General features: G+C 51.0%; 1 protein-coding gene across 8 annotated transcripts; it reads left to right on the top strand.

The window, feature by feature from the left end:
• Positions 1-16,340: 16,340 nt before the first annotated feature.
• Positions 16,341-64,701, top strand: CHL1 (cell adhesion molecule L1 like). 8 transcript variants are annotated; one of them, XM_070391450.1, is made up of 27 exons: positions 16,341-16,516; positions 21,663-21,768; positions 22,188-22,375; positions 30,419-30,541; positions 31,743-31,913; positions 32,953-33,000; positions 33,937-34,057; positions 37,048-37,232; positions 38,487-38,576; positions 42,785-42,916; positions 43,662-43,802; positions 44,517-44,628; positions 46,166-46,332; positions 46,744-46,909; positions 48,432-48,556; positions 49,211-49,312; positions 49,464-49,661; positions 50,924-50,994; positions 51,709-51,931; positions 53,097-53,212; positions 53,332-53,536; positions 53,705-53,827; positions 54,631-54,801; positions 56,949-57,110; positions 58,010-58,141; positions 59,247-59,319; positions 61,055-64,701. In XM_070391450.1, the coding sequence occupies exons 1-27, from the start codon at positions 16,426-16,428 to the stop codon at positions 61,269-61,271; spliced, it is 3,759 nt and encodes a 1,252-aa protein (XP_070247551.1). In that variant the 5' UTR covers positions 16,341-16,425; the 3' UTR covers positions 61,272-64,701. The 8 variants fall into 8 exon arrangements, with proteins under 8 accessions (XP_070247551.1, XP_070247550.1, XP_070247552.1 ...); XM_070391449.1 differs by having other exon boundaries at positions 54,631-54,810; XM_070391451.1 differs by lacking the exon at positions 32,953-33,000 and having other exon boundaries at positions 54,631-54,810.
• The last annotated feature ends 5,973 nt before the right edge of the window (positions 64,702-70,674 follow it).

Raw genomic sequence — 70,674 nt, 5'->3', positions numbered from 1 at the left:
GGACTCCACGGTGACATTTCATGGGGGATCTGCGTGGGAAGGGGGGCCCCCCCGAGCAAAGCTGGGAGTGAGGAAGTCGTTCATGCTGACTCCTCTCTGCGGCCCCCAGGCCTGTGTTCGGAGTGTAAGGGGCCATCGCTGCTGGACTTACCTGTCTGCACCTGGGAACCACACCAGGTGTTTGTGTGCAAGTCACCAGGGACCGTTCCAAACTCATTGAAAAGTCTCGCTCAGTGGCTAGAGCATTGACCTGTTCACCACAAGGTCACAGGTTCGATTCCTGGTCAAGGGCACGTACCTGGGTTGCAGCTTTTAAAATATTCTTAAAAATAGATTTGTATTGATTTTTAGAGAGGAATGGAGAGGGATATATATATATATATATATATATATATATATAAATAAAATAAATAAAAGCAGGTGTGTGTGCTACAAGGGAAAGACTGGTTGCAAGGGTGACTGAAATATTAATCAGGATCCGGGCTTCATGAGCACATCATCAGCTTATGCCAGATGTGGATCAGCTCACAATCGGTCCAGCACGGGAAGCAGAATCCTACAAAGGGAAGAAATGAATGTGATACTTCTCATTGGAAGATAGTGCAGCTGGAGATGCGGGCATTTTAGTGAAAGCTGATGAAGCCCCTCCCACCATTTTCTCTACAAAAATCATGGGCTTTTAGTGCCACTCGAGAAGGCAAAGTATATTTTTATGCTGCAATTAAGTGATTGAGGACAAAATGCAGTAGTCGTGAGAACGTGATCAGATGGATAAAGGAGCCGGAAAAGAGAACCATCTCAGTTCTCCCCTTCAATTCCCTCTCCAGCAGGGGAGTTAGACATGACGCGGCCGGGACCAGCTGTGCCTGGAGCTCCACCCTGGCTCCTCCCAGCGCTGCTCTCGGGTTATTTAGACTCTGCCTCAGTTTACTCGGCTGTAGAATGGGGGTATTGACGATTCCTGTCTTCTGGGGGTAACATGCGTCCTCCATAGCCCGTGCCTGATCAGGGTCAGCTCCGTCATCAGCAACGTTATTCCTCCAGAAATAACCAGGACCGGAGCCAGGGTTTCCCTTGCCCCAGGGTCACTGCTGAAGGGGACCTGCCTGGTGCTTGGTGGGAAAGGCCAGGGCTGCCGGGGAGGGGCCGGTGCGCCTGCCTCCTGATGACTCTGCTCAGGTTCCCCCGTTACGTGTCCGCCAGCAGCGTTATCTCCTCCCACTTTTATAATGGATCAAGATTACAATGATGAACAATAAATGAACAAATTCATAATGGACCTAATTCATGAAGTCCATTACCCCCATTTTCACAATCCTGCTTCACTGGCTCTCACAGCTGGGCCCTTGCGCTCACAACAGGAAAACTGGCTCCCACAGCTCACCTTATGAATGTCGCCTTTGCGTATTGCAAATACTCCTTCCGCGGCAGGACTTTTACTCCAGGAGCTCAAGTGCTTGCTCTGTATCAGTGTGAGACAAAAGAAAGAAGCTGACGGGATTCATCCCGCACTTGTCATAATATTAAAACTCTCTTACTTCTTATCTCGCTCCTCACTGCATCTTCTGCTCTGAACAAGCTCTTGGAATGATAAAGCTGTTTCTAGCAATTTCTCTCCCCAGAAACGCTGACTGGAGTTTAAATCCTGTGAGCATCTGAGTGGCAGACTCATCACTCTCCTTAAAGAAGCTCAGGTCGGGAACCTGCAGGGCACCGTGGGCTGCAGGCAGGGCCGCCGCTGCCTGGATGGGACCCAGTCGTTCAGGCCCGGAGCGGCGACACAGCTACATTGGACCCCACGGCTTTGTTCCCTCCAACATTTACTTACTTATTGCCAGTTTACTTATGGGAATCAAGGGTCCGCTTTTATACTCATTCAGTAAATCCTTTAAAAAAATTTATCTTTATTGTTGAAAGTATTACATATGTCCCCCTCTCCCCCCATTGGTCCCCTCCTCTCCACTCCCCCCACCCCCCAGGCCTTCACCACACTATTGTCTGTGTCCATGGGTTATGCATATAAGAATACAAGGTCTTTGGTTAATCTCTTCCCACCCTCCCCTGCCTTCCCTCTGAGATTCTTCCGTCTGTTCCGTCTGTTCTTCCGTCTGTGTTTCTGGATCTATTTTGTTTCTCAGTTTAATTTGTTCATTAGATTCCACATCTGAGTGAGATCATGTGATACTCGTCTTTCTCTGACTGGCTCATTTCACTTAGCATAAAGGTAATTCTTTTCCACATAAATTATTTTATTGGAAACGCTGTCCGTGGCTCCACAGTGGAAATTAGCAGCCAGTGTAATGGCTCAGTGTGAGTCGCCACCCCAGGAGGTGAATCTTGTTGGGGGGGCGGGGATTGATATTCTTACCTATACAAAGTGCCAATGCTTTTTAAATGGTTTTTATCAAACTGACTTATGGGCTTATCATAGACCCAGTAAATGTTTATTGATTGGTTGTGGATCTAAATACATAGAGACAGCACAGTGCTTTAGGCTAATTTACTAAATAAACATTGTCCTCTCCAATAGTAATCTGGGTACCTTGGTGAAGGCTTAGAGATGCTGAGGTAGAAACTATTCCAGAAATCTTTCTCAGCTGGAAGAGAAATGCCGAATTCTATGCCAGCAGGATTGTTCCCCCGTTTTCCTGAAAAAAGAATCAAGTGTGAAACAAAGACAGCACCTATGGGCTACGTATGCAGAAATTCCAGCCAGGCAGGGCGCGTCCAGGTGTTTGGTGAGACACTGGCTAATCCCCACGTCTCCTCTGTGCTCCCGTCAAAGATTCCGTGAGGGTCGGAGCCACGGGGACGCGCAGACATCACTGAACACACCACGTGTGTGCTGTGTGCTTCCTGCTGCCGGGCTGGGGAGGCTACAGAAGATTCTAGAATGACAGCTAGAATCCAGGTAGTTTTCAGTCTTCTGACTTAACTGGAGAAAGAAATGAATCAGAACCCATGTTACCCACGTGGTATTACTTAACTGGTGTGCTCAGAAAAGCCATTCCGCTGGATGACATGTTGCCTGATGGTGTAAAAACAGGGGCCACCTCGAATGGTACTGAGGCTCCTCAGTATGTGGTACCAAAGAGAAGCCTTTTCACATTGTTTTCCAGGTTTGCTTTTGTTCCTGGATTTTGAAATGTTAGTCCTTCTAAAATAATTCTTGCTTTCCTGGATAAGCAGTAATATGCAAATTGACTGTCATGCCCTCGCACAAGATGGCCGCCCTCACGTGGTCACAAGATGCCGGCAGGGGTGGGCAGTTAGGGGTGACCAGGCTGGCAGGGGAGGGTAGTTAGGGGCGACCAGGCTGGCAGGGGAGGGCAGTTAGGGGCAACCGGGCTGGCAGGGGAGCAGTTAGGCATCAATCAGACTGGCAGGGGAGTGGTTAGGGGCAATCAGGCAGGCAGGCAGGCAAGCGGTTGGGAGCCAGCAGTCCCAGATTGTGAGAGGGATCCCAGATTGGAGAGGGTGCAGGCTGGACTGAGGGACAACCCCCCTCTGGTGCATGAATTTCGTGCACCAGGCTCTAGTTTTATTATATAAAATATTACATCACAAACAACTCGCCCCTATGGAAGCTAGCATAATCAGTGTGATTCATGTGGGTCACTCCCCCCATCCGGAATGCAACGCCTTCAGAGCTTAGCTCCGATCCGCCCAGCGTGAGATGCATCGTGGTCCATGCCGGATCCTCACCGTCACTGTCAGTAGCTTATTCCTCCTCATTGACCCAGTGAACCTGTCTGCCACACCTGCTGTGTGCAGGCACTGTATGCCATCCTGAGCTACGTTAGGGCACTTATTATCTAATTGCACATGTTGAAGTAGTAAAGTATAGACAGATGGAACTGGCTTTTCCTTCCTTTCTCCCTCCTTTTCTTTCTTTCTTGGGTGTTTCAGCCATAAGTGAATCTCCACGTGTCATTCTGTGTGTAAGGCACACTCTGCCCCCCGGCCCCCTCGCTCATCTAACATGTTTAGAGAAAGGGCTGGGCTTTGCATTTGTGGGGAGGCCTGAGGGACTGAGGAGGAGCTGGGGGTCCACACCCCCCTTACAGGACCGGCCGCCACACCAAAGTGCCGGGGCAGACGCTGAAGCGCACAATGGGGTTTAACCAGTAGGGTTTCTGACGCCCAAAGCCACAGAAGAGCAGCTGCTTAAACACGCGTGCCCTTTGACTGATGCGGGAGAGAAAGGGATTTATGTGCAAGACTTAAACAAAAGTAATCCCACAGGTGGGGCGACGTCATGAGAAGGGGTCCCGGACTAGGAATTATCCAACATTGTGTGCTTTGAAAATGTGGGGGAGGGAAAATAATTTTATTTCGACCCTTTTTGGTTTTCTGCTGAGGCCCCTATAATAAAGAGAGATTGACCGGAGAAAAACCAGATACTTTTTTTTTTTTTTAAATTAAATCTTTATTGTTCAGATTATTACATTTGTTCCTCTTTTTTTCCCCCCATAACTCCCCTCCTTCCAGCTCCCACCCCACCCTCCACCCTCACTCCCCACCCACTGTGTTCATCCATAGGTGCATGATTTTTGTCCAGTCACTTCCCGCATCTCCCACACCCCTTTTTCCCCCAAGAATAGTCAGTCTATTCCCTTTCTATGTCCCTGATTCTATTATAATCACCAGTTCATTCTGTACATCAGGTTATTTATTCACTTGATTCTTAGATTCATTTGTTGATAGATGCATGTTTGTTGTTCATAATTTGTATCTTTACCTTTTTCTTCTTCTTCCTCTTCTTAAAGGATACCTTTCAGCATTTCATATAATACTGGTTTGGCGGTGATGAACTCCTTTAGCTTTTCCTTATCTGTGAAGCTCTTTATCTGACCTTCAATTCTGAAAGATAGCTTTGCTGGATAAAGTAATCTTGGTTGTAGGTTCTTGGTATTCAGCACTTTGAATATTTCTTGCCATTCCCTTCTGGCCTGCAAAGTTTCTGTTGAGAAATCAGCTGACAGTCGTATGGGTATTCCCTTGTAGGTAATTGAGCCTCTTTCTCTTGCTGCTTTTAAGATTTTCTCTTTGTCTTTTGCTCTTGGCATTTTAATGATGATGTGTCTTGGTGTGGTCCTCTTTGGATTCCTTTTGTTTGGGGTTCTCTGCGCTTCTTGGACCTGTAAGTCCATTTCTTTCACCAGGTGGGGGAAGTTTTCTGCCATTATTTCTTGAAATAGGTTTTCAATATCTTGCTGTCTCTCATCTTCTGGCACTCCAATGACTCTGATATTAGACCGCTTAAAGCTGTCCCAGAGGCTCCTTACACTATCTTCACACTTTCGGATTCTTTTTTCATTTTGCTTTTCCAATTGGGTGTTTTTTGTCGAATCTTTGGTTTGATTATTGTACTCCTCTGGTCTGCTATTGGGTATAATATTCTTTATTTCAGTCCGTGTATGCTTACTTTCTAATTTCTTTATCGTAGCATCGAGGGTCTCATTAGTTTTCGTGAGGTTCTGCACAAATTTATGGCAAGCCCTCAAAATTTCGATTCTTAGCTCCATATCCTCCATTTCTGTCATGCTTTTTTGTCTCCGCATCTTTTATGCTTTCTTGGTGCACCCCCTTGTGGTCTCTGTGCGCAGTCTTGTTCTAGCCAAGCCTTAATTGTTGTAGTTAACACTAGGGGGATTTGACCCTCAGGCCGACTGGCTATAGGAATCAGCTGTGCGGAAAACGTCTGTCTTCTGGGGAGGCGCTAATCCAGCCTTTGCCTGAGGCGATCGGCAAATGGCTGTGCGCAGGCTTTGGGCGGGGCGGGCTCAACAGGGCGGGCGGAGGGAGCAGTTATGGCCACGCTCAGTCCCGTTCCCAGAGGCTCTGCTTCTCAGAACCCCGGCAGCCGCTGCAAACCTCGGAGAGAAAGCTGCCCTCAGGTTCCAACTGATGCCGGGTAATCCCGCTTCTCCCGTTTGAGTCTGGGTCCCTAGAGACTCGCCCGGATCTGGAGCCCAGAGTCTGAGACTCACTCCCGACAGAAAACGACAACCGCGCCCTCAGCCACCAGCCCGCTTTCGCTCGCACCTCGGTACCTTTGTATTTTCCACACTGCGCCGCCTCTGAGCCTCGATTTGCTGTTCTCTTTCCTTCTAGTTGTAGAGTCTCTCTTCAGCCAGCCTTCCTGTGGTTCTGGGTGATGTCCGTTCAGTCTTTTAGTTGTATTTTTGAAATGGTTGTTTGCGGCAGCGGTCTCCGGTGTTTACCTACGCCGCCATCTTGGTCGACTCTCAAAACCAGATACTTTTAATAACATGGGAGATGCCCGGGGGAACCGAGTAACTTCCAAAGATGGTCCAACCCGTCTCCTGAGCCGCCTCCTTCAGCTGAAGGCAGTGTTGGGTGGGGAGAGGAAGGCGGCTGTGGGCGGCCAGGAAGACGGTACGCAGAGGACCGCTGCTGCCTTCCGCAAGGTGAGGTGAGAGTTTGCTGTGATTTCAGCTCCTCCTCCTCCTCCCCTGGCCCAGTGAGCCTCTGAGACCCCTTTCCAATGAGATAATGTCTCCCACTGAAGGGCACGTTATCCATTTTAAAAAATTGATTCCAGAGAGGAAGGGAAAGGGAGAAAGATAGAAACATCAATGATGAGAGAGAATCATTGATCACCTGCCTCCTGCACGCCCTGCACTGGGGATCAAGCCCACAACCCGGGCATGTGCCCTGACTGGGAATCGAAAGGTGAGACCTCCTGGTTCATAGGTCGATGCTCAACCACTGAGCCACACCGGCCCGGCAGCTCTCTGTTTTTAGAGCTTCGCCTGTGCCCGCTGTTTCCTGGAAATGATCTGACTAATGTAACCCTATGCCAAACCCTTCTCCCCTTCAGAAGCCGTTGCTGGGCTCTGAGTCACCCACCAGGGCCTGTGGGGCGGAACACTTTCCCTTCTTGTTTCTAGTTTCTTCGGCCGCTCTAATAAGTACATTGACGCGAGACAGGTGAACAGGAGAAAAGCAAAGTTAACTTCCTGTGTGCAGAACCGCAAGGCATGGGACTCGGGCGAGCAGGGCAGTGGAGGCCGAGGGGTGTCCTGAGCTAAGGAGCCGGGGGACCTTCCAGGGGGAGGGGGCCATTCCCAGGACAGGAAGAGCAGCTGCGTGGTAACCGGAGGGCGCTGGGTCGTGTGCCTCTTACGGGGCAGTTCTCAGCCGATAAGCAAGCGACAGGGACGGCGTGTGGGAGCCCCCCCCCCCCCCAGTGGCACCATGCGACGGCGGTGGTTTCCAGTTGCTCCGAGAAGCACGCTTTGGGAATCATGTTGCTTATTGCCGAGGCTCGGCACTGCCTAGTTCCGTGATCGACAAACTGCGGCTCGAGAGCCACATGTAGCTCTTTGGCCCCTTGAGTGTGGCCACGAAGTTTCAATCGCACTGTACGTGCACGCCTGCACGTGGTATTTTGTGGAAGAGCCACACTCAAGGGGCCGCAGTTTGCCGACCACGGGCCTAGGTGAAGTGTAAGGAGAAAGTTGTGGGATTCTTGCTGTGAAACCACGGCTTCTAAAGACGTGCCGTGCCCCGTTGCCCCGTGGTAGTTAGTGTTGTCGTGTGGTAACTATGGAAACTGCTCCCTGTCTGGGGCCCCTCCCCCTAAAAGACAGCAAGTCAGGAGCTTTTATCTATCAGTTACTCTCCAGTAAATTAGTGTGAGGTCTCATTCAAGGGATGGATCCCCTACAAGGAAGAAATTAACACGGCTCACAGTTCACCTCAGGTTTCATCAAAATATTTACATAACGCCTTGTCACTGTTGCTTGCTAGCAACTCAGGTGATTTTAACAAATAGTCACCAAATATAATGTAAAAGTTGTCATAGAGTAGACGAGTGTTCTTTGGTCTGAAAACTATTCAATGAATGAATTAATGTCAGGGAAGTTGACAAACGCAAGAACATTCATAATGTTGGTAGTGACCTCTGTTGCCAAGATAAATTGATGGCCAGAGAAGCTGGAGACCTCTCTGTCTCTCCTAAAATGAGGTCAGAATATCCATAAGTCATGACTGTCCCAGGAAGAGCCTGACCGTCCTTACCTGAGTTCTGTGCAGATCACTCAGTAACTCGCCATCTTCACGTAACTGAATATCATCGATACATGATGGCATGTATGTACCAGTGGACAAATCATGTACTGTATTGTAGGGTACATATATTTCTCTAGAAAAATGTCAGGAAGTGTTCACACCTTGTTGTCTAGAGAGGGAGAGGGGAGATGTGATCTTTAACGCTCATTCTGGATCTAATTTTTAAAGATAATCTCTATATTAATATATTTAATATTTTCTTTTGGGATTTTACAGGGATTCACTTTTATTGTAAAATACATAAAAGCTAATTTAAAATGGTATGTGAAAATGAGAACAGAGTATATATTTTTTTTAAATTTAGTATTGGAAGCAAAAGGCATGGCATTCATTTCTCTTGCTGACATACACCTTGGTACATCTTGGAGTGAGCCGTGTAGCTCTGGCCCACAACATCCTGTCTGACTGTCATCAGTTCAGAAGGACACATGGGCTGATACTGCCTTTGGGTCCCTATTTCTTATTCATGGGAAGTGACTACAGGATGTGAAGGGTCCACAGACCTAGGTCAGCAGCCCAGGAATCTGCACGAACTCTCACAAAGTACAGAGGTCATAGGTCAGCTCTGTCGGCGCTCAGTCCATCGCCGTAGTGACCATGAGCCAAAGCAAATTGTAAGCTGTTTATAAATTTCTCTTAAGTACCAAGAAATCGAACTTGGTATTTCATGACTTGAGTAAAACAAGATTGCTTCTTAGGATTCATAGAGCAATAAGCTTAATGTTTCTAACACACCTAGGCATTCGTGCATCTATTAGACAACTTGCCACCAACTACCTATACGTCGGTCTTGGATTTAAATAAAGAAATGCCACTTGGACAACCTCTGGCCTGGGATTATGCATAAGTTTATCTCCTTCCTGTGCCCCGACCTCTCGCTCGCTGTGGGTTTGCTTCATCGTGGTCCCCCCTGAAAGTTCTGGCTTCACAAGAGGTATGTTTCTATGAATTACAAATTTGAAGAGAAAATAAGTCTAAAGTTTTAGTATCGCTATCCAGCCTTCACCATTTTTAAACAATAAATTGCCCTGGATGCCTTTGCCTCAGGGAATGAACAAAGCAATGTGGGCACGAAACAAAAGAGATGAAAAAATAGCAGAGGGCTGAGAAATAGTGACAGAAATCAGAGTGGGTCCCCCCAACCCCCCCCTCCCCACACTGTGGGCCCCCCTTCCTCACACGGCCTTGTCCCTGGAAGGTTATCAGCGTCTGGTCACGGGCTTAATGTTCATGCAGCTGATAATGAGGATGACCTGCTGCTCGCTGTCAGAGCTTAAAGTCCCTGTTGACGATCGAGTGCCTGTCGTTGCCGTTCATTCCGTAAAGCCCTCGCCCGGTCTCAGGTTAAGGTTAATGGTGTGTCTTCAGATTTATACGCGCATCTAATTGGATAAAACCTCCACCCGGAACGTTCAAGGCATGTAATCATTTCTGATGTTTGCAGCCTGGCTCAGTCCACCCTGTTCGTGTTTCTATCTTTGGGCTCTGTCTGTAGATACTGGTAGTTTCCGAGGCGCAGAGGAAGATGAGGTGCATTGTCCTTCTCTCCAGTGACCTGTCGAGCAGGTGCTGCGTGACCGTGTTCGGCTGAGGTTTCCCAGGTGAACAAATACTCCTCAGCCATCAGCTGGACTCCCCTGCTCGCTCACCTCTGCTCATACACATGCGCACACTCCACACGTGTGTGGTTATGCCCCCACCCCACTGTCAGCTCCAGCTCGGCGGAGTCCCAGCTGGTAACCTTTGAGGCATTGCTTTTTTTTTTTTTTGGTTTGTTTAATTTTAAAATTAAAAAAATTTAATTATGGTTGACATTCAATATTATATTAGTTTCAGGTGTAGAGCATAGTGTTTAGATGTTTATATAGCTTCTGAGTGATCCCTCTCCTAAGTCTAGTCCCCCCGCCCAGCACCATGCATAGCTATTACAATATTACTGACTGTATTCGCTCTGCTGTGCTTTATGTCCTGTGACATTCTGTAACCACCTTCACTTCGTTCCCCAGCTCCCCCACCCCCCTCCCCTCTAGCAGCCACTGGTATGTTTGTTCTCCGTGCCTGTAAGTCCTTTGGGGTTTATTTGGGGCATTGCTGATAGAACGCAGCAAGGAAGCGGCCCCAGGGCAGGTGCTGTGAGGTTCTGGCCACAGGAGCGGCCAGAGGGCTGGCGCGAAGTTCACGCCCCAGTCACCCCATGTCTGGTGTCTGACAGACTTTTCTAGCGAACCCGCCTGTACCTCGAACACCCCATGTTTTACGATGGGCCATTCTCCTGACATCTAGTATGCGGATGAATAGGCCTTCTGATATTTAAAAAAATAAAGAGAGCTGTAGTAGCCAGTTTTGCCACATTTGATGAGACATGTAGAAGTTTTCATGAAAACCTTTCAAATGTTACCTAAGTACAGCAAGGGATAGATTAAAATCCAGTCACGTCCACAGAGCCCTCGCACAGTCTACGCAGAAGAAATCTAAAGCGAATCTGGGACAGCGTCACACGTGGCTGCTCGTCACTTGTCAGGGCCACTCGGAGCTGTGAGTATAGCTGGCCTCCAGCAGGCGCTGATAACATTAATGAGATTCATTGGAAGTTCTAGTCCTGTTAGCCTGTGTTATTGCAACACACCTAGCAAGGTTTAGATCCACGTTTTACCTATCAAATCCGTATTTACTTTAATAAGTAATTCAGAAAATTAATTTCTCCGTTGTCTTTTGATGAATGAGAAAGAAGGCTATCTGGAATTTCGCTGACCTTTTACATTGACACGGAGTGTATTTTTGTAGACGTGTGGATGAAATTCACTCGCTCGCTCACTCACTCAGACTCACCAATTGTGTCCTGCACTGTGGGCGGGCACAGGGAGGGCGGGAAGCTACAGTCTCTTATAGACGCGGGCGAGGCAGGTGGGTGGCATCTTGTGAGCCCTGTTTTCATTTCATAAGTCACAGTCCTCATTCAAAACATTTGATTCATACAGAAAAGTGGGAAACAGGTGAAAACCACCCAAAACTTAGGCATATTTTAAAATCAGTTCTTTATGAGTAAAAACATAATTAATAGCTATAATAAAACACTTTCCATGTAATTTGTTAATTTCTCTAAAAGAATTCCAAATTCCGTGCTTCTGATTATTTTTTTATCAAAGATTTCCAGACTCAGTGGGCGCTATTTGCACTCATTCTTTATGTCAGTGGTCTATTGTTGGGGGTTCAGACAAGAGCTTCCCACCTGGAATTACTTCCACCTGGAAGCACCCCCTTTCTTTTTTTGGATTTTTTTTTTCTTGGCATCGAACAAAGTTGAAATACATAAGGAATAAATGAAGAGAGAGTGAATGGAGGGAAGGTGTTGAAAGACCTGAGGGAAGTGGAAAGGAGAAAGTCGGTTCTGAGAGCTGAGGTTTGATCTAATGCCAGCTGCCCATCAGTAGCGTAGTTGTTAGGTGCTGCTGGGGCCTCTGGTTTGAGGTTTTGTGAAGTGGGGCGGGGGGGGGGGGGGGTCGAGAGAAATGACAGCAGTTATGAGGGGCTTTTTTTAATGCAAGAACTTGCTTCCCAAAGTTGACCTTTGGTTATAGTCGTCAGAACTCACTCAAGTTTTCTCTTTCCATATTTTGTAGTTTTCAAATTTTAGAAAATGTATCATTTATTTCAGATGAGAATATAATACACAAAGTTTTGACTCAAATTAGAAGAGATGGAAACTTCTTGGTTGAGATTTTGACAGGTGGTATGTAAAGTTTTAGACTCTGTACTTGCAGATATTTTTTTTTCCTTTGGAGAAAATATTCTTACTGTGTTTTAGCAATTTTTTAAGGAGATAACAGTCAATAACTGATGGAATTAATCAGTAGGAAAATTTCTATAGTTGTTCCATATATTTCTTACTTAATTTGGTAGGCTTTATTCTAGTTTTATTGTAACTGATGGTAAATAAATATCTTTAAACTTGAAGATTATTATATCCATTCACACCTAACCCACATGCCCCCCTGGGAGAGATGCCACCTGGTTGGATCCAGTAGTTAGAGGCATATACACATCTCCCTCAGGAACTGGAAATCTCTGGGAATGAAGGCAGTGGACTGCTCCTGGGACGAGAACCTGTCAAAGGTGGAGAAGTGGTTACACGAATTTAAACTTCTGTAAAAATTCACTGAGCTGTACACCTGAATCGTGTATGTTTTAGTGCATCTGTAACTGGACTATCAATGGGTCTGTGCTGCCTGTCACCACTGGAGCCAGTTCAGCAGAGACAGGGTTGAATCATATATGAGCGTTGATTCCAGTCCTGCCAGCAGCATGGGAGAGCAGCGGGTCATCCACAGAAATCTGCTCTCTATCCCACCATAAGCCACTCTTATATTTGGTAGAAGGACAAGGATTACATGGGGAAGTAGGCAAAGGGGGGTTCTTCAAAGGGCTGGCGAGATGCAAAGGACTGGCAGCTCTAGTTTCTGCAACAAGGTTGTTAATCTCTCCATGACCATAGGCAGCTCCCTGTTGGGGAGGATGGGCTGCATTTCCAGGTGAGCTCCCAGGTCCCATACAACTCCAGCCAGGTTAGGATGTGCCTTCTTTAACCAGAACAAAACCATGGTAAACAGAGCAGGATTGATATTTCTTACAATTATAGCTGGCCCCCAATATTCTATTTCTGCCCCTATCACATCTGTGCTCTTCCTCAATTAGCAAAAAATTCCCCACTGGGCAGGCCGGTGTACAAGACACCAGAAACGGTGCTGGGCCAGGATGGAAGGTCATGTCTTTTTTTCTGCAGCACACGGTCTAGTTTTGGGTGGTTTCCTTTCTTTCCCTCCATTAGGAAAGAATCTGAATTAAATGTCAGTACAGCATCTCCTCAGTAAGAATTTGTGTGCATGAGTAAATAAAAGGGGAAACCAAAAATATTGGTCACGTACATTCGATTCTGTTCCTGCTGGAGCTCAACCGCAGTCTCTTGCCATTTAATTAAATCAATGGTGTTATTAATGATACTGGTCTATCCAACATAATTATCAGTGAAAGCTGACATTTTCCCAATGCGATCAGGTTGCTTAGAGAAAAGTCTGCATTTCTTTGCTCTTCTGCGGAGGATGGATTATCGCTGGGAGCCACTCCTTTGTCACGTCAGTGACATGAAACAGTGTGAATGGATATGGCCAGATGTACAATATTCCCTTTGTTTTCAGAGCAGAAAGCCATTAACAGTTATCTCAGCATTCCTGTGTTTATGACACTTGTAAATTGATGCATGGTCTTCCCCAAGCAGGAGGCGGAACAAAAGCCTCTTAATTTTCTTTATGTTTATCCTTCCCCAGTTTCACGGTGTTGGGTGATGTGTGGGCTTCCTTCCTGGCAGCCCTGACTGCGGAACTGGGGAGTCGTTTACCCGGCCTGACAGTCACCAAGAGGAGTTGCATGAGGGGACAGGTCCGCCCCGTTGCCATCGCGAGCAGGTCCAGTGCCGGCCATCAGTGCTCGCTTCTGCAGCTCAGGGATTGCTGAGCCCTGTGTGCGGAAGGAAAGTGAAACGTAAACCATTCTAAGTGAGAGCGCTGTCCCTGACTGTTACACTAACATAAACCCACTCCGTCATTCTTAAATCTTCGCTTTGGACGCCATGGTCATAACGTATCCCTTCCTGCGACTGTAATGAAAGTTACTGATTTGTTTCAAGCTTCCTGAGTAGAAAAGTGTTGTTTAAAATTGAGATGCTCCGAGTTCATCCCAACATTAGAATTCAGTGTGGCCGGAACAGCACTTGATTCTCCGGTGGAGGGGTCAGTGTAGCCCCTTCCGCTCTGCACCCAGAGCCTCCTGTAGAGACGGCTGGTGGAGGGATGAAGCAAAAAAATAACCAAAAACCTCATGGACACAGACAACAGTGTGGTGATTCTCAGAGGGAGGGGGGTGGGGGAAGGGGAAGAGAGTAGAGGGTGATCAATGGTGATGGAAGGAGACTTGATGTGGGTGGTGAACACATAGTGCAATACACGGTTGATGTTAGTGTGCCGTGTACATTCCATCCGTTGTTCTGTTATGTCTGACAAACGTGTGTGACCTCACTTGACCTCATCGTACACTACGGGCAGCGATGCTTCTGTCCTGTGTGCAGATGAGCCAGAAAGGTGGGTGCCCCCGGGCCGCACAGGAAGGCTGTGGATGTCACCTGCTGACTCAGGGCCGTGTCTTACACACGTCACGCTCCTGTTCACTGGTCAGCAGGCCACAGTGCCTTTGCGTGTAGAGGGAGGCCGGGCGAATGGACAGAGGCCAAGCCCTCCCTACACCCACTTTTTAGAGCAGAGGATGAATGTAACTGAGTGGTTCTGTTTGAGGAACATGTGGGCAATCTGAGGCCCCTGAAACGTGGAGGATGCACGTGAGTTAGGGGCTGTTGTTCAGGAGAAACAAAGGCTGATTTTCCGTGTCGTCATGTTGGGGCACTCCTGTGCAGTATGCATGTCGGTCCGTGTTTCCGTTCCGGAAACAAGCATGTTCTCAATCCCGATCACACTAATCACTCCAGGGCACCAGAGTCCAGCGAGAAGGGTCCCCTTTGGCCACTAAGACATCTGTTTCCTTTGAGTTCCATGTCAGGATGATCTCTTCCTCCTCAGGATGAGTGGGGAGAGGAGAGAGATGTAAACCACCCTGTCCAATTCATGAAAACTCATCGGTTCTTTTTCTTGACCAGGGGTGATGTCATTAGACCTGACCAATCAGACATCAGCTTGAGGTCACTGGCTCTCAAACATGTTTTAGTGTATTTTCTTGTCTTAGTTCCAACTCCGTCCTGAGATTCCATGAATGTTTTCATTGGGTGTGCGGCCTCAGACTCAGATTCTTGGAAGAAAGATGGATGGGAATATAATTGTGTAGCTATCTTTCTGTTTCAGAATGTACTTACTGCCCAGCTAGTGTGGCTCAATGGTTGAGTGTTGACCTATGAACCAGGAGGTTATGGTTCAATTCCCGGTTAGGGCACATGCCTGGGTTGCTGGCTCATTCCCCACTATGGGCCATGTAGGAGGCAGGTGATCAATGATTCTCTCTCATCATTGATGTGTAGTAACTGTTTAGTAACTATGGTTTTTTAAAAATACATTTTTATTGATTTCAGAGAGGAAGGGAGAGGGAGAGAGAGATAGAAACATTAATGGTGAGATAGAATCATTGATTGCCTGCCTCCTGCACACCCCACACTGGGCATCGAGCCCGCAACCTGGGCATGTGTGCTGACTGGGAATCGAACTGTGACCTCCTGGTTCATAGGTCGATGCTCAACCACTGAGCCATGCCAGCTGGGCCCTTACAGTCTCATTTTAAGCCAGGAGCTCAATGTTCCTTCCTTTTTGTGGGTGAGACTTTCTTGGATCAAGACCATGTCGTTACAAAAGTCAAATCATTGCTATTGAGCAATTAGCACCCAAGGCTATTTTACTGTGGCTGTTAGAGGCACCGGGAGATTAATTGAAAACAGGCTGCCCTCCCTGACGAGGCCCCTGGTTGTCTCTATGCTCCGTTTCAGGGTAGGATGATGTATCAATCTGGAAATGTGGCTTCCTAATAGCATCATGGTTTTGGAAGCCTTTCCCTTCACAAATAGGACGGCTCATTAAACAGACACATGCGATGGCCTTAAAGAAATCGACATTGAATATTAATGGCAGAGAATATTAAATAATAGATTGCAGGTGACGAGTGATACATAGCTTATAAACAGTGAACTCGGGTCACTGTTCTCGATGTGTTTCGAAGCGAGAAGGACCAGGAAACTTTGAAGGACAAGGCATCCCCGTGTTTCCCTCATCCTTTTCCCCTTAGAAACAGCTACACGGTTGAGTGTCCCCAAGCTTTTCCCAGTGGGTAGAACTAGTGTTTGCAGTTTGGCAACGCTCAGCTTTTCATAATGAAAGCAGTTGTTTTTAACACATTTTATTTTGTGGCTAGGAATAATTCTTTACGTAAAGACACAGTTGAAAATATTTTTTATTACTAATGTAAGTCCCATCCAGGCCACCAATTGGTGTCTCTCTCACATCGATGTTTCTCTCTCTCTCTCTGTCTCCACCCCTTCCTTCCATTCTCTCTAAAAAATCTATGGAAAAATATCCCCGGGTGAGGATTAACAACAACAACAAAAAGAAAAATGTATGTAATTTCTGTGGTGTTGACATTTTAGGGTATATGAGCTTCCAGTCTGTGCTATTCTGTATTTTTTTCTGCATTTCCAGGTCGACCCCATTCCCCTCCGTTTTCACCCGAAGGGCAGAGGGGAACAGAGTCCTGTCCTCTGCGCGTCCTCCTCCCAGAAGAGCAATGGAGAGGCTGTCCAGCGCCGGCGGAGCCGTCTTCTCTCTACTGTCCCTCCTCTTGCATTTCGCCAGCGCCTCTGAGATCCCGCTCTCAGGTAGGGTGACGGCGTCAGTGCCGGCTCTCTGGGATCTCATGTGCATTTTGATTTCACATCGGACACGTCTAGATCGAGGAGGCGTTTTGACTATATTTCTGTGTATTTCTCAGAATCTGCCTGTGTCTTCCTTGTTGTTTGCGTGGCTTGCACTGCGCTGCCCATGACATCCCTTGCAGCCCAGGCCTTTTGCCTCCTTGCAGACTTGGCCTATGAGAATGTAAGCTAGAGATTAGGAGGTATTTTGCCGTATAAGAAAGTCTCAAGTACAACCAACAGCTGCTCCTTTTATATACTCAGGTTAGTTTATTTTAGGGACAAGTATGATTTAGAAATTACTGGTACCCAACCAATCATAACAAAAAAAGGAAATGAATAAACTTTGTATTCTTTTAAAAAAAATGACTATATATTTAGGAATGAAAAATGAGATAGGAAGGTATTAAGGAACCGTTTTTATAGTGCGCAAATACACACGTCCGATAGCACCCACTGCAGATGTAGGCACCTGTCCTGTGAATGCACAGCAAGAGCCCAGTCAGTGGTTTTATGGAAGTTTACATCCCAGCATATGTTGGTCAGATGAATGCAGATCTTAAAAAATCATAAATCTGTTTAATTAAGTGAGAATAATTGAAAACTGAAAAAAGCAATGTAACTGTGTAACCAGACAGTCAAGTGGGTCCGACTGCCTGTCACTACTTGAGCCAGTTCAGCAGAGACAGGGTTAAATCATATATGAGTGTTGATTCCAGTCCTGCCGGCAGCGTGGGAGGGCAGGAGGTCATTCACAAAAATCTGCTCTGCCCCCCACCTCACTATAAGCCAGGTGTTAATATTGGGTAGAAGGACAAAGATTACATGGGGAAGTAGGCAAAGGGTAGGCCAAATGTACGGTTTACAGGTAATGGGGGTTGGGGATCCTCAAAGGTCTAGGGATATGCAAGGGCTTGGGGTCTTCAAAGGGCTGGCAGGTCTGGTTTCTGCAACAAGGTTGTTAATCTTTCCATGACCATAGGCAGCTCCCTGATGGGGAGGATGGGCTGCATTTCCAGGTGAGCTCCCAGGTCCCACCTGCAGCTGCCAGCCTGGTTAGAATGTGCTTCTTTAATCAAAATAAAACAAACACGGTTAACAGAACAGGATTAATATTGCCTACACTTCTAGCTGGTCCCCAACATTCTGTTTCTGCCCCTACATCTGCAAATGCAATGTATGTAGAGTATGTTAACTACAGTGTAGGAATTTGGGGACTTTCTCTTGTGTGATAAGCTCATGGGACATAAAGAGACCCTTGAGAAGTTACTTAGATATTTTGTCCATGAAGTCCAAGGCTTAATCCCCTCGGGGTTTCTGCCTGTGACTTTGAGAGTTATTAACAATGTGTGCTGGGGCTCCTGTGACTCTCCGCCTTGGGAAGGACCTCCAGGCCGTCCGAGTTCTGGAGAATTAGTCTGGGCCTCAGAAAGCCGAATACGCAGGTGCTAGGCCTTCAAAAACCCAGACAGTCCCACTGTGACCAGAAGAGGCCATCACTCCGGCCGAGTTAGCTAATGTGCTGGAAACCACTTTCTGAGGCTTCCTTAGGTTACAGGACATCACATGCTGTGGGCAGCCTGCACCTGAAGTCCCCCTTCCCCCCCCATGAGAGTTGCTTCCCCACTCTGCTGGACAGGTTTCCCTGGCTCCCTGCCTGAGAAACCCCACTGACCCACTCCCCAGACATACAGATTCGAGGTTCTCTAAGTAGAGGTGAAATCTGCCGGCTCACACACACCGTACGCCAGCCTCGCTGTAGAAATGCGGGGAAGGGCCTGAAAGAATTCGTCCTCGGGAGGTTCTTTTGCTTTGAGTAGCAGTGCCTCACTCGGAGGGAGGTTCTCCGTGATCCTCGAGGGAAAGGGGCTCACTTCACACTTGCCCCAGGCCAGTTCCCGACTCACAGTCTCCCTCCTCGCTGAGAACATCCGCTTCCTCTCCATCTTCCCTCCTCGGGTCCATTGGTGGTGAAGGTGTGAGATTTTTGTCTCCGTCCACAATGCTCATTTTCATTCCAGTTGTCTCAGCTACTTACGCGTTTTCGTGGCGCACGGTCCTTTGCCAACAATTGTTGTAAAATATTAATGACTTGTTTTCAGAGCAAGTGAATATTACCCATTTATTTCAGGACTCTGGAGCAAATGAAACGGAGGCAGGTATTCAAATTGAATGTCAGCACGTCTGGTGTCTGTGTAATTGGCCTAATTATGGAGAAAGAATTTATAATGTAGAATATCTATTCTTATAAACACCCAGAGGTGGTGAGCTCCGTTCCTGGAATAATTAGTTATGCTGAGACTTTACAACCTTAGCAAATTTAGGGAGAATAATGTTCTCACAAACAAGTTGTTCACAAGCCATTAGCTGATATCTCAGGGACCGTGGCTATTGTGCGCCATCCCTCACCATTTATAACGGTAGTAAAAGGTGAGTAACACGAATATGCATTCAGCTCAAGACCTGCTTGGCTTAGACCTATCATTAACCAGAAGCAAGGCAACTGTCCGTGCAGATATGGATGTTATTAAAATACTTACCAGTACCCAGTGGATAAAGCCTGAACCTAGGCTAATGCTCCTAAGGTAGTAAAACATGATTATCAGATTCATTAGGCACAGATACAGAAAATGGAATTTTAAAAAAATATATTTTATTGATTTTTTACAGAGAGGAAGGGAGAGGGATAGAGAGTTAGAAACATCGATGAGAGAGAAACATCGATCAGCTGCCTCCTGCACACCCCCCACTGGGTATGTGCCTACAACCAAGGTACATGCCCTTGACTGGAATCGAACCTGGGACCTTTCAGTCCACAGGCCGACGCTCTATCCACTGAGCCAAACCAGTCAGAGCCAGAAAATGGAATTTTAAAATTGGAAGTGGCATGGAGTTATTGTCCAAGCTGAGCGTCCCATCATAGGTGACCCTAGTACCTCTCCGGTCCCAGGGGCACATCCGGGCAGTCTGTGATCAGACCTTTCACAGTAACACCGCCTGGCATTGTTGCTTTTTGCTGCGCAAACAGGTGCCTTATGTTACAAAAGCAACGGGGGTAGTTGGTGTCACCCTGGCAGAGATCAAGGTGTTGGCAGCCAGCTGGGTCAGCAGGCAAGGTGTTCTGCACAACCATCTCCTCTCAGTAAAACAAAACAAAACAAAACAAACATTTTGCTTAAGATTGTCCTTGTGCAGCCCGGCCAGCGTGGCTCAGTGGCCGAGCATTGACCTATGAACCAGGAGGTCACAGTTCAATTCCTAGTCAGGGCACATGCCTGGGCTGTGGGATGGACTCCTCAGGAGGGGACGCCCAGGAGGCAGCAGGTCAATGATTTTCATCATTGATGTTTCTATCTCTCCTCTCTCTCCCTTCCTCTCTGAAATCAATAAAGAATAAATTTTAAAAAAGGTTGTCCTTGGTGAAGCACTTAAACGTTGTTGCTCTTATTAAGTGTCCATTCTAGAGCACATTCTTCTTCATAATTTGTGGCTGACCCAGGACATCCATATAAAGTGGTTCTGCCTCTGACCAAAGCCCCAGGTGGTCCCGCTCCTTCACCGAGTCGTGGTGTGAGCACAATTTTTACTCCAAAGAACACAACAGACCGAGATTACAGGAACGGGTACGTGGCAGATGTGACTCCCTGTGGATCAGTGGACCCTGTCACGTCAAGGGGGACAGCTGACAATACGTGTTTCATTGATAAAATTAGCAAACCGATAGTCTCCACTCGGAGCCTGACAGCTCCCCGACAGGGACGGCTTTTCTGGTCCGATCAGTGAGGATATTGACAAAAGTGAATTTGGAATACTGTGTAATGAAATGTACCAGGATTGGCGGGTGGCTGTCACTCAGGGAACCAGTAATTTTTCCAGACGGTTATTGTGTGATGTCACCAGATCACGTCTGATTAAAACGAGTCCACGGACCAGACATTTTACTACAACAGAGTATGAACCGTTTATGGCTACAGTTTCAGACTCCGCATTGCAATGGAGAAACTGCCGCTCTCCCTAGCCGATGCGGCTCAGTGGATAGAGCACCAGCCCATGGACTGAAGGGTCCGGGTTCTATCCTGGTCAAGGGGCATGTACCTCGCCCAGTTACAGGCTCAATCCCGGCCCTGGTGAAGGTGTGTGTAGGAGGCAACCAATCAATGTGTCTCTCTCACATAGATGCTTCTCTGTCTGCCTCTCCCCCTCCCTTCCACTTTCTCTAAAAACCATTGGAAAAATATCCTCGGGTGAGGATTAACAAACAAAAACATTTGTATTAAATGTAAAAAAAGAAGAAAAAAAGAAACTGCCAGTTGGTGGGTTTGGGTGCACTCTCTAAGGGGCTGTCCACAGTCACCAGATGGGCCTGGAAAATACTTTACCCGCTCACGGACAGACCTGTGTGAGGCTGGGTTTTCTTCTTATCTTTATTATTAAACATATATATATATTATATATATATTACTGATTTCAGAGGAGAAGGAAGGAGGAAGGGAGAGAAGAGAGAAAGAGAGAGAGAGAAACATCAGTGATGAGAGAGAATCATCTATTGGCTGCCTCCTGCACACCCCACACTGGGGATTGAACCCACAACCTGGGCATGTGTTCTGACCAGGAATCAAACCAAAACCTCCTGGTTCATAGGTTGACACTCAACCACTGAGCCACACCTGATAGGCTATTTTCCTCTTTTTTTTCTTGAGATCTTTAAGCAAAATAATTTCAGCAACAGATTTGCTGCAGGCATATATGAGAACCCACGTCTCTTAGGATATAAAGAGATTTGCAGCAAAATGAAACAATGCCAGGTCTCTTATTCTACTTTGTGTTTTTTATAAAACGTGTTATTTATTTCAACCCGTGATGGGATTATTTTTAATGGACTAATAAATATTTTAAGGATTTTTAGTTTTAATTTCTAATAAAATGGAATATACGACAACATGAAGCAGTGGCACCGAATTGCATTCCTTCCATGAAACCTGCTGTACATAGCGGAAGCCAGGCTCATCCTGTTTTCACTTACTCAGACCTTCCTCTTGTCACCACAGAAAGCAGGTGACAGCGCCTCTGTGGTCACTAGTTAACCTCACTCTGTGTTTTTACCATTTAGTTCCACAGGTTCCAACCATCACAAAACAGTCAAAAGAGCAAGTCGCCTTTCCCTTTGATGAATATTTTCAGATCGAATGTGAAGCTAAAGGCAATCCGGAGCCAAGGTGAGCGGCCTCCCGCCTGAGGCCTTTAGGTGTGAAATCCCCTTTCCTGCCGCTGCCTGGTCCAAGGCAGCCGTCCCCGCTCTGTAGCCTCACACGTGGGGGGTGGGGTGGGGGAGGGAAGAATGCTCTCTTTCATAGGGACACTGACCCCGCTCTGGAGAACCCCACCCTCCTGACCTCATCCTCTCCCACGGCCCCACCTCTGACCCCATCATGCTGGGGGCTGAGCTTAAGTTCAGGGATTTGGAGAGATGTACACACCAGTCTACAGCCGCTTGTCAGATATCTTTTCTGATAGTCCATTCAACATACTTTCTACCAGAAATTAAATGTCCTGGTTTTGTCACTTCTGTGTATTGGTGTATAAATACTAGGACCCGGTTCATTTTCTACGTCCTTAAGCTGAGCTTTCGTTACAGATTTACGTGGACGAAAGATGGCAAGCCCTTTGACCTCTCCGACCCTCGGGTCATTGCCTCCAACAACTCAGGAACCTTCCGGATCCCAAATGAAGGGCAGATAGCTCACTTCCAGGGGAAATACCGCTGCTTCGCTTCAAACAAGCTGGGAGTGGCTATGTCGGAAGAAATAGAATTTATAGTTCCCAGTGAGTATTACGGTGGAGATTTTAATTTATAGATGTTTTTGTCAAGTGTGCGGTAGGCGTTGTTCTGGGCTCTAATGAAACAACACATTATTTATTTAATTGGCACATGTGCGCTTTATATCTTTTTTATAAGGGGAATTCTCTTCCAGGTCTTGACACATGGAAGTGGATGGATGACCTTGAAAGCAATGGGAGGTTGCTGCACTCCATCTAGTAACCTCGTGTCTAATTTGGGGAAACATAGTATCTATTGCCTCATGATGAGAACTAAGTTGCACATGGTATTAGTTAGGGTCAGCGAGTTATGCTGCAGTAACAAGTCATCCCCAAGCAGGGTTCACACAGGTCATTCCTAAATCTCGCAGTTCGCTATGGGTGTGGCAGCCGTCTGTCAGAGCAGCTGTTCTGTTCCCCACACAGCCTCCTGGGCGACTCACCCTCATGCCGTGGCTGCAGCACGTGACCCTGGGCCACCAGGTTAGGGTCTGGGGCAGAGAGCATGAAAGTTTGCTTCCAAAGAGAAGTCACACAGGTAACTTCTAGAGGTGAGGTGGCTCAGAGATAATCCTAAAGCCCACCTGACGTCACCGTGGGAGTCCCTCGGAAGGATGCTTAGCAGTCATGCCTGCCGTAAACAGTAGTCATGGAAACTGCAAGCTGCTTTCTGTGGAGGGGGTCATTGGTCAGTAACTATCACCAAAAATAAGACTGCATCACTGCCATGCTCATGGGACCTCTGATGACCAACCATCACAACTGGCTAGCTTCCCTGATCTTAAAGGAGGCAAGGTCATGTGATCCTAACCAGAGGCTCACAGAATAGATTCTTACGTAGAACGCTGTCACCAGCGGCTGTGTGGCAGTTTCTCCTTATGGAGTTCTAAACTTTGAAGAACTCAAAGATCAGCCAAGCGCTCGCAGGATACAGCGGAAGAACAGGCAGGTGCTTCTAAAACACACATGCACAACATGTGGGCCTTACCCCACAAGTCGGGGTGGGGACCAGATTGAAATGATTTTGGAGGAGAGAACAGCTAGACCAATGTAGACTCTGCACATTATGTATGCATCTTAATATTTATAGAGTAATTACTCTAAAAATATAGAAAAAATGAATGATTATCAAACCATGTGGTGTGAGGAGGAGGAAGAAAAAGAAAGGAGAGAAAATACAAAGTGGGATGAGCAGACATTTTAAAAACTAGAAATAAATTCAGGTATATATCACTGATTAAAGATAAAAGCAAATGGACTAAATGCTCCAGTTAATAAAAAGCCATAAGCCATTTACAGCATAACACACCTAAAGCACGAGGATACAGAATCGTTAAACCACAAGGTGGAAATGATGGCCCAGCTAAATGCTATGCCAACGAGAGCAGGCGTGGTTGAATTAATACCAGGCACCACAGACCTTCTTTTAAAAAGGCTTCCTGGGTTAGTTCACTAAGTGTACATGGTGATAAACTATGTGAAGAAAAAAATAGAACCACAGGGAGAAATAGACAAATCTATCATAATAATGAAAAACATTTCGCCTTATCTTTTCATTATTTGGGAACTCAAGCAGAAAAACCATCCATGCCAGGCACGTAGAAGGTTTAAAGACCCCGCCAGGGACCACGGCACAGCACGGTCGCTAAACCGGAAGAGCGCGTTTCCTCGATATTTGGTGATTTACTAGCTGGGAAGAAAAGATGAGCCTATGCAACTAAGCTAGAAATCAATAATGAAAAGAAAACTAGAAAAGTCTTATTCTTTGCAAATTAATAGCCATATTTCTAAGTACTTTCTAAGTGAAATGAGAGACGGCCAAGGCCCTGGAATGCGTTCTGAAGTGAGGGTGGTGGAGATTCTGCACCGGGACACTTGCTGGACGCGGCTAGAGCATCGTGTACATGGACAGATATTTCTCATCCTCACTGGTCTCAGAAGAGAGGGTGGCGGTTGGTGATGCCAGCTTCTTAGGTGTCATCGTGTTGAGATGAAAATGAACGCGCTAGCCCGAGGTGACAGTAAAGTCACAGAAAGGAGAGTGAAGGGGAGAATAATATAGACGCCGAAGGTCAGTCCAACAGAGAGGCGTGAGAACTTCACAGCTGAAAGGTGTACACGTGTATGAAAACCATTTTCAAAGATTTACACAAATGGGGAAAATACCCGTTTTATGGGTCAAAAGACTAGGGAAGCTGAAATGTCGATTCTCCATGAATTGATCTACAGGACAACTGAACAGAAGTCTCTGGTGGTTGCTTTGGTTTGTCTGTCTGTGGAGTGTGACCTACTGACTCAAGGATATGAGGGACAGAGGGGCCACTGGGTGGAATCTCTTGACTAAGGACAAGTCGGGGACGTGGCCCCGTGGAAAGACTGTGTCACTAGCCCGCATGGCGGTGTGCAGGCCGTGGAACTGCACGGAGAACCGGAAAACAAACCCATGCAGCTCTGACAGAGGTGCGAAGAGCCAGCCGGCTTCTCTTTCGTTCTGGTTTTGAGACGGGAGGTGTGAAACGCTGACCATCCACGCAGACAGCCTTCCTCTGGAGCCCTCTCTCACCTCACGGAGATGCTTCCTTCCCGGTGGATTAAAGACGGCACCGTGCCCGTGCGGTGGAGGAGTATTTTAACAATACTCCTGACGTCAGGGTCGGGAGGGTTTCTTCAACAAGACGTGTTAAAACTCCACACACGGGGAAACACGGGAGTCCCGTCCCAGCCGGGAGAATGAATACCTTGTAGTGTAATCAGACAGAAGTACAGCCCAGCAGGGAAGACTGCTGAGCCTTGGGAATAGGTTGGACACACATACACTGTGGTCTCATTTATGGGAGTTCAAACATCCATCAAAATGAGATATTGTGTAGGGGTGTCATTTTGTGTGGCAAACTTGTAGTGCAAAACAAGCGATTGATAAAAATAAAATGCAGGAGAGTAATGGTTTCTCCTGGAACGAGGGGGGACAGATAGGTTGTGGCAAGATTATGTTTTTTGTGTAAGGGGCGGTGGCTGAAAGAGTGTTCCTGGTATCTCTTTTCCTTCTCGTTATCACTTGCGTTTGCTTTACAAAGGGCCCTTTTGTGTATGTGAAGTGAATAAGTATGCAGGATGCCGATTTGTTGGAATTGGCCTTACTGAGCTGGTAGGTGAAACTGTAGCATAGTCAGGGGCAAAGCAGTGACACATAAACTTGGAAATGACCTCAGGAGTTGGGGTTTGAAGTGACATTCAGTCGCAAGTGTTAATGAATTCTGGATCAGAAATTATCGCCATGGAAATTGTGGTTGAGGATGATAAAACTAGATCGATCCATCATCTATCTATCTATCTAATCTATCTATCTATCTATCTATCTATCTATCTATCTATCTATCTTCTGTCTCCCTACCTACCTATCATCCATCTGAAATCAATTCGCTGAAATAAGATGAGAAAGAGAGAGGCAGGGGGAGGTTATTAAAAATCCCTGTAGAAGACATGGCGTCGGCTGGTCCCTACCCTGAATTCTGATGGTTGCTATGGAAACACAAAGGCAAAAGCAGCAGCTAGGCCTGGTGCAGAGAGAGAAACGGCACATTCTTATCTATGATTCTCCATTAGAGGATTTTACAAACATGTTCTCTGGCTCTCGAAGCCGCCGGAGCCAAGACCTGAGCAATGGGAGGAGATTCCGGCCGGAACCCCCTGGCATTGTCGTTAAGAGCCGCTCTCGGAGTTGAGCTAAGTGGCGGGTAATTGCTTCGTGTTTCTGCTGCTCAGAAAAGAGAAAAATAAATTAGTTTCTGACGCATTGTGTTCAGTCTCTCCTGAAATGACTTCATCGCCTGGCCGTGTTCTGTGATCGTTTGTATGTTGAAGAGGACCCCGAGCCCGGTTCCCAGGGAATTCATACATCAGAGACCAGGTGGAGCATCCACAGCCTTCATCACTTGAGTCTTTTCTAAAGCGGCAGAGATTGGATTCTCTTTTGATATGAATAGGTCTTTGTGATTCGAGTGTTATCATGTATCTCTCTCATGTTGTAAAGTTTTCAGCTGTAACCTCGAAGGCTTTAGCCACCTAAGTTCCAAGGCGAGCACATCAGCCGAAAATCCCATTGTTGTCCCTGCAAACAGAAACCTTTATACACAGTGATTCTGGCCCGCTCTCTGCCGCCTCTGGAGAAGTTAATCCCAAATATTCACAGACATCACTAAAGCTCATGCAGGAGAAGAGAGCCCCGCCCCGTCTGCCCTCATGATGGGGTGAGCGTTGCGGGGGTGGGGTGAGGGGACACACCTGAGCAACACCCACGCGTGTGTAGTGATATTTTTGTTGTTGTCCTCACCCAAGGATATTTTTCCATTGAAAAATTTTTAGAGAGAGTGGAAGGGAGAGGGAAAGACAGAGAGAAACATCGATGTGAGAGAAACACATTGATTGGTTGCCTCCTGCCCGCGCCCCGACCAGGGCCCAGGCCGGGGAGGAGCCTGCATCTAAGGTACCTGCCCTGAACCGGAATTGAACCCGGGACCCTTTGGATCCTCAGGCCGACGCTCTATCTACTGAGCCAAACCTTCTAGGGCAGTGGTTCTCAACCTTCCTAATGCCTCGACCCTTTATACGGTTCCTCATGTTGTGGTGACCCCCAACCATCAAATTATTTTCGTTGCTACTTCATCACTGTAATGTTGCTACTGTTAGGAATCGTCATGTAAATATCTGATAGGCAGGATGTATTTTCATTGCTACAAATTGAACATAATTAAAGCATAGTGATTAATCACAAAAATAATATGTAATTATATGTGTGTTTTCTGATGGTCTTAGGCAACCCTGTGAAAGGGTCATTCGACCCCCAAAGGGGTCGCGACCCACAGGTTGAGAACCGCTGTTCTAGGTCATGTCTAGTGATCTTTAAGTGCCACACTGTTTTGATTTATTTATGTGAAGTGGTTTCTTTAAACTCTGACCCACACCAGTGAATTAGGGGTCAGTGCGGTGCCACTTCATGAACGAGGACACAGGAGCACATGAAGGAGCAGGCTCTGGTCACGTGGCATGTGTGGGGAAGTCAGGGTGAGGCCCTGGCAGCGGCTCCAGGGTGTGCGCGCACGGTCCTATGCTCCCAGGCCGCCTGTGCCCCGTCATGCCGACGGCATCCTCTCTGTCAGCTGAAGGCGCCGCCTGTTTGGTCGAGAGCACCTGGCAGTCGGGGATCAGACTCAGGACCTGACTTGATCCTCGAGTCCCAGGAAGGCCCCTCTGCAGAGTCCGTGCCTGGGGCTTGAGTCCCCAGGACATGTCTGTCGGACTGGTTAGTTAGCATGACTAGTGGCGTTAACCCTCCCTGATGACGTGTCTTGGCAACTCTTTTTGTTTTTTCCTAATGCTTTTTTCACTGATTTTTAGAGAGAAAGGCGGAAGAGGGAGGGAAGGAGGGAGAGAAAGAGAAGCATTGATGTGAGAGCAGAACATTGATTAGCTGCCTCCTGCACGATCCCTACCAAGGATAGAGCCCATGACCCAGGCACCTGCCCCGACAAGGAATCAGGACAGGCCCAACCAGCAGCCACACCGGCCAGGGCATGGTGACTCTACTGTGAGGCAGATGGGCAGCGGGGACTGTACAGCTTAGGTTTCATAGTATCTTTCCCCAAGAAACTTCTAGTCACCCTTCCGAGGATCCCATAGGGATGATGTCGTAGGACCCTAGGGTGCCGGAGAAAAGGAGAAAGGGCTGAAGCCGCGTAGCCCACGAGTGTTAGTATGAGGGCTCAGTTCATCCCTTAGGGCAGCCTCCAGGTTCGCGTGTTTCTCATGCGTCTCCGGCATTCCAGGCGCAAAGCCGTTAGCTTTCGTCCTGTGAGGTGCGGAGCGTGGATGGTGGGTTGCGGAGCCCTCCCGCACCTCAGAGCCGGGAAGGTTTGCTTTGCAGGTTTGCTGTGTCGGTCGCTCTGATTAGAAGACTGGGGCGCAGCTCACTGGTCTCTGTGAAAGTGCGCCACGCAGATTCTGGCTGGGGTTCAGGACCCTCTGCCCTCGGAGCCGTTACCTGAAGTGCATCCGTCAGCGGAAGAATAAATGTGGAAGCCCCTTAGAGAAGAGGAGCGAGCAGGTGCGGGAAGGGCTGGGTGTCCTGCAGACCTCGGCTCTGCGGTCGGGGTTTCCAGGCCTCCGCACAGGGAGCATCCCCGTCAAGGCCGGGCTCTCCGAGGCTGCAGGAAGGAGGCTGTTCTGCACGCTGAGGGACTGCTCCTCTGAAATGAGCCGGCAAGTGAGAGCCCAGAAGAAAAATGAGCGTGTATACGTTCACTTCAGACAGTGTTGCACGAGTCCAGACTCAGCCTTGCCGATGTTTGTCGCCAGAGAAACACAATTAGCAAATGTCACCGGTGAGGGTTACTTTTAGACAGGAGCCACGTCTTCATCGGAATGAAGCCGACTTCCTGCCCGCTGATGAGTTATGGTAATTAAGTTTCACTTCCTCTGCGCATGTGGCAATGTTTGCCTTGCAGCCAGCATCACACTCACGAAACAGCTTCAAAGTTCAACAATAAGACCTAAAAAATAATCCCAAATAACCAACAAATTAATGTCCTTTGTAATACCTGTTCTCAGACCTTAAATGATTCCACATATAAATATTCTCCCCTGCCTCCGGATAGTAATTTCATCTTTGGCCAAAAGCTGTTCCAGAGACTTCTGCCACGGAATAAAAGGTTGGGTGGACTTACACATTTCATTTTACTTTCTGTCTTATTACTGGTACCTTGGAAGCCAGTTGAATTACACTATTGACATGTTCAGAATTGGCGCTTTATAACCTAGATTTAATTAATGCAGGGCTCCCCGGCTGTGCTCTCTGCGGGAATCGTTAGGTTTCTGAGTGCTCTGAGGGGGCGATTCTTTAATTAGGGCTTGCTGCATCTTATTCATCCTGCTTTACAGGGGGTGTCCCCTGGGAAGTAAGCATTCAGGTTGGGCCCCTGGCGTCTGCTTGTTTCAGTCAGAAGTGCATGCTCCTTGCATTTCTGGAACGGGTTTTCCCTCCCTCCGCTGCCCCTCGTGTCTGAGTATAAGCAGATCCCTAACTCCCTGGGGGCCCTGCGACCTTCAGCACCACGGACGCTGGGCTTTGATTTGGCACTGAACACTGAGCGAGGGTGGGGATTTGGAATCTGGAAGTCACTAAGCTGGGCTCAGGAGAGGTGGACTTCCTGCACAGTGACTGTCACACACCTGCTCAGTCAGAGCTGCCGGCCACAGCAAGGTGGCACCGTTACTCCCTGCAGCACGGAGCCTGGTGATGACTGAGCTGACTCCTGCCTCTGACCTTTGACGGGGATGGAACGCTACCCGCTTCCCAGAGCAGAAGCAGGATCCCCGGTGGCTGCCATTCCAGGGGCCTGCCCCGGCCTGCAGGGAGACATGCTGGAAGGAGGCGACCGGCAGGGAGCCCGCCGGTGACAGTCACATGAGGAAGCCCGCCTTTCCAAGTGGCCAAGGCCGTGGAGTAACACCCTGCCCCCTGCAAGGCTGAGCTGGGGAAGGTCCTGGGTGCGAGACAGAAGCAGTTCATGCAGCTGTGCCATTTCCCCCACGTGGGCTGGGAATCCCTTCTCTGGTGTGCTCACGCTCTGAACGGAGCACTCGCCAGTCACATGCAAAGGCGTCACCATAGAGCTAGGGAGCATGTGTCTACAGGAGAGAAATTGCAGTGTTTGCAGAAGGTGCCACGTCTCTCAGAGCTTAATATGCACAGAGCCCGTGGCTGGGCGCTCCCGCTCCGTGCAGACACACACACGGGTGTGCTGTGGCCGGATCCATGTCCCAGCGAAAGCGTCTGGTCAGCAGTTACAACTGCACAGGTAGTTGGGAACTTGTGTAAGGACGCACCCAGGTTCCCACCAGCATCTCTCTCTGCAGGGGAGATCGGAGAACCAAGATGGGGGTGCTGAGTTTATTTAAAATGCTCCAATTTTGTGAAAGAAGAATGCATCAAAGTATTACTTTGCCGCTCAAAGTTAACTTTAACAATGTCTTGAAATGACTCTTTTATACCAGATGTTCCAAAATTCCCCAAAGAAAAGATCGAGCCCCTTGAAGTGGAGGAGGGAGACCCCCTGGTCCTGCCCTGCAACCCGCCCACGGGGCTGCCCCCGCTGCACATCTACTGGATGAACATCGGTGAGTGGGGTCTGCTTCACCCATGCATGTCAGGTGACACGCTGGAGCCGAAGATTAGAACTAATAGCAGGTTATCACTGTGGAGCCAAACACAGTTAGAAACTACCCGCCTAGAGTTTGCTCCAAGTCTTAAATACACACTTCAGGGTGTCTGTGAAAACACTAGACAACCACCAAACAGATCCCGTAAGCTTGTCACACCTGAAGAGCGTGCAGGCCAGTGATAGGACGAGGAGCGTCTGGGAGGAGGTCCTCCCTGTGTCCAACAACCTGCCTACCTTGGACAGCACCCACTCCCTGACCTTGGACAGCACCCACTCACTCACCTTTCACAGCACCCACTCACTGACCTTGGACAGCACCCACTCACTCACCTTGGACAGCACCCACTCACTCACCTTGGACAGCACCCACTCACTGACCTTGGACAGCGCCCACTCACTGACCTTGGACAGCACCCACTCACTCACCTTTCACAGCACCCACTCACTCACCTTGGACAGCACCCACTCACTCACCTTTGGGACAGCACCCATGTCAGGGCCCACCCAGCACAACCAGTATCTGCTTGCGAGCATTATATTTCTTTTTTTTTAAAAAAAAAAAATATTTTTATTGGTTTCAGAGAAGAAGGGGGAGAGAGAGAAACATCAATGATGAGAGAGAATCATTGATCGGCTGCCTCCTGCATGTCCCCTACTGGGGATCGAGCCCACAACCAGGACATGTGCCCTGAGCTGGAATTGAAATGTGACCTCCTGGTTCCTAGGTCACTGCTCAACTACTGAGCCTCACTGGGCAGTGTTATATTTCTGTTTTAGTAATGTTTCACCTGCCACATGCAGTGAAATAATGGAAAAGCCAAGAAACTGAAAAAGGAAAAGAGAGATGAGATTATTTATTTATAATCCTCACCTGAGGTAGGATTTTATTGATTTTAGAGAGAGAGAGAGGAAAGGAGAGGAAGAAGGAGAGAGAGAGAGAGAGAAACATCCATGTGAGAGCGAAATATCAGTTGGTTGCCTCCCACATGTGTCCCAATCAGGGATTAAACTTGCCACCTGGGCATATGTCCTGACCTGCAATCCAACCTGCAATCGAACCTGCAACCTCTCGGTGCACGGGACGACGCTCCAACCCACTGAGCCACACCGGCCCGGGCAGGACTGCTGCCCCTTTAACGACGGCTATTCCTTTCCAGAACTGGAGCACATCCAGCAAGATGAGAGGGTGTACATGAGCCAGGAGGGGGACCTGTACTTTGCGAACGTGGAGGAACACGACAGCCGGAACGACTACTGTTGCTTCGCGGCCTTCCCCCGGCTGAGGACCATTGTGCAGAAAATGCCGATGAAGCTGACAGTCAACAGTTGTAAGTCCAGATAACTTGCCCTCCATTCGCGCATGCTGAACGCCAACGTGTCTGTCATTTCATTCCGGCCGATGCCAGCGAGAGCCGGGTTGTTTAGTTCCACTCCAGGGAGGTCCCCGACAGGAGACATCTGCCCCTGCAGCTGCCCGGCTCTGTCTCTGCAGCCAGAAAACCAAGCCAGTGGGCGCAGCAGACGGGATATTCCAGGGTTTCCCCAGCACGTGTTGGGCTCTGCTTCTGGGACAAGTCAGCAGGCTGGAAAGATGCAGAGCCCAGCAGTCAAAGATAAAAGAGGAGCAATATTACAAATTTCCAAAAAAATAAAAATAAATTATTTTTTATTGATTTCAGAGAGGAAGGGAGAGAGAAATAGAAACATCAATGGTGAGAGAGAATCATTCATTGCCTGCCTCCTGCCTGCCCCCTATGGGGGATCGAGCCCGCAACCCAGGGAGGTGCCCTGACTGGGAATCGAACCTGCGACCTCCTGGTTCAAGGGTTTGAAGCTCAATCACTGAGCCACACCCGCCGGGCACTATTACGATGTTTTTCACATAATTTTTTCTGTCTTTCCCAAATTGACAAAGTTATTTGAATTGCTTCCCTCCCCTACTCGGGTCTGGGTGCCCAAATGGGAAAGCATCATCAGGGGAGAACGGCCCAGAGGGTCCCAGGGAGAACCATCGGCTCTGCTGGCTCCGGGTGGGCATGGCCGTCCGTTGTCTAGTTTGGTTGGTGACTTTCTCCGTCGCTACGTGTGGTGCATGATGCCAGGGCTCCGCTCGAGCGTCCAGGCAGCCTCCGCTCTCCTCCCTGGGCTGCCACTTGTGTCCTCCCGCCTGGATCCACCTGTGACAGTTCAAGGTTAAGCTCCGCGTGAATGGCCCTCCCACTGTCTCCCCAAAGACGGTGCGCTAGCGAAGCGTGTCCTCCCTCACGCGGTGCTTTTTCTCGGGAAGGAATGTGACTCCTCGTTCTCTGTTGGCATCCACACCCACCATTGTGTTTGTGAGTTTCCTCTTCCATTTTCTCATTTCAGTAAAGCATGCTAATGACTCGGGTTCACCCACAGAGGCCGGCTCCCGGGGTAAGTCGGTCGTACGTGGCGTGTTAGCAGTGATTCTCAGCGTTGTAGCTCGTTGCCATCTCACAATTTGAGTTTTTCCTCTGATACCTTTGTGAGTTTATTAAAATACTAATATTCATGTTACAGAAAATCCCTTAACATAGAGGTGTCTATTAACTCCCCCCCCCTTAAATATATTAGGGGTGAGCTAATTAAATGTTAGACCGAATACAGCAGGCTAATTTTTAAGTTGATGCTTTTGTGTGGCCCGAGAATGATGTGATAAATCTCCAGAGGCCCTTGGCTCCCCGCCCCTGGTTTAAATGAGAGACACAGACACAGAGACACACAGAGTTATTGGATGGGGCGGGCACGACTCAGGTGTAGACCATAGAATCAGACGTCCGAGAACTGGAGGGCTTCCGTCAGGAAATGAGCTCTCCTCTCCGCTGAGTTTGAATCCTGGGCCCGAAGGCCTGGCAAGGACAGGCCTCCTCCTCTGGCCTCACTCCCCTCGCTCCCCGGGGGGTGCCCGGCCGTGTGCAGGTGGGCATCTCAGTGGAAACAGACCCAGATGGGGGGGGGGTGTCTGTCTGTCCACCACTCCCTCCCATAGAGGCATTGGGTTACGTCTGTTCTGAGGACAGGTTAGAGCAGTGATGGCGAACCTATGACACACGTGCCAGGGGTGACACGCGAACTCATTTTTTTTTGTTGATCTTTCTTTGTTAAATGGCATTTAAATATATAAAATAAATATCAAAAATATAAGTCTTTGTTTTACTATGGTTGCAAATATCAAAACATTTCTCTATGTGACACGGCACCAGAGTTAAGTTAGGGTTTTTCAAAATGCTGGCACGCCGAGCTCAGAAGGTTCGCCATCACTGGGCTAGAGCCACAGGACAGTCACTCTCTGAGCCTGAGAAAAACAGGACACTGTTCTTTTCCCGCCAGCGAATTCCATCAAGCAGAGAAAGCCCAGCCTGCTGCTGCCTCCGGCCGCGAGGGGCCCCGAGTCCACGGTCACCGTCCTCCGGGGGGACACCCTGGTGCTGGAGTGCTTCGCCGAAGGCCTGTGAGTACCTGCCCCGTCCGACCGTCCGTCAGCCCCGACCGTCCGCGCGCTGTGTAAGGAATAGGATGCCCATTGAGGCGCACCTGCACACCCTGTTTTCGACTGTTGCCTTTTATAAAAAAGCATGAATGAGCACATGTCTGGAGGGAGTAATTGTCACTCCACCATCCAGACTTCAGGCTGGCGCTGGGACTGATCTATAAGCCGCTCACTCCGTCAGTGTGGGAGTGAGGACGGGGTGATGGTGGCAGAAGCCCCCTTCGCTCAGTCAGCCGCTGCCACCCTGAAGGCCCAGGCTGGAGCTGGCAGCAGTGGAGGCAGGGACAGGTCTTGGTCCCGGGCCGGCCCTGTCCCTCCAGCTCCTCATCAGGTTCCGTCAGGTTCCCAGGACCCCATCTGCCTCTCCTGTCCCTGCTTCCCGTGGCACGAGGGGGGCCCGTCCACATAAGTTAAGACAGTTTCACGTGAGCCTAGAATTCCCTGGACTTTATCTGAAAAAAAACAAAACAAAACAAAACAAAAACACACGTTTCCAAATCCCCCAGGAAAGCACGGGGTCCTTCAGTTGGTCATATCTTTTCTCTCTTGTTTAATTTGCTTTGGGGCATGATCTCGGTTAATCAGATCATATAGGTTTCCAGTGTACATTTCCATGGTACGTGATCTGTACGTGGCATTGCCCAAAGGCCAGTCAGTTTCCACCACCACCCACATTTTGGAACTATTGCGTTTATTGAGTAACCTTCATAAGTCCTTTCGAACAAGGCCCATCTTCTCTAACACGTGGTCAGGCAGGTGGCCTTTCTCCGGCCTCTTGTCTATCTGTGCTGCCTGCCTCCCGCCAGCCTCCGTGGGAAGCAGGCCCCAGCACCTGGTTCCTTCCTCATCTGCGAGCTAAGGGAACCCCCCCCCCCCCACCCCGTCGCTGGGCGGTGGCCAGTGGGGCAGGATGTGGAGTTCAGAAGTCGTGGTCGCTATGTACATTCCCAGCGAGTGGTTTTACATTACACTTCAGGGCCTGTTCCGGAAGCCGGTCCCTATTGTGTGAGAAGGTGGGCGCGACTGGCCGGTGGGAACCATGTGGGAACCACCGCCCCGTGGTTTGGTGCCCATGAGCTTGTGGAGGGAGAAGTCACATTCTTTCAGGATTCGTCACCGTGCCCCTTGGCCCTGTGGGCCCGGCGACCTTTCAGCCACCCTCCCTCCCTATTTCCCACAAAGGCCACAGTCTTCCTCCTGGGGTGGATGGTGGCACACGGCTGCTTTCAAAACCATGGAAACGCTGCCCCGTGCTGTCGAGAACATGCAGCCCAGGGAGGAATCTGCAGAAGGACAGAAACCTGTCATCCTGGGACCCGGGGCCCGGTGCATGGACTTCCCCTGACACACACGGCCCTGCCTCCCGGTGCTGGGTGTGCCCGGAGCCCGGCGGGTCCTGCTTCAGATGCAGGGGACGCGCTGTGGGATCTTAGAGAGCTGCTCATTGACCTTCCTCGGGAGGTTTAAGCCACGCCCTCTGCGGTCACAGACCAGTCATCCCTGGACGCCCACCTGGTCTCCTGTGTCAGGCGCGGCGTCTCGCACACCACATGTCGGCTGGATTTCTCCACGTCCCGGGGCAGTGGAGCAGGGGAAGCCCCGAGACCTGGAGTCCCCTCTCCTGTCTGTCTCCAGAATCTGAGCCACCTCGATGTTTAGCTTATTTCTGCACTTTTCAACCCAAGGAGCTGCTCCGAGCAGTCAAGGGATGGAGCGTCTCTGAATCAGAGAACATGTAGGAGAAGTGTCCACGTGTGGGTAGTCATCATGAAACAGGAAATTCTGCAGGGACGCTGGCGCCCAGCCTGACACTGTCACCTTCTCACATGATAAAGAGGTTAAACAATATACAGTGTCCCCTAAAAGTATACACACTTTGAAGAGTTATATACCCCAATGGGTTAGATCTGAAAAGGAAGAAACCGCAATTGAGCTATCAGCTGTTACGTGTGTATACGTTTTGGGGGGCACAACCTGTATTTCCCTTCAATTCTTCCTTGCTCAAATGCTGTCAGTAAATCTTCCTTTAATTAAATAGAAAAGAGCAAAAAACAATTTGGCGAGGATACAGCTGCCGTGCTGCGGAGGTGTGGCTGTGCCCCTGAGAAAGGAGCTTCACCATCATCGCCTGACGCTCACGCTCCTCTCCCTCTGTCCTTCCAGGGATGGGGTTTAGAGGATTAGACTAATTCCGAGGACGGGCAGAAAGGGAGGGCTGGCACTACCGAAGTCTGGGCTTGTGAGGGCTCCGGGCTGGGGGGGACTGTGGTCCAAGCAGCCTGTGACTTGGCACGTCTCCATGTTGACAGATGGGGTGGGACACAGCCATTCGGAGACTCGGGCAAAGCACCTGTTAGGCCGTGAGCTCCAAGGCCCGTGGCGAATGCACTCGTGCGGCCCCTGCGGGCCGCGTGCTCTCAGCCTGGCCCGTGTCGGCGGGGGTCTCAGGTCTGCAGCCAGCCCCTCTGCTGTCTCACCTGAGACATGGTCTGCAGTATCTCAGGGCTCCCCTCGGCTGGCCGCTGGGTCCTCCTTTATCTCGTGTTCAAACTCATACAGGGGCGGGGCTGGTATTTCTGGCCACTTCCAGTCACAACAGGGAGATTCACACCTGACACCTCTCTTGCCCTATGCCTAGGCGTCCAGTTGTCCATCCTTCACCTAGCCACGCCCACGGCCCAGCCCGTCCCTGCAGTGGGCCCCGTTCACAGGAGGAAGGGTGTGAGGAGGAGACTGTGGGAGGAGGTGCTGAGGGCGGCGGCCTGAGCCAGCCCCCACGTTCACCCTGGTGGTGTGGGCGGGTCTGGGCCCCGGGAATGCGAACGGACATCCCTCGGTGGGACTCTGAGGACACGCAGGAAAGCCACGCGATGAGGGGTGTGTCCTGTGAGGTTCTTTACCTCTCGTTTTGCCCATTTAGAGACATGTATCGCTTCCTGATTGTTTTTCAGGCCAACACCACAGGTCAATTGGGAAAAAGTGGGTGGTGATTTACCAAAAGGAAGAGAAACGAAGGAGAATTACGGCAAGATGTTGAAGATAGAGAAAGTCTCCTACGAGGACAAAGGGAATTACCGCTGCACAGCCAACAACTTCCTGGGCGTGGCCACGCACGATTTCCACGTCACGGTAGAAGGTACGTTTGCCCCCCACCCCCCACCCCACGCGATTCACTTCTCTTCTGTTTAGCGGGAATGTGGCGCACCTACCCCTGTAAGCAGGTGTGTCACGGCAGTAGCTGACCCCCGTGGACTGCGGAGCAGGCTCTGGTGCCACATCACTCACTGGTCTGTCACTCACCACACAAACCACAGGGAGGGGACGGTGACAGAGGATGTCACAGCAGGGGTTCAGTCAGAGGCTTCTGGGGTTCCCTCACTTAATCCTTCAATCCGGCCTCCTGGCCTCGAACTGTAAGAAAAAAAAAAGTTTATATAACATATGCGTGACGCTGACCAAGGTCGGATCTCAGAGCAGCGAGCTCTGATGGAAGAAGGTCAGGAGGACTCCAGGAGAGCTCGGCCACGTTTCCCGCCCCGTCATTAACTCGCCGTGTCCACCACGAGTTCCCTCCACTTTCTGAACCAGCTTTTCCCCCCTTGAGATGAGCGAGGCAGACACGCTGCTGTCCCAGCTCTTTCCTGGGCATGTTTTTTCGTCCGTGCCCGGCGGATATTCTCTGTGTTAGTGATGGGGAAAGAATAACAGACTCTGAGGCAGAAAGATGAATTCTCTACCCAAAGGTGCAAACACGCTTTGGTTATACTTAGGTTCTCTCTCTGGAAACCCAAGCCTTTTGGTCAGCAGCGGGGTGGCTGTTGTGTGTGGTGGGATAGAAGTCATTGGGCAGTGAGGCCATCATTTAAAAAGGGCGCCCCAGATGTAGACACCGGGGCTGTGCCTGCTGGGGGAGGGGAGGCTCCCCGTCACCTGGGAATTGATTGACGCAGGCTTTCTCCCTGGGCGGGACCACACTGAGGTCCCCTGTTCGTGGGCAGTGGACTGTGCTGACCGAGCCCGGGGGATGATTCCCGGGTTTTCACTGTGTCGCACTGTGTGGGCCTCATGATGAGGGGAACTGTCCCCTTCAGGGCTGCATTCAGGGGTTGGCTTTCTAGGGCTTCCATTTATGTTCCAATAAGTTTACCTTTCCAGCTTCAGTTTGCTCAAGGAGCCCCTAGGTCCAGGCCCCCCCCGCCAACCCCCATTCCAGTTACTGCGGAAAAGGAAGGAGACACAAGTTTGCCCCCCACACAGGTGTTAGCCCCACGGCTTAGCCAGGCTGCTGTTTGGGGGGAACCTCTGTTCCCCAGGCCTCTCCCACAGGTGACTCGCTGGGTGAGGAGGACCTGGACCCAGGGCTGGGAACATAATGTTCTTGTTCCCGCAGAACCAGACAGGAGAAGCCATTGCTGTGCACACACCAGGACGCAGGCTGCAGCCTGGGACTTGGACCATCCAGAGAGGAGGCGTGTGAGAGGTGTCTGTTACCTGTGGTCGTAGTCCTCCTGGGTGTTTCTATATGGCTTGGCGGTGCCGGGCAGCAGGGCTATTTTCTGGGACCCCCGCCTCGGCCCCCGCACCAGCCCCGGGACCCTGCCTGGCCCATAGCTGCTGCTGGACCCGGAGCTGCTGACTCTTGCAAACCCCTCCAGATGGCGGGCTTGGCTGCGGGAGCTGCACATCTTAGCAATCTGGCTGCGGTTTCCCGACTGGAAGGCAAGCTTTCAAAAGAATTGCAAGGGTTGCAAAAAAAAAAAAAAAAAAAATAGAAAGGGAAGTCAAGGATGTAGAATAAATTATCCCCTTCGCCCTGTGGCCTGGAGGACTGCAAAGGAATACAGGTTTCCTGCACAGACTGTCCCCCCATTCATAAACCAGCCAGGAGCACTATTGAGATGCAAATCATGTTTTTATTGGGGACACTTAATCCTCTCCCCTTAATGAGACACCACACACTGCCTCTGCTGTGTTTCTGCGGTTGCCCTTCACGAATTGACGGACCAGGGAGAAGGCAGGGACCTCCCGGATCCCTTCCCCCGTTTCAGTGTGGAAGCCGCATAAATACAACCCTCACTGGGCTCATGGGCGGGCCCGCGCGCTTCGCTTTCATTCAACTTTCCTCTGCCTTCGCCTGCCTCCTGCTCCCCCTGCTTTCGTCTTTGGCGTAGAAACTCAAATTAACCACATGGGCCACATGGGGAGGGGAGGGCGGCCGTGAACTTTGAAATTCGAGTCCATCTGAAAGCCCCCTTGTGCCTGAGTGAAAGCAGGCCTTGTGTGGGGTTCCCCCCACCCCCCATGTGAGAGTCCTTCACTCCCGGACACAGGCACAGTCTGTGACTGAACCACAACAGTCTGAAGAGGGGGGCAAGCTGCATAGTCACGCCCTGTGATCAGCAGAAGCGAAAGCAGCCGGGAAGCTGACTTGGCAAAACGATTCCTTCCAGGTTCCACCACGTAAATATTGCACATGTAGTAAAGGAGACGTATCACGTACGCAAGGGAACACATGTAGGCGTATGAGTATATACACACGTATTGTTATAGTCTCTAATATATATATCCTGTTCATTATGTCAACGTAAGAAGCGTCCAAACCTGTAGAGAATTTTTATGAGTTTATTTGAGCCAAACTGATGAGTGGCCCGGAAGGGAAGTCTCAGCGGAGGGAGCCAGTGCTCCTGAGAAGGGGGTTTTGCAGCTTATTCTATCCACGGCCGTTGTTCTATTCCATTATTAGAGCCTCAGTGCTCAACATCTGCACCTCAGTTTCCAGCAGCATCAGGTCCATTGGTCATCGTATTTTTAAATTTACGATTATGACAACATGAGTAACGTTTCGACATGTGTCATGTTATATCTTAGGATGAAAGAATGGGATTCAACGATGGATTTCTCCCAGAATTTTCCATCTTAACGTTTCTCTCGCTTGAGCCTTTTTAAAAAACTCTTTTCAACCAGATCTTGCCTTTCAAGAATAGAGTTGCAGGGTCTAATTTTGGAAAACATCCCTGCGGGCCCCCGGCCTCACCTCCACCTGCCCTGTCGCTGACGCCCTCAGACTCACCGTAGGTTCCTTAGCGAACCACACATACAAGGGAGACCCTGGGCAACAGGAAGTAGTGAACCTCACCCCGCCCCAGGACTGCCCCCATCTTCTGCCTTTTTCACGGGAATCTTTGGGGTCCATCGTTTCAGTTCAACTCAGATTTGCTTGCCCTGTGTTTTTTTTCCTCACTGTGCCCAGACAGGGAGACACAGGAAGAGTAACCTGGGCCATTAGGGACACGGTCTCGGGGCTCCCCCAGGACCCCAGTGGGCGGGTCTCGGTCTGGGCTGCGGGCAGGACAGTGTGGCCCGAGAGGATTCTGAGCCGGACCAACTAGGTCTCTCTCACGGCATGGCCAGGCCTGCCTGCCTGCTTCAGGCCCAGCTCACTTCTCCAGGAGAGACGGGGTAAGAAGCGTAAAAAGAAGGTCCAAGCAGTTTCCTACAGAGAGCTGCGAGGAAAGGCTAGGGTCAAGGTTAGCCATGATTCCCAGTGAATATGCAGAACCTCCGAGGCAGCTGACAGACGGGACCTCGGGTTTGGAAGAGGAGGGGACGTGGGTGAAGTAATGGGCTCGGCTCCTCCATGGTCCAAAGGGTAGAGTCAGAATGAATTAGAAAACCCACAGCGTTTGCTTTGGCCTCAATGCTGCTCACACGGTGGTGGGTTCGCAGGTCCCAGGACGGGCAGGGCCAGGAAGTGGGGCTTGTTTCCTGGGGACGCGCTCAGGGAGGGGACTTCTCATAGCTCAGCCTCCGTCCCCAGGTGAGAGGGTTGGACACGGTGCCACCTCAGCCCCTTCATCCGACATCCAGGCAGACACCAAAGAATCAATGAGAAGAGAAATAGAAATCCTGACTTTATTACGGGTGAAGATGTAGGGAAATGTCATCGTGACCAAATCTCCTTAATGTTGCTATGAGATATGATTGACATGTTTGGAGAGATGATTGACATGAATTCATTGCAAGTGTACGACGTCGTGACTGATGTTTGTAGACATTGTGCTCTGATCACCCCGGTGACCCCAATGACCTCCAGATCCATCCACAGTTACAGGATTTTTCTTGTGATGAGAACCTTCGAGATCTTCTCTCTCGGCAGCTTTCAAACACACCGCCCCGTGTTGCTAATCACGGTCACCACGCTGGACATTACACCCCGAGTCTCCTTCGCGGTGACGGGCTCTGAGAGCTTTCTGTGGGAAATGTGCTAATTCTCACGTTCATGGAGCTTTAACTCAAGTCGTTCATTTTAATGTGGTTTACGAGGAGACAATAAAAATACCATAAAACATGCGCAAACACACACACACACACACACACACACACAGGAACAAGCCCCTGCTCCTCAGTGAGGGATGTGCAGTGTGTAAGGTGAAGATTGCATTTTAAACTAAATATTCACAGGTTATAGATCATGAACACGGATGTTTAACTTGGGGGTAAGAGTTGCGTCCACCCCTGGTGCGACAGACACCGAAGCCCTTCTCTTCCTTGAACTTGCCAGGGTTAACTTGTATGTTTTTGGTTTTCCTCGTAAATCTATTGGCGTTTTCTTTCCATCTAATCACCTTTTCCCTCCTTTGCTTTAAAACGATGGTTACGCGTTTTTTCATTGTACATAGCCATGTACTTTGAAGACTTTCCCGTTTTGACTAAAATGGAAATTCAGTCGTTTGCGGGAGATAACCCAGCGACACTCGAAGGGAATGACGGCCGGCAGGAACGGTGCAATTTTCTCTGAAACTAGATTATCCGAACCATCCACACTTCCATCGAAATCTTTGATTTGCTCCTGACATGGTGATGTGCTTAAGTTGACAAGCACCACAGTCTTGTTTGCACTAAAGAAACACGCCCGCTTCCGCCCTGAGCCTCCACTTAGGATTACCACCCGGAGCCTTCGGCACAGGGACATGCAAATAATTGAAGTGTTTCTTTTTCTCATTGTTTCAAGGGCAAAAGCTAAACACTGCTGATAGGCTTCCCTCCCTCTTACAAAAGGCTCTCTAGGAATGAATGCTGCCAAGGGCTTTCCTAGATGAACGGGCAGGGACAGGTATGGATATGAAGTGCTGCAAAGCCATTCATTCAGAGACACTGAAACGAAGGGCGGAACATTCTATTGCTTACTATCGGCAACGTTCATCTCCTCACCGCTCCTGGAAGCTAAGCTGCAGCCAGCACCACAGAGCGCCATCTGCCTCTCCTCCATGCTCTGCTGTTGAGATGGATGTGTCCAGCAAAATACCGAAATAGCAATTACAGATACCTGGTTTTAGTAGGTTGAATTTCTTATCCATGCTAACAGTCCAAATGAGAACACACACATGCGCACCCACACGTGCATGCACTCATAAGCATGTGCACACACATGTGCACACACATGAACACAAGCACGTATGCATACACACGCACACATGCATGCACAGATGTGAATACACAAGCACATGTGCATACAGGCGCACACACGCACCCTGACCTTACAGAACACTCGGCAAACATCCCTGAAACCCTGCTGTGTCTGCCACCTGCTGGTGTGTGGTGTGCGGTGTGCATGGAAGTGAGGGCCTTGACGTTGGTGGACCCTCTGATGTGAATAAATCTCTGAGGAGCCCGTGCCTTTGTTCCCAGAGCCCCCTCGCTGGACGAAGAAACCCCAGAGTGGCGTGTATAGCACGGGGAGCAGCGGCATCCTGCTGTGCGAGGCAGAGGGCGAGCCCGAGCCCGTCATCCGGTGGCGAGTCAATGGCATCCCCATAGAGGGTAAGTGGCAACCAGCTGTGATGGGGGCGGAAGGCCATGAAAAGCCACGGAAGGCCATGCACAGATGGCCACGCCCACCAGCGTGGCTCAGTGGTTGAGCATTGACCTATGAACCAGGAGGTTGCTTTTTGATTCCCGGTCAGGGTACTTGCCTGGGTGTGGGCTCGATCGCCAGTAGGAGGCCTGTAGGAGGCAGCCCATCAATGATTCTCTCTCACCATTGATGTCTCTCTTTCTCTCTCTCTCTCTCTCTCTCTCTCCCTCTTCCTCTTCCTTCCTCTCTGGAATCAATAAAAATCATATTTTAAAGAAAAGCAAAGAGGGCAGGAAGGGAGACAGAGGGAAGGTGTGGGGACAGGGCCAGTGTTGGAGGGTTGGTGCCAGGTGGTGAACGTGGGCATTACGTTGGGCAGGATCAGGACCTGAATTTATAAGAGAAGTGACGTCCAGGTCATAGCCGGACGGGCCTGCTAAAGGGAAACCGGGCATGTCACCCTCGGGTGTGGCTGTGGAGAGGCGAGGAGCCTGAGGCAGTCGCCGTCTTGGCAATAAATACCAAACGGCGGAGGGGTCTGGGAACAAAACTCACAGCTGACATTGGGGAAGTCTAAAGAATCAGATGCAGTGGACAATCACTCACCCTCAACGGCTCTTAAAATATAAATGCTGTGTGACACCCATGATGGACGGAGCATGAATGTTTTAGATCCCATGTTTCTCACACTGACACTCTAATCTCCTGCAGAAAATCCATTTGCCGGTGACGTTGTCTCCCCCGGGGAGGTCAGCTTCACGGACCTGCAGCCCAACCACACGGCCGTGTACCAGTGCGAGGCCTCCAACGCGCACGGCACCATCCTGGCCAACGCCAACGTCGACGTGGTCGGTGAGCGCCCCCCGCCCACAAGAAGGCCCTTCCCCCAGCCGTGGTCCAGGAAATGACCGTCAAAGCCACACGCACCAGCTCGTTGAACCCTTCACGCATAAAACAGGCAGAGCCCTTCCGTCTGACATGTGGGCGTCAGACTTTCTACTAAAGTTATAGTTGCACAAGTGTGTTGATTTTGGGTAGCTTCTAACTCAAGAACAGGGACTGTAATATTCTGCTCTGTTCCATTCTCATAATATTCTCTGGCTGAATAAAGAGCATTTAGTTTGCACATGCTGTTTCTTTATTTTTAAAACTTATCATTATTGTTGAGAGTATTACAGGTGTCTCCTATGTCCCCCCAAATTTGAACGGCAATGAGGTACCACCTCACACCTGCCAGAGTGGCTACCCTCAATAAATCAACAAACAGCCAGTGCTGGCGAGGATGTGGAGAAAAGGGAACCCTAGTACGCAGCTGGTGGGAATGCAGGCTGGTGCAGCCGCTGTGGAAAACAGTGTGGAGTTTCCTCAACGAATTAAAAAGCAACAAGCAACGGCCATTGGACCCAGCGAGCCCACTGTTGGGGATATGCCCTAAGAAACCCGAAACAGTGATTCAGACGCACGTGTGCACCCCTGTGCTCATAGCAGCTCAGTTTACACTCGCCACGTCTGCACATGCCATTTCTTATATGCACGTTTCAAACTGTTGACGTGGTTTCCGAACAGATGTCCGTCCACTGATAGAAACTGAGGATGAGGAGAGCTACGCCGCCGTGGCGGGGTCCAGCGCCTTCCTGCGCTGCGAGTTCTTCGCCTCGCCCCAGGCCATGGTGTCCTGGTAGGTGACCGCGTCCCGAGTCCCTGAGAGAAGGTCAGCCGTGGGTCTGTCTTCGTTTCCTCCTCCGTCACATGACAGGCGCCCTGTTTCCGCATTGCCACCTGTACCCAGGCCCCAGGGGAGACGGGGAAGCGCCCTAATTGCCACCCTCCCCGGGAGCATGGGCCAGCCCCGTGGGTTTGCTCATTCGGGGAGATTGGGGGAAAGCAAAGAATCGGGGTGATTATGAAAACAAACTTAGAGTGTGTCCCACGCCGGGTGCCTCTAAGGTTCTGTGTCCTGAATTACTGCTGTGTGAGACCACGTCTAGATAGTGATGGAGCCTGCATTCATTCTAACCCTGCTGACAACCTCTCCAACGTGGGTGTGCATTTAACGTCACTCTGTTGCCGGTGTCATGAGTCCAGCCATGTTGTTACATGGACCGACATGCGTGTTGCCTCACTGGCCACACGCGGTGTTTCAGGGGTTCCCACATCACTCCCGACGTGCTCGGGGCTGAGACCAGAGTGGGCGGAGCAGGGCCAGCCGGTCTGGGTCAGAGCCTGTCTTTACCTAAAATTCGGGGATGTTGTTCCTTGTGGATGTTTAGTGTGTTGTTTTTGATATTTAAAACTACTCCATTAACACATTACTGATCTTGAACACTGAGATTTGGGGTACCTCTTCCATTTTGCCTGGGAGGCCCTGCTTCCCTGGCCTGACCCAGGCCCCAGCCCTTGCAATCCGGTGGGGGCAGCGATGTGTCCTGGGAAATTTCAGCCCACAGCCTGCTGCTGGGAAGTGTGCAGGCTGGGGCAGGGTGTGCCTGGATGATGGTGAATGAGGGAAATGACTCGGGTGTCAGGATAGACAGAACCCAGGCCTACAGGACAGGAAGGACCCCGGGCCTGTGACGTCTCCACTGACCAGTGGCCCCCAGCACAGCAGGGCTTGTGGAGGTCATGGTCTCTTGATTCCCAGCCTCCCATCCAGGCCCCAGGGGAGACAGGGAAGTGCCCTAATTGCCACCCTCCCCCGGAGCATGGACCAGCCCTCTGGGTTCACCATCAGAGAACATTTATTCAGCACCAAGGACAGCTGCAGGGCAGTATGACCAGCAGAGGAATACAGGGGCCCCTGCAGGTGTGTTTCAGTGGTTGACCATTGACCTATGAACCTGGAGGTCTCAGTTTGATTGCTGGTCAGGGCACATGCCTGGGTTGCAGGCTGGACCCTCACTGTGGGGCATGCAGGAGGCAGCTGATCAATGATTCTCTCTCATCATTGATGTTTCTCTCTCCTTATCCCTCACTCTCTCTCTAAAAATCAGTGAAAACATATCTTAAAAAATACAGCAGAAGCATGAGGCCCAGACCCGAGCTCCCCTGGGCACCATTGTTGGGGCAGACAGGACAGTCAGTCACCCATGGGGGGACATGTGAGCCCAGGGAACACTGCGTGAGGCCAGCGAGGCTCCTGCCAAAGGGAAAGCTCACATGACCTCCGCTGGTGCCCGGGGTGCACAGCCACGCTGACCCACACCCTCTGTCCACAGGCAGAAGGTGGACTCAGCCAGGCCTCTCGAAGGCCCACGGTACCACGTCCATGCCAACGGGACTCTGCAGATCCGCGAGGCCACCGTGGAGGACGCGGGCGCCTACTCCTGCTGGGTGGAGAACGCGCAGGGGAAAACCGCAGTCACGGCCAGTCTGGACATCCGCAGTGAGTCTGTTCTGTTTCCGCCGGGCGTGAATTCTTAACGTGGGTCCCATAGGTCGCCATTTTCCCAAGTGAAATGGGATGTAAGCAACACCGGCCAGGGCAAGAAATTGAGTCGTTTTTTTAAAAAAAACAAAAAACAAAAAACATGGAGGCCTTTGTTTGCTCGCACTCCTTGCTCGCTGAGCCCGGACGCAGGGAAATCGCTAAGCTATTGATCACCCCTCCCGTGTGAACCGCCGTTGCCCAGGCCGGGATGGAAGCAGTCAGCACTGCGCTGTGATGCTGGGGTACCAGTGACAGGCTCTGCAGGGGGACCCGCCGTCCCGCCGGCAGCAGTGGCTGGTGGAGCTGCAGGCCCGGGGAACGGGGGTGCCCTGCAGTCCTAACCCCCATGTTCGTTCGGTGCCACAGATGCCACGAAGCTCCAGGTCTCGCCCAGGGACCCCCGCGTCCCCCGGTCGCACACACTGGAGCTGCACTGCGAGAGCGAGTGTGACCCGCACCTGAAGCCGAGTCTGAGGTTGACCTGGAGCAAAGGGGGCGCCGCCTTCGAGACCAACGGCACCGAGGACGGCAGGTGGGCGAGTGCGGGCGGCAGGAGCAGGTGTGAAAGGTCAACACTGGATCGGTAATCGGACGGCCAGTGGGTCCAGCTGCCTGTCACTGGTTGAGCCAATTCAGCAGAGACAGGCTTGAATCATTTTTGAGTGTTTATTCCAGTCCTGCCGGGGAGGCTAGGGGAGTGCACGTGTGTGCTTCCATCCTGGGTACAGAGGGACAGAAAAAATGCAGACGCGTCCAACTGGCGTGGCTCAGTGGTTGAGCGTCGACCTATGAACCAGGAGGACACGGTTCAATTTCCCGGTCAGGGCACATGCTCGGGGCGTGCAGGAGGCAATTGATTGATGTTTCTCTCTCACCAGTGTTTCTCTCTCATTGATGTTTCTCTCTCTCCATCTCCCTTCCTCTGTCTCTCTAAAAACATAAATAAATAAGAAAAACATATTAAAGAAAAACAGAGAACATATAAACCCCTCAGAGAAGTTTCTCTTCCCACAGGACGACATTTATATCAACTAACTGAGCAAACTGCTGTGAACATATTTCAAATGTCATGAGACTTTACTTTTTAAGAAAATACTTGAATACTTATGTTAACAGTACCTAGATCTGGTAAAAGCTGTAATTCATCTTAACTGTTTTTCATATAGTGATCTGATTACAAAGTGGCAAAAGTGGGAGGAATGATAGAAGCTATGGAAGGAAGATGTAGGAAAAGAAGGGCTGGTCTGCCCCCTGCTGGTCGGATGAATCCCACAGTTTAGCTGCTGTCAGACTCCAGGGTGCAGCCGGCTCAGGGGTGGAGGGTGGGGAAATGGAAACTGAAATGGGTCAGAAACAGAGATTATCTGAGTCCATGGGGACGTGGGGCGCGTGGTCCGGGGCAGCCACAGCAGCTCCTTTGGAAGAAGCGGCCCGGCTGATTCTGCGTGGAGTTCCCTAACATACACCCCGTGAGAGTTACTCAGGCGCGTGGCAGGTGTGAGACACGGACTCTCAGGCACACCCACCGGCACAGGGCCACATGGAGCCGTCCTGTGTGGCTGGGCTTGGTCACTAAACACAACACAAAACAAAACAAAATAAAATTGCTCCCTTTGTGCTGGCGGATCTGCGTGTGCCTGAGCGATGCTTTTTACATCCAGTTTCCGACGGCGCGGCTCTCTGACCACGTTTGCATTGCGTGACGTTGGCTTTGGTTTTTACACGTGCTCGAATGGTGTTCATTGGGGAATACATTTTTAAAATATGTTTTTATTGATTTTAGAAAGAGAGGAAGGGAGAGGGAGAGAGAGATAGAAACACCAATGCTGGGAGAGAATCATCGATCAGCTGCCTCCTGCACGCCTCCTACTGGGGATCGAGCCCGAAACCCGGGCATGTGCCCTGACAGGGAATCAAACCGTGACCTCCTGGTTCATGGGTCGACACTCAACCACTGAGCCACGCCGGCCGGGCAGGAAAACATATTTTTGAAAGTATTGTGTTTGTCATTCCTGCTCTTTTCTTCCTCACCCTGTGCTCCCTGTCCCCTGCAGGATACTGATTGACGGAGCCCACCTGACCATCTCCAACCTCACCATGGAGGACCAAGGCGTCTACACCTGCTCGGCTCACACAGCTCTCGACAGCACTGCCAACGAGACTCGCGTGACCGTGATCGGTGAGCGGCTCGCTGTGGGAACCCCTCCATTAGATGACATTCAGCCAATGATTACCTAGGCCCCTGCACTTACGTTGTTAGGTTTTTTCCAATTAAGTAGCAGCCCAGTTTCAAATACTTTCTCCTCATCTTCCCTTAAAGCAGTGGTTCTCAACCTTCCTAATGCCACGACCCTTTAATACAGTTCCTCATGTTGTGGTGACCCCCAATTTCATTGTTACAAATTGAACATAATTAAAGCATAGTGATTAATCACAAAAACAATATGTAATTACATATGTGTTTTCCGATGGTCTTAGGCGACCCCTGTGAAAGGGTTTTTCGACCCCCAAAGGGGTCGCGACCCACAGGTTGAGAACCTCTGCCTGAAAGACTTGATGCTTCATTCCTTTCCCTCTGCGCATACCCTTGCCAAGGCGCAGTGGGGGGCAGGTGATGCTGTAAGGGGTGCTGGGGGGTGATCAGGCACAGGCCTCAGCCCTGGGGGATCTCGGGAGGATCTTCCCACAGGGGGCAGCATGAGGACACTGCCTGTGACAGGGACCCGGAGGGGACGCGGCCCAGGGAGGAGGGAGGCTGGCCAGGTGCCTGGTGAGGGGTCGGCAAGCCAGGCCACCTGCTCTCTCCTCACCTTTACCTTTTGTTTTCAACCAGATGTTCCGGATCCCCCTGAGAACCTTCGCTTGTCGGAACGACAGAACAGGAGCGTGCGGCTGACGTGGGACGCCGGGGACAGCCATAATAGCAACATCAGTGGTACTGGCGGCCTGGGACCCCTGCTACTTACCCTCCCGACAGAGCGCGTCTCAAAGCCACGCCTGACACGGCTGGCGGGATCTCCTGTAAAACCTTTTTTTAGATGTGAGTCTGCCTCTCACCCACACACGCTCCTGTGCTGTTTCCCCAGGGTATGTCGTGGAGTTTGAGGGCAGCAGGGAGGAGCCGGGCCGGTGGGAGACGCTGGCGGCCGTCCCCGGGGAGGAGACCACGGTGCTGCTGCCTCTGGCGCCCTACGTGAGGTACCAGTTCAGAGTCATCGCCGCCAACGAGGTGGGCAGGAGCCGCCCCAGCAGGCCGAGCGAGCACCACGAAACGCCTCCCGCAGGTGGGTCTGCGCACGGGTTTCCATCCAGCATCTCAGTCGGGCCCCGTTTGGCCGCCTCTGCAAAGAAGTGCGAGAGTGGTCCAGGCTTTTAGACTTCAGGTTTTTCCCAAGACAGAGCCAGAGAAGTCCTGTAAATTAACCACTCACCAGACGCTCCGATCACACTGTCTCGTTCAGAAGGATGTAAACGTCGGCCACAGAGCAGGAGCCGGCGGGCAGGGATGTGAGCCAGCGTTCCTCTGAGTGACTTCTGATAGTGGAACATCGTGGTACAAGCACATGCCCAGTGAGCTCAAGCTGGATTTCAGTGTATGGAGAGCAAGTCGGGGGCTCCACTTTGTTTGTTTGTTTTTTGTTAATCCTCACCAGAGAGTATTTTTCCATTGAGTTTTAGAGAGAGTGGAAGGGAAGGAGGGAAAGAGACAGAGAGAAACATCGAAGTGAGAGAGACACATTGGTTGCCTCCCGCATGTGCCCCAACCAGGGCCAAGAATCAAGCCTGCAACTGAGGTATGTGCCCTTCACCAGAATCGAACCTGGGACCCTTCAGTCCGCCCGCCGGTGCTCCATCCACTGAGCCAAATTGGAAGAGCACTTTTAAAATTAAGGCACATGGAAGCAAACCATCTGCTGCTCTCCAGGGAATAAGTATGACTTCAGGAACAGGACTTCACTCCTTTACATAAAATACATATTTTCAAGCGGCCTCATGGGAGGTAATGGATGAGCTAACTAAAATGATTGTGGTAATCATCTTGTAGTATATGCATACGAGAGGCCCACTACAAGGATTGGTACACCGGTGGGGTCCCTCGGCCTGGCCTGCACCCTCTCGCAATCTGGGACCCCTCAGGGGATGTCGGAGAGCCGGTTTCGGCCCGATCCCCGCAGGCCTGATCCAGACAGGAGGGAGCCCAGTCTTGTGTGTTGAGCGTCTGTCCCCTGGTGGTCAGTGTGTGTCATAGCGACCGGTCGTTCAGTCGCTTAGACTTTGATATGTATAGATACGCATAAAATGTATGTCCATATTTGAATATAGACGTATATCTTCAACTCATTACATTGCCCACCTTAAACTTACACAATGTTATATGTCAATTATATCTCAATAATGCTATCTTAAACCTTTTTAGGGACTGAGCTTGATAGGAATCAATAAGTATATCAGTTATTTAATATATTTATTTACGGGGGAACAATATGATGATTTGTCTATAGGCCATACAATGGGGAAAAAAATTTTAATGCTTGTCATTTTTCAGCTCCAGACAAGAATCCACAAAACATAAGGGTTCAAGCCTCTCAGCCCAAGGAAATGGCTATCAAGTGGGAGGTGCGTATTCTGTACCGTGTTTCTTCGTGCTCTTTTTCTCTCTCTGGTCAGTTTGCTAAGAACAAGGATAGGACAGTATTTTCTAAGAAAAGGGAGATAAGCTATTTAGATTATGCTGTCATATTTTATGAATATATTTTATTTGTTTATGTTAAAGAACATTGGGATTTCAGTGTTGTGAGAAAGAGTTTTATGGCAGCAAATAATTTAAAGAAGGTTATTCAGGCTGGAACAAGACTCAAAACTGGGTGGGATTTCTTGATTTTTTAGAGAGAAGAAGGGAGAAAGAGAGATAGAAGCACTGATGAGAGAGACTCATTGGTTGGCTGCCTCCTACACGCCCCCTACTGGGGATCGAGCCAGAAACCTGACCCAGAATGGAACCATGACCTCCTCGTTCATAGGTCAATGCTCAACCACTGAGCCACATTGGTGGGCTGGGTCGAGTTTCTTAGTTGATTCTTTCTTATGAAAAGTTAGACTTAACCCCAAGGACAGAAGCCAAGCATCTAAACTGTGGGACTCTTGAGATGAGAGGAGGCGAGGGACTAACTTGCAAACTTCGCAGAGTGACAGCAGTGCTCACCCCAGTTGCTAACGGAAGAGGGGGTGAGCTCTCCCCGGAGGGGACCGGCTGTGCAGCCTGTCTCACACCACACTGTCACCGTCCCGAGTGCGTGTCCGTGTCACTGACGTGTCCTGCCTCTGCTTTAGCCTCTCAAGTCCATGGAGCAGAACGGGCCGGGGCTGGAGTACAGAGTGGCCTGGAGGCCCATGGGGGCCTCGGTGGAGTGGGAAGAGGAGACGGTTCGAGAGCACAGCCTCCGGGTGATGACGTCGGCTGTCTACGCCCCCTACGAGGTCCAGGTCCAAGCCCTCAACCACCTGGGCGCCGGCCCCCAGCCCCAGTCCGTGGTGCTCCACTCCGGGGAAGACTGTGAGTGGCTCCTCGCACTCGGCCCCTTTCTCTCAAGGAGCTTGCATTTCTGCCAGGAGCAGGACGCTCCAGCGGCCTCTGCCTGCGGGGAGGGTTCCGGCTGCGGGAGGGGCTCGGGAACTGGACTGGGTTCCTCCTTAGGGTTGAGGGCGGGGCACGCGATCGGTTGGTGCAGAGTGTAAGGACCTGTGAGGGAGGTTTTCATTCTCTGTAGTCCCTGAGAAAGCTATTTCTATATCGAAAAGCAAAGACCTGCCGTCATCCCCACAGTGGGTTACGCAGCAGAACTGTCCTCGGTTTCCAGTTGCCTTTGCCCTCACACGTCAAGGACCTTATTCCCAGCCCCCTGCCCAGCCCCTGCCCCGTGCCCCGCCTCCTGCCCCATGCCTTGCCCTCTGCCCCGCCTCCTGCCCCATGCCTTGCCCTCTGCCCTGCCCCCTGCCCCATGCCTTGCCCTCTGCCCCACCTCCTGCCCCATGCCTTGCCCTCTGCCCCGCCTCCTGCCCCATGCCTTGCCCTCTGCCCCGCCTCCTGCCCCATGCCTTGCCCTCTGCCCCGCCTCCTGCCCCATGCCTTGCCCTCTGCCCCGCCTCCTGCCCCATGCCTTGCCCTCTGCCCTGCCCCCTGCCCCATGCCTTGCCCTCTGCCCTGCCCCCTGCCCCATGCCTTGCCCTCTGCCCCGCCTCCTGACCCATGCCTTGCCCTCTGCCCTGCCCCCTGCCCCATGCCTTGCCCTCTGCCCTGCCCCCTGCCCCATGCCCACCTTGTGGACCGACACACCCCTTTGGGGTGAGAACCTCCTGGTTCCCTAGGAACCGGCTCCACAGCAGAGCTTTTCTGAGATTCCACCTCATGAAAAATCAGCTTTTTAAAAAATATGTTTTTATTGATCTCAGAGAGGAAGGGAGAGGGAGAGAGAGAAAGAGATAGAAACATCAGTGATGAGAGAGAACCATTGATCAGCCACCTTCTGCAGGTCCCCAACTGGGGATCAAGCCTGCAACCCGGGCACGTGCCCCTACTTGGCATTGAACCATGACCTCCTGGTTCATAGATCGACAGTCAACCTCTGAGCCATGCTGTCCGGGTGAAAAATCAGCTTTGAATGTGTCCCAGTAGCCACGTTCGGGGCTATCGAGACCTGACCTCCCTCTCGTGCCCGCAGACCCCGACGCGGCCCCGGTGATCCACGGCGTGGACGTGGTGAACAGCACGCTGGCGAAGGTGACCTGGTCCTCGGTGCCGAAGGACAGAGTGCACGGGCGTCTGAAAGGATACCAGGTTCCTACCCGCTTCCTTCTCGTGCCGACTGCCTTTCCTGCACCACAGCTGCTTCCGGAGGGAGCCCAGGGCCCACGCCGGCCGGCCAGCAGGGTGACGGGCTCCCGTTTCTATTGCAGATAAACTGGTGGAAGACGAAAAGCCTGGCGGACGGGCGATCGCTCCCCAAAGAGGTGAGCATCCTGCGGTTCCCGGGCCAGAGGAGCTCGGGCATGCTGCCCGCGCTGGACGCCTTCAGCGAGTTCCACCTGACCGTCCTGGCCTTCAACGCCAAGGGCGCTGGTCCCGAGAGCGAGCCCTACGTCTTCCAGACGCCGGAAGGAGGTGAGGGGCGGCCGGGGGAATATGCCCACGCGGGGTGGCCCAGCGGCTGAACCGATGGTAGCGAATCTGCGATCCACGAGTTCGAGTCTCTATTTCAGTGAAAAATGACAACGCATGGGGCTGCGGGTTGTCCTTGTTAACTTTCCAAGTGTCTGTTCCTGTTTTCAGTACCCGAACAGCCAACCTTCCTCAAGGTCATCAAAGTGGACAAGGACACGGCCACCTTGGCCTGGGGGCCACCCAGGAAGCTGAACGGAAACCTCACTGGCTACCTGCTGCAGTACCAGATAAGTAGGTAGACATTTGAGCCCATTCACCCCCCAGTCCGTGTGTCCATGTTGTGTGGAGCGTTTGGCCCGCTCTGCCCAGGCCTCGTGACCGTCCCGCAGGCGGCGAGCTCCGTGGCGGTTCGGGGCCTGCAGGGCTGGCGCAGAGGCACAGCCCGCCCTCCGCCAGGTTTTATAACGGAAACTTTATTGGAACACAGCCATGTCCGTTTGTTTATATTTGTCCAAAGCAGTTTCTCATGACAGTGTCCACGTTGAGTAGTTACGATAGAGATTGTGGGGATCCCAAAGGCTGACATATTTACAGTCTAGTCCTTTTCTAAAAGGTTTTCCGAACCCGGGGTTAGCAAAAACAACACGCTACCGGGTAGCCGGGAACATGTGTGCGATGTTTATTTGTCAGATACTTCTAGCCGTGACTAGCTCTCGATCCAGCCGGACTCCAGTTCGCCCTTGCACGGTTATCACGTCAGCCTCGGAGAATGAAGTGAGGTGGCAGCTGTGAATAATTCAGGCCCCAGGCATGCAGAGAAGCAAAACTAAGGGCAGCATCACTTGTATTATCATTATCAATTTATTTATTTTTAATGTCAGAGAATGAAGAGAAAGGGATAGAGAGATAAAAACATTCATGATGAGAGAGAATCATTGATCGGCTGCCTCCTGCATGCCTCACGCTGGGGATCTAGCCTGCAACTCGGACATGTGCCCTGACCAGGAATCAAACCGTGACCTCCTGGTTCATAGGTGGACGCTCAACCACTGAGCCACGCGGCCGGGGCTAAGGCACGGTTCTTTGTCTCCTAGTAAACGACACCGATGAGATCGGAGCGCTAAATGACGTCAGCATCACCGCCCCGTCCAAGCCCATCTGGCGGCTGTCGAACCTCAACGCCACCACCAAGTACAAATTCTACGTGAGGGCTTGCACGTCCAGGGGCTGCGGGAAGCCCGTCACGGAGGAAACCGCCACATTGGGTGAGGGCAGTAAGTACAGGAGCCGAGGGGACACATCTGCACTCGTGATATCTACGCTGAGGAAGGAGCGAGGAAGGAGCGCCCGTGCTAGTCTGCTGGTCGTGCAATCAGGGACCCATGACCTCGGGCCGTCCCCTCCTGTTCTCCACCCACATAGACCCAGAATGTATTTCTCTTGTTCGTAAAGTTCACATTGATTCAGTGTATGGGTTTCTACATGACATTCGTCCAACGGGAGCTCCGTGTACTAGTATGTGAGGTCAGGGGCTACCGTTAGACTTAATGCAAATAGGGGACGAGGGCATGAAGTCATTCAGAAGGTTAGTAGGAAGATATTTTCCTTTTGGAAATGTTTCCAGACAAAAAAAAATTATCTCTTGCCCTGGCAGACCATGTGCAACACTGATCTAATACATTTCACTTCCCCACACATGTCGGCCCCCTGCACATGCTGACTCACGTACCAGTTTCATGTTTCTGTCCAGTGGCTGGTGTCGCATACCGGACCTGGAAACGGCCCGTCAGTCTGGTTTCATTTGCACTGTTTTTCTAATTTAATTGCACTTTACTTTTTCCAACTCAGAACCATGTCTCCCCAAATTATTTCTCCAACCACGATTTGAGCTGTGTTTTGGCTAAGCTTACCCTGATACCAGCAGGGCCTCGGGAGAGAAATGAGAAAGTAGAGTGAGGACGTAAGGCCTGTGTGAGGTCCCCGTGATTGGACCTGGAGGGATATTTGGGGATGGGAAGCAGGACGGGAGATGGCGGGAACCCCTGCCGCTGGGTTCCGGCGCGGTCTTTGGGAAAACACACACGTGCATTTCCTCTGAGGAGCTGTATCTCGATATCATGAAACCCTCCCAAAGTGATACCTTTTGTCAAAGTGGGATCTCTTCCTGCGTCTCCTTCTTCTTGCTCTGCCTCGACAGCACACGCATTCAGAGCGTGGGGTCTGCCTTCTCTCTCATTATTGTCTGGTTGTCACTCCGACGTCCACGGTCCATAATCTCAGAGGGAAAAGATGGATTCGTCAGAAGTGGGCTTCTGTGTGCCTTTAATGGTTTGAACAAAACACCTGCTTCTCTGTTTTTCAAAAGCTTATGCTACTTAATGGTTTCTCAGAGTCACAACTAACTGCCTCTGTCTCCATGGTGCTCAGTCTTAACCTCTCTGCTCCCTGATGCCCCTGGTCAGGTGCCGTCGGTAGCGAGGGAGGCCCTTTGTCACCAGAAACTCTGCATCGCTTCCTCCTCTGTGGGAGCGTTATAGCTAACGCTCAGCATGTCACATCGCATCCCATTGAAAACAGCGTTTCCTGACCCCTCACCATAGGGAATATATTTTACTTCCGAATAAGTTGTTAACATTTTCCGGTTTCCATTTAGTCTGTTGAGTTGGTTCTTAGCAAAAATAGGTATTCTGGATAGTTTGTTGCAAGGCCAGAAATTAAGTGTATCTTTTAATCACACTTGGTTCATATTTTTACCTGCAACGATGAGTTTTTACGATGACTCTGTTGGCATATTCATGTTTTTCTTTGAAAAGTGTCCATTTCTCAGAGCACGTCCCAGTCTCAGTGCCTTTTGATTAAGTGTACCTGGAAACCTGCACTTTCTGTTGCTTGAGTCCCTACAAATGTCCCGCACTTCATGTGTGGCTATATTCAGATGCCGCTCCGTCAATATTTACGGAGAAGAGCGAGGCAGAAAGAAGTAGCATGGAGTGAAGATGGCTGTGCTTCCAGTTATAAGCCTTCAAAACCTCACTCCGTCTCCTGCTAGGCGTGTAAAGTTCAAATTCCGCAAAATGACAATGTACAGGGTTTTTTAGGTCCACGTTTGGCTTTGAACCGTTCTCCTGACCAGGTAGACTTACTAGTATGTACAGCATTTATTTATCAGCTTGTACGCACCCCAGTAGGCCGCGCATCCAGCTCCTGGCATTTACCGAGTTTCAGTATACTAAAAAGGACAGAGGACGTGTCCATTGTATTGATCCTCCTGATAATTCAGGAACTGTCTCGGGGGAAATGATGCTACCAGCGGCTCTCTTTTTCGTCTCGATTAACAATCTCTCTGTTTCCACCTTTCCGCCCGCTTCGCCACGCTCACGGTTCCTGTGCTCTCCCCGTGTACGTTCCTCAGGCAGAGGTCTCGGGAAGCTCCCAGAAGGAGTGAACGCCACTGAAAAGGTTCAGCCCCCCGAGGTGCCTGAGCCCGGAGCCGAACATGCAGTCCGCCTCCTGCCTAAGAACTGGGTTGGGAACAATAGCATTTTTGAAGATGTGATTGAGGCGAGAGGGAGAGGTGAGAAGCGGGATTGCTGGGGCGGCCTCGGACGGCACATCTGCGTCCTGTAGATTGTTAGGTGCCCCCACTCCCCACATTAAACGTAAAAGTGTGCAGGGTGTTGGCTGTAAGAAAGCAGTTTCCATTCGTTTCGCATAGCAGATTTTTGTTTACTTATTTATTTATTCGGTATTTTTAAATCCTCACCTGAGGATAGTTTTCCATTGATTTTTAGAGGGAGTGGAAGAGAGAGGGAAAGACCGAGAGAAAGATCGATGTGAGAGAAACACATGGATTGGTTGCCTCCTGCACGCGCCCTGACCGGGGCCCGGGCTGGGGAGGATCCTGCAACCGAGGTACGTGCCCTGGACCGGAATCGAACTGGGGACCCTTCAGTCCACAGGCCAACGCTCTATCCACCGAGCCAACTGGCCAGGGCATCAGCGTGGCGTTTAAAACTATCCCAGTGGAAAGCTTCCCTCGGAGCCCTCGCCCTGGCTGCTCCTTCTGGAAGAGTTGCCTAAACTAGCTCCTGCTTATTAACACACGCGAATAACAAAAACCAAAAAGGAAAACAAGAGGAACTCGGACCCCAGCATCACCATGGCAACCTGCAGTGCCCGAGGCGGCTTCTGCTTGCGCTTCCGCCACTGCGTGCTCTCCTCGCCCGCCTGCCTGTCCCCCGCCTTCTGTCCTCACGCTCAGACCCGGCCAGAGGGGCCCGTTCCCAGTCAGAACGCGCCCTGTGTCCGCGTTCTCCCCGGGAAATGTCCGCCAGGTCCCCTTCCCTCCAGGGTCCCTGGAAGGAGACACAAAACGGATGCTGTTTTGTGTGTTTGTAAATGAGGGGTCACTTCCCCCAAAGGGGCGCAGTGCTGCTGACTCTCGGGCCCTCAGTGTGTGACTTCTGTGTGCAGAGTATGCGGGCTTGTATGACGACATCGCCACGCAGGGCTGGTTCATCGGGCTGATGGGCGCCATCGCCGTCCTCACCCTCGTGCTGCTGACCGTCTGCTTCGTGAAGAGGAACCGAGGCGGGAAGTACTCAGGTAGAAGGTTCCTTTCTTTTATGTTTATTGGGGAACAATACACTCATAGAAACAGCCTGAGCCTCCTCTGAGGGACGAGTGGCTGACGTAGACATGGTCCCTATACACAGTGGAATACTATGCAGCCCTGGAAAAGGTGGGGTGCTGCCATTTGTGACAACATGGGTGAGTCTTGGGAGTCATGCCAAGTGGAATAGGTCAGACGGAAAAGGACAAGAACCATGTGATTGATTTCACTCCTATGCGAAATGTAAATTAAAAAGCAACAAATGAACAAATAAGTTTGTTTTTAATAGAGCTTCCAATTGATTAAATAGTACTCTCTAGGGGGCACTCTTCAGAGATGTCTCTTATTCTAATTACACATATAGGTTAAATTTACATGAGCACATTAGAGATACAGTGTGCTGTGAGGGGAAACCATTCCTCTATTAACGGACCAAGGGGAACGTTGTCTCCAATGGTTACACACTTAACATGGGCCCTAAGGAGACTTACAGTACTTCCCAGCTTCTCTCTTTTTTTAAAAAATATTTTTATTGATTTCAGAGAGGAAGGGAGAGAGGGAGAGATAGAAACATCAATGATGAGAGAGAACCATGGATCAGCTGCCTTCTGCACGCCCCACACTGGAATCAAGCCCTCAACCTGGGCATGTGCCCTGACCATGACCTCCCGGTTCATAGGTTGACACTCAACCACTGAGCCACGCCGGCCGGGTCAATAATTGACTTTGTTCTCTGTAGCGTAGTGACAGGGCCCTGAGGTGAGTCTGTGACATCTTCCAGAAGGTTAGGAGAGCACGGGGTGGGCGTGGTCACTGGTTCCTCAGAGGCCACGGCCGAGCCTCGGAGCCACAGAGTATAGAGTGAATACATGGAACCCGGCAACCTGCCAGGACGATGACAAAGAGGGACAACCCAGAAAACCCCTGTTTTCCTTTACGAGGTCACGGGCGGTGGGAGAGTCAACCACAGACACACCCAACGCGGTCGCATCGGGAGGTGTGAGCTCCGCGGAGGTTACGGGTCGCCCACCGCCCAGCCTCGCGGCTGACGCACCTTTAAACACGTTTGCATTGTTTGCTTCTCTCTCTTTTCTTCAGTGAAAGACAAGGAGGACCTGCACCCGGACCCGGACGTTCAGTCGGGGAAAGATGAGACCTTTGGTGACTACAGGTGAGCATGGCATCCGCCCCACACGGCCCAGGGGCAGGCGCTCCTCAGGTCGCAGGGGCAGACCCTGCGGCGACACCCGCACGCCTCCCCTGCACCCCTGGAGCAGGTACCATGTTCTCATCCCCTCCCCGAACCACGAGCTTCTCGGGAGACCCCTCTGTCCCCACCTTCTCCCAGGAGACCGTGTCCCGGGCGTGGAGCCTGGCCACTCACCTGTGCCCCAAGCAGGTGCCACCCTGAGGGTTTCTGTCGTGGTAACTGCAGAATCCCAGCCCCGAGCCAGTGGCCGCATCAGTCAGGGCAGCTGACGGTGCTTCCGCCGAGTTTTGTGTCCAGCTCTCACTGCTCTGGGGTGTGGGTGACAGAAGTGCCTGGCCAGGAGGGGGCCCCCGAGGCCCCCACAGACCAGGAGCTGAGTGTGGGTGCTGAGCACTGGCTCCCCGGGACACATCAGTCCTGCTCCCTCGGCGACAGTGCGTCCCATGAGGTGGGGAAGGGCAGTGCCCCGGCCCGGCTGCCAGCGTGAGGGCAGGACCCCTGGCCCACAGCCCGATGGCCACGGGTTACCAAGTGCTCCCACATCTACCCACATTTCTCCAGTTCTTCCTTTTCCAATTTCATAAAGCTGTTTAGGTTGGTAGATGACTTTTTACGGTGTGATTGTCGTTAGTACTTAAAGTAAATCCGATCAGGAATTTAGAAGACTGTATTGCGTTATAGACATTTCACTAACTCAGAGTTGCTTTTAAAAATATATTTTTATTAGTATTACTATTTTTTAATCCTTATCCAAGGACATTCTTGGAGAGAGAGAGAGAAACATTGACTGGTTGCCTTCCTTCTACCCTGACCAGGTTTGGAACCCACAACCCAGGCATGTGTCCTGACCAGGAATTGAACTGGCAACTTTTTGGTGCACAGGGTGATGCTCAACCAAGGCCAGGGCCAGAGTTGCTTTTTTTTTTTTTTTTTAAGAATGAAACCCAAACCATAAGTATAGGATGTTAATGTTCTAAAAATGCCAGCCATTTAAAAAAAATTAACAAACCTGAGTTTATACACTCTATTAAATTAACTTCTTTGGTTACAAGAAACAGAATTTCGTTGAGTAACCTAAACAAAAGAGTGATTTGGGGGAGGATTTGGGGGAACATACCAGATCAAAGGTAAGACAGAAGGTGGAGACTTGGGGATCCTGAGTTCCAATGTTCCAACAGCCAAGGAGGCAGCGTCTGTCCTGTGTCAGCAGCGGCACCCGGCTTCCCAGGGAGCTCCCGGCTGGACGGGGAGCAGAGCTGCTGTGGAAAATGGAAAATAGGCCTGGCCAGCGTGGCTCAGTGGTTGAGCGTTGACCTGTGAACCAGGAGGTCACAATCGATTTCCGGTCGGGGCACAGGCCCGGGGTGCGGGCTCGATCCCCAGTGTGGGGTGTGCAGGAGGCAGTCGGTCAATAATTCTCTCTCATCATTGATGTTTCTATCTCTCTCTCCCTCTCCCTTCTTCTCTGAAATCAATAAAAATATATTTTTTTAAAAAAGAAAATAGTTTCTCAGTTGCTCAGAATGGCACAGATGGGTGGTGACTTTTGAAACATGTGTCTGTGAAAGTGTCCTTTAGGGTTTGTGTGTCCGTCTCCCATGGTGACGATATCCTGAGCACAGACCTCTGCTCCACCCTCGCTCTGCGGAAGCAGCTCCGGTTCGAGGCTGTTGACCTGCTCTCTCTTCTCCCCCAGCGACAGCGACGAGAAGCCCCTGAAGGGAAGCCTTCGGTCCCTCACGCGGGACCTGCCGGCCACAGAGAGCGCCGACAGCCTAGTCCCCTATGGGGACGGTGACCACGGCCTGTTCAGCGAAGATGGGTCCTTCATCGGTGCCTACGCGGGGTCCAAGGAGAAGGGCTCAGTGGAGAGCAACGGCAGCTCCACAGCCACCTTCCCTCTGCGCGTGTGAGTGCCACGCGTGGGCGCCACACGTGGGAGCCACGTCCCCCCTGCGAGCGTGACCATTCCCGTGGGAGCCACGTTTTCCCTGCGAGCATGACCACTGCCTGTGGGAGCCGTCTTCCCCCTGCCCATGTGGCCACCACGTGTGGAAGCCACGGTCCCCCTGTAAGCGTGACTGCCACGTGTGGGAGACACGTGGGAACCACGTTCCCTCTGCCCGTGTCGCCTCCAAGTGTGCGGGCCATGTTCCCCCTGCAAGCATGGCTGCCTCGTGGGCATCAGCGGTTCCCACCGACCTCCTGTCTGTCGGCTCGTGGGTCCAGAGCGTGCACCTGGGACCCAGCACTGCCAGAAGCTCCAGCCAGACTCCCACGCCTGCGACCACGCGGAGCAAACAGCACTGCCGTGAAAAATAACAACGCCCGGAGCGCCGCGGGCCTCTTGTTGTTGGTTCGTTTTCTTTACAGGTGCTGAACACGCAGAACACGGAACAGCCGTGTTTAGGTCCACCTCCAGGAACCCAAAGTGTCCGTCAGTGTGTGCGGTCCCCACCGGCCACGTTTGCACAGACGTGGCGGCCCCACGGGGTCTCTGTTTCACGAGTGTGCTCTCGCAGGGGAGTCTGGGTGATGCTCCCCTCCAGGTTAGAAGGTAGATGGGGGAGCACACAGGTTATTTAAGTGTAAAGAGGAAAATGAATGTCTTATTAAAACCGTTGGTTGTCCGTATGCAGTCAGAGTTTATTATTTAAGTTTAGGAGAAGTCTTAGTACACGGTCCGCTAGCACTCGCTGGGCGCTGTTTGCCCGGAGACAGCCTTGTTTCAACAGCAGCCGAACTGCCTCAGCCTCAGCGGGAACTGCTCATTCCTATCGGCTGTGATACCGGCACACGTCCTGTTGGTGTTTTTTTCTTGGACTAAATTCGGCTGCAGGAGAGGCCGCGTCCCAGGCCGTCTTAGGAAAGATGGTGAGTCCTGGCACTGCCGAGGGCACCTCCCCACTCCCACGCAACGGCTCCCCCCTCTGCTGTTTCCCGTATGGTACGCTGCATCTGCTCGCAAATGCGTTGTGCGTGCCATGTTGATATCCACACCGTAGGAGGTGGGGTTGGAGGCGAGAGGGAGGACATGAGAGACGCTGTGCCCACCATCCCAGGGCACGCCCGGGCGTGCGGTTCCCACACACGGCTCTGTACAAAGCCCCCGGATTCTGTTCTTCATGGCTTCCGCCCAGGGTCTTACTGTAACACGTCCTGTAGACATGGAGGGAACGTCTTCATATTTTTCAACATAAGTTTTGTTGGGGGGCGTGTGCCCCGACCCCAGCCCCGAGGGAAGCCGTTACACACGACCCTCCATTATGTTTGGGGGCGTGTTCCGTGTTCTCCTGGCGACATCAGCGCGAGGTGAGGGAATTCATTTCCTGGCACGTGGGCTGCCCATCCTCCCAAAATAGTCCATGAAAACGTGAAGAAAGAGTGTGAAGGCTCGTGCATGCGCGTCAGCGACCTCCAGTGCTCAGCTCTCCGTGTGCGGAAACAGCTCTTACCCTCCCCACAAAACCGCTAATTGTGTTTAAGCCAAATTGGTTCCCGGATTCTGCCTTTTGGAGCTGTGGCTGTGGGCATCCCTTCTAGCGAATCCCTTGACTTTGGTGTTTGTTGCCTATATCTATCTGTCGTTTTAAACCTCGTGTGTCGTCCAAAATGCATGGGCAGGAAAGAATGTCTTAGTTAAAGCAGCGACTTAGGGGTCAGGATTGGAGCGCCCCCCCCCCCCCTCAGCCCCACCCCCAGCACAAGTTTCCAGCGGGGAGCCTTGGTCCTCGCCCTGTGTGGGGGTGGGGACCCGCACACCCGTGGGGGGCACCCCGAATTCCGTCCGCATCTGGTTTCTAAGGATCCACTTTCTGGAGGCGGGATCCTCACGTGCTGACTTCTCCGGGGGGTGGGGGGGCGCTCTGGTCCCCGGTTCCTGACGAGGCCAAGGTCGTGACTCGGCAGTTTCGTTCCTCGGCGACTGCAGCTCCTGTTCTTTGTCATCAGGTCTCCAAAAGGCACCGGGGGCACGTTTCTGATGAATTCAATAACCTCCCGTTAGAAGCCCACACAGTGGCCAAATGTTTCCTTGTCCGAAATCTTAGCGCTCCCTTAGCTGGGGAACAAGGGGGTCCCTTCTGAGTGGCCCAAACCAAGGGGCGTGGGACATGCGACTGCCCTCGGCGGCCTTTCTCGATCTCCCGTGGCCTCTTCTCCTGGGAACCTCCGCACAGAAGGACCAGATCCGAGACTGACTGTCTCGCACCCACGGTCGATGTTCTTTGATGTAACAGGTTGTGTGTTCTCGCGAGGACTCTTGGTGGAATGACCAAGGCTTGGGGAGACCTCGTTCTCTCCCGGTCCCAGCACCGACTCTGTACAGAAACCCCAACACAGGCACATTGCTGGACCCCTTTGCTTCAAACGGTCTCAACTCTCAAGTGCTAACGATGATCTCAGTTACCTTCTCTTTGTCACAGGGTGTTCTTCTTTATGAAGAAAAATTTGAAAATAATAAAAGCTAAGATGCCTTTGAACTTGATAAGCAAACCCATACTCTGATGACGTATCGAAAAGTCACCCCACGCACACCCACGCAACGCTTTCCTGTGAGCACATAAATATATTTTTATAGGAAAACAAACCTACAGGAAAGAAAGTAGATCCGCTGTTCCGTGAGCAGCGCGATGCGCACATGCCATCAAAAAACGCCGAGTCAGACGAGAATGAAGCAGGGTCTTTGCTACGCGGAAGTGACTCATGAGCTTTGCACGTATGTTCGTTCATGAGCCGATGTGAATTGGGTGGGTTTGTTCTACTTGTGTAAAGGTGTCTGCTATTTTGGATTTCCCCATGTTTGTAAAAATGTCAAAGCACAATGGATTGTGCGGGAAGCCTCACAGAATATTTTTTCCTATTTTATACTCATGGAGGAAATGAGCTCAAGAGAGAGACCGATCATGAGAAATGTTGTTCGGCTTTTCTAAGCATTGAAAACACGGCTGCCCGTCGAAACCCTCGCTCTGTTTACATGCCACTAAGATAGGGTTCCTGGCACAAGGTGGGGTGGGTCCGAAGGGACTGGTGTGTACTCTGTGGTAGCCTAGACGCCGAGGGCTCCCGCGGGGCAGCGGGCATGTGGAGGCGAAGCTGACCTCGCTGTGTGTCTTGCACTCTGTGATGATGTCATCAGTAGAGATAAAAGGCATGTACACTGGCTTACCAGATTGCTTTTTTTTTTTTTTTACTTAGATTGATATTCATAGCTGAACTTTATTGAAATGTGTTTGTGTTGTAGGTGGTGTTTGTACTATGCCTGTGAATACGTACGGTTTAAAACTATTTTCATTATACATGAGATTCAACTTTCCAAATAAAAGTTTGACTTCATGAACTCGACACACATGTGTATTCTTTTCTGTCCAGACGAGAATCAGAATGTACATATCAACCTTAACCTTCGGTGGCCTCTGATCCTGGACTATTATAAGCGAAGTGTATATTTGTGAAGTATAAATGAGGTATAAATGCAGTATAAATACAGTGTTTTTATTTGAATGCCTGTTTACAATAGACGGTTTACAATAGACGGTTTACAATCACTATCTCCAACGTATCCTATGCCGTAAGTTCTATACTGAAGGTTAATGCAAAGCTGAGGCAAATGCACACTCACCGGGTTGTTCGTAAAACAACACGGAAATGTCACTTTTCAAGAAAATGGCCAATAGCTGTCCTTTCAGGTAAGGCTGGTGGTAACTGGGACACCCAGTAGGGCTCAGCAGGCAATCTCTTGGAAACTGTGAATTTTGAAAGTGGTGTATGTGTACTAAGCACGTTACATACGCTACCGGTTGACGCCCAGAACAACCTTCTCTTTGTAGAATGGAGGCACAGGGACGCTGCCTGGTGGGTGTGGCCAGTGGTTGGAGGCAGAACCGAGCAGAACCCGGGCTCAGGCCACGCTGGTACATTTCCTGTCCACCCCCCTCACATTCTCTCAGAAATGCTGAAGGAAGGTGAGCCTGGGGTCAAAGCTGACTAATTGATCATGTTTAGAAGAACTTGGCTTTTAGATACGTGGTCAAAACATACACAGGGGAAACCATGTGGTATATGCATCTCAGCCAATCATTGAAATAAACTGGTAAATGTGTTGCATTGCAGTTCTCCCGGAGGGACACACACTAGCCGGTCTCACTGGGCCTGCAGCTCCTTGCAGACTCGGTCTAAGTCAGGGGTGGGCAAACTATTTGACTCGAGGGCCACAATGGGTTCTTAAACTGGACCGGAGGGCCGGAACAAAAGCATGGATGGAGTGTTTGTGTGAACTAATATAAATTCAAAGTAAACATCATTACATAAAAGGGTACGGTCTTTTTTTTTTTTAGTTTTATTCATTTCACGGCTGGTCTAAGTTCTGTCGTAACCGTCTGTCTCCCTCACTGTCTCACCCATCCGAGGCCTGATTGTCACTCGCACACAGGGCGTCTCAAAAGATCTGAGCCCGGGATCCCTCTCAGATCTGAGGCTTGTATATTTGACTTCCTACAGGCCTCTCTTCTCTGTCTCAAAGTCCACGTTTCTGGAGCGGAAGCATAATTCTGGGGGAGACATGTTCGCATTATGACATTAAGTTCCTGTGTAGAGAATAAGAGTCGACTGTGTGTTAAAATGGATTTAAAAACACCCAGAACATGCCTCTTTGATGGAGTTAAACCTTGGAGGCATCTCGTAGTTGTACCATTTTCTTAAAAGGTGTAATTAGAAGGCTCATCCACTAGGTGGGAGTGTTTCAAAGAAAGTCCCCTTGGGGACAGCGCCCAGGGTCCGGCCTTTCCCCTCCGGGCAGGTTTAAAGGCTGAAGCAGGCATCCTGCACATGTTAGTCATTTTACACAAATGCTGTTTCTAAGTGTGGCCTCATTACAGCCCTTACTGACGTTCGCTGGTTCCAGTTTTGTGAATGATCCAGGCCTTTTCTAAGCGTGAAGGGAGCCGTAGCTTCCGAACCCTGACAGTGTGATAGACTCATCAGTTATCATACTCAGGGCATGAAAGTAACCAGTGTCTTCGTTGAACCATTCTCTTTCTGGTGGAAACACCTCTCAGACCGGAGTCCATGGCTGTCGAAACTCGTGACCCCTGTGCCAGGCTGGGACCAGTGCCGGAACCGACCCCTAGCCCAGGTCCGGATCCCAGGGGCCAGGAGGTCAGGGGTACACAGGTGTCCGCTGCCGTGAGAGCCCAGATGGCATCGGAGAGTCTGTGGGGAACGTTCTGCCCGAGGCTCACAGGAAGCGGATGGGAGGGGCGTGCTTGGCAGGCGATGGCCATGGTATGGGTGGACGATTCGAGCGCACAAGCCACGTAGTCAACCTTGTAAGGAATGACTCATGCCACACGGGCATCCCTGACTCAGGTGGTAAGCAGGCAGGCGATGCCTAAGGAGCAGACGGGGGTGTTTGTGCACATCTAGGGGCAGCTGCCCGACAGGTGCTGGGAGCGCAGCCTCCAGCCAGGAACCACCAAAAACTCGGACGCTGCCCTAAGACTCATCCTCCCAGCCCCACCCTGGGCACCGTCAGCATCTCCCGATGCTGGTCACCATGGCTGACTCCCCGCACCTGCCTCCCTCAGTTCCCAGATCCAGCATCCTTCCTGGAACTTATGCTGGAAAGCTGACGGCCGCGCACTTTCAGACCCGTGAGGACCTCTCCTCCGAGAACAGGGACCTGTGGGAGACTCGCCACGGGGAGGGCAGGACACGTGGGCTCCGCCCTCACCCTGCCGCTGGGCAGGTCACTCCGCCTTCAGGGCACTGGGTGGTCACAGGTGCCGTGGCGATGAGCATGGCGGCCACACGGGTTCTGTGGGGTCACCGGGGCTGTTCCCTCCGGCGTGGAAGCGGTGGCCACGAGGAGTGACACGAACGGGGTAGGCCCCAAGTATACGGTGGTCACCAGCTGAGCTCAGGTTTGGGGACTCCACTATATTCCCAGCGTGCACTGCAGCATAACATCCTAGTTAAAACGTGCAAAGCTGGCCCGGCCAGTGCTCAGTAGAGTATCGAACTGTGAGCCAGGAGGTCCCGGTTCGATTTCCGTTCAGGTTGTGGGCTGGATGCCCAGTAGGGGATGTGCAGGAGGCAGCCAATCAGTGATTCTCTCTCATCATTGATGTTTCTATCTCTCCTTTTCCCTTCCTCTCTGAAATCAATAAAAAAATATTTTTAAAAAAACAACCAAAAAAGCCATGCAATTCTGAATGTCTCCATATGTCCCATCGGCCGTGAACAATAAGGCAAATGAATAACAACTTAAAATTACAAAAAGGTAGGCACGCACGTCATCGGTCTTCGTGTCCATGGCACGGTCTGGGTTCCTGGCACAGTGCACACCCCATAAATGCTTCTAATCACTGTGTGTCCCCTTACTTACGACTGCCAGTTCCATCAGGGACACGTGGTTTTGAGGTTCTGCTGCTGCCAGAGAATTAACTTTCTTTGTGGGTAGAATTCCTTTTCTGCACCAAAGCGTTCTGGACCATCGATGTAGCGGGGTCACGTGACCACCCGTTAGCGTGAATACTCTCCCCACGTGCATCGAGCCGCTGTTCTGGACTGGGCTTCAGACCGAGAGCAAGACTTCCAGCAGGAGGCAAGGCCAGGTGCAAAGAGGAGCATTTGCTTCTGTAAATGGACACCAAGGCCGAGTGTGGCCTAGGCGGTCAGCAGTGCGGGCCGTCTTCCCTCGCCCAGGAGGGCCTGGCTGGCCCAGAGCGGCCCCGTTGTGCACAGCCCCCATCGGCTCCCGGGGACGGCCGAGCACGGAGCCGGCCGCTGCTGAGCCCCGACTCCCGGCACCCCGCCAGCTGGTAGAGGAAGGTCCGGGCAGGCCCTGCCACCAGATGGCTGGCCCAGCTGCCCGAGTTCTCCACCCCTTTCTGGGCCGAGTGCTACTGTTTCCAGGGGTGACACGGGGGCTGTGAATGTGGGGGCTGGTGAGTGAGTCCTGGGAAGTACGGATCTGGAGTCATGGGCTCCACGTCCCAGACACGGCGCCAAGTGCTCCAGGAAATCATCTCACTTAATCCTGGCCGCGCATTTCTGGGGTTGGACGTGTGATCCTGTCTATTTCACAGCTGACCAAGCCGAGGTCCGGTGCACCAAGCGAAAAATTGGAAAGGCAGGGATTGAAGGTTTTAAATGGACCAAAGGCAACAGTGTGACTGTTTTCTTAATTAAACACAACTCCAAGAGTGGCTTTTCTGTCTTTTTAGACGCTGGTTGGTAAAAAGAGGACATTTTAGAAACCCGAGGTGACATAAGTGGACAGCGCGATATTCACTCAGTGGTGAACATGCATGTAACCTGGGTTGTGCTATAGGAGCACACACAAGCATCTTAATGTAAAACATGAATGTGTTTGTTCTTCCAGCATCCGGTGCAGAGCGAAGGCTTCCCATGCGTGGAGCACAGGTCACAGACGGACACCCCACCCCCTTCGGTCGCTAAAGCAGCCCTCCGGTCACCGCCTCAGGTCTCAGCTGCAGTTTCCTCACACGGTGAGGTCGGCTACGTGTCTACGATGTTTCTCCCCATTACTAGTATTTGAAACTATTATTACCTAACTCTACAATAATTTTTGGGGGAGATGCCCTTTCTGACTTATTTCACAGAACATATATATTACTCTAGTTTCTAAATATTTAAATAAGTCCGGCCGGTGTGGCTCAGTGTCAACCTATGAACCAGAAGGTCAGGGTTCGATTCCCGGTCAGAGCACATGCCCGGGTTGAGGGCTTGATCCCCAGTAGGGGGCGTGCAGCAGGCAGCCAGTCAATGATTCTCTCTCAGCATTGATGTTTCTCTCTCTCCCTCTCCCTTCCTCTCTGAAATCAATAAAAATCTATTTTAGCCGAAACCGGTTTGGCTCAGTGGATAGAGCGTCAGCCTGGGGACTGAACGGTCCCAGGTTCGATTCCGGTCAAGGGCATGTACCTGGCTTCTGCTTCCGGTGGCATCGGCGGCCACAGCTGGGTCAGTCCCTCCTGGAGAAAACCTGCCAACAGCCTCACTCTGCTGGGCCAGTCCTCCCCGTGCTCACGGCTTTCCTTATAAAATGCCGATTCACATGGCTTACCACAAAGCGCGGCTGCGTGGCTCAGTGGCTGAGCGTCGACCTAGGAACCAGGAGACCACGGTTCGATTCCGAGTCAGGCCACTTGTCCAGGTTCTGGGCTCGATCCCCAATGTGGGGCATGCAGGAGGCAATGGATCCATGATTCTCTCTCATCATTGATGTCTCTCTCTCTCTCTCCCTCTCCCTTCCTCTCTGAAAGCAATAATATATATATATATTAAATATATATATTTAAAAGCCAAATGATACACGAGCGCATGATTTTGGTCTTCCATTCCCATTTTCCCCAAAATAGGAGACTCGTTGTTGCTGGTGCAGACAGATCCATTGCGAGAAGACTGTTTTCCTCTGAGAATGCCGTCCGCTGCTATGTGGAGTCTCGGCGTGTGTAGAAATGGCCACGGGAACCGTTAATGAAGACCATTCATTCCGCGGTAAGCCATGTGAATCGGTTCCCTCCTATTCATTTTCGCAGAGCAGGTCCAGTAATTAGACACCGAGAGAGAAATTGCCTGCACTTACTTATGGGAAACGTATCACAATTACTCCACTACAGGGAAGGGACGCCACAGTCTCTGACTCATGTATGTGGCTCCGCGTGTTCTCCACACGTTCTGTCATTGATCTACCTACCTGCCCAGCTGTCTATAGCTCTCCCTTCCGCGATGCTGTCAGCTGAGCCGCTCAGGGCCTCCGGGAGTGTTCTTAGTCCAATTGGGCTGCTGTTTACCCCAAATGACCCCGGACTCAGTGGCTCATACACAACAGACACTTCTCTCTCCCGGCTCTGGAGCCCGAAAGTCTGAGATGAGGGTGCCGGCAGGGTGGGGTGGGGGGAGGGGGGGTTTAGGGAGGACCCCGTTCCAAGTTGCAGGCAGCATCTTTTTGCTGAGTCATCTCCTGGCAGCCCGAGAGCTGGCGACCTCCCTGTCCCTTTCCTAACAGGGCACTCATCCCATTCGCCGGGGCTCCACCCCGTGACCTGGTTGCCTCCGGACAACCTCACCTGTAGGCGCCTTCGCAGCAGGATGAGGCATCCGCAGGTGGATTTGGGAGCGGACGCTCACGCACATTCAGCTCACGATGCACCCCCGTAGGGGGCCCCTGGTGATTCCCATTACGGCGGCATCACGAGAATGTTGGCTCCTTGGGCTTCCCGTGTCTCCCGTAACCAGCCTGGTCCTCCTGCGGCTCTCAGGCAGGGCCACGGGGCAGGAGAACTGCAGCAG

This window comes from Myotis yumanensis, unplaced genomic scaffold (assembly GCF_028538775.1).
Source record: "Myotis yumanensis isolate MYYU_CA2020_CCGP unplaced genomic scaffold, mMyoYum1.0.hap1 SCAF_14, whole genome shotgun sequence".
Lineage (NCBI taxonomy): Eukaryota > Metazoa > Chordata > Mammalia > Chiroptera > Vespertilionidae > Myotis > Myotis yumanensis.
The sequence above is the reverse complement of the archived record's forward strand: the minus strand, read 5'-3'. Positions and strand labels throughout refer to the sequence as shown.

Bases quoted from the DNA above. Each gene is read 5' to 3' on its own strand.
- CHL1 (XM_070391449.1), top strand. From the start codon at position 16,426: ATGGAGAGGCTGTCCAGCGCCGGCGGAGCCGTCTTCTCTCTACTGTCC. The intron at 16,517-21,662 runs GTAGGGTGACGG...TTTACCATTTAG, and splicing joins CTCTGAGATCCCGCTCTCAG to TTCCACAGGTTCCAACCATC. The intron at 53,537-53,704 runs GTGAGGGGCGGC...TCCTGTTTTCAG, and splicing joins CTTCCAGACGCCGGAAGGAG to TACCCGAACAGCCAACCTTC.